The sequence below is a fragment of the Salminus brasiliensis genome, chromosome 2 (genome assembly GCF_030463535.1).
Source record: "Salminus brasiliensis chromosome 2, fSalBra1.hap2, whole genome shotgun sequence".
NCBI classification, from domain to species: Eukaryota; Metazoa; Chordata; class Actinopteri; order Characiformes; family Bryconidae; genus Salminus; species Salminus brasiliensis.
Window position 1 is genome coordinate 18,442,954 of NC_132879.1, and position 60,948 is coordinate 18,503,901.

General features: G+C 40.2%; 2 protein-coding genes across 2 annotated transcripts in view; one reads left to right on the forward strand and one right to left on the reverse strand.

Annotated features, from left to right (window-relative positions):
* The window catches only part of mrpl23 (mitochondrial ribosomal protein L23), a 22,944-nt gene extending 3,026 nt beyond the window's left edge, over positions 1 to 19,918 (reverse strand). The window contains exons 1-4 of the mRNA XM_072673621.1: positions 19,821 to 19,918; positions 18,001 to 18,123; positions 13,027 to 13,109; positions 8,660 to 8,733 (exon numbers count right to left, since the gene is read on the reverse strand). Coding sequence (XP_072529722.1) covers positions 8,660 to 8,733; positions 13,027 to 13,109; positions 18,001 to 18,123; positions 19,821 to 19,837 — 297 coding nt within the window. The 5' untranslated portion in view covers positions 19,838 to 19,918. The remainder of the gene's footprint in view (positions 1 to 8,659; positions 8,734 to 13,026; positions 13,110 to 18,000; positions 18,124 to 19,820) is intronic.
* A 7,944-nt stretch (positions 19,919 to 27,862) lies between these two features.
* Positions 27,863 to 59,224, forward strand: LOC140546112 (SITS-binding protein). Its single transcript, XM_072669272.1, has 10 exons — positions 27,863 to 28,892; positions 30,278 to 30,449; positions 40,107 to 40,317; positions 41,228 to 41,378; positions 50,117 to 50,311; positions 50,433 to 50,701; positions 51,683 to 51,819; positions 52,040 to 52,161; positions 54,195 to 54,374; positions 56,128 to 59,224. The coding sequence occupies exons 1-10, from the start codon at positions 28,422 to 28,424 to the stop codon at positions 56,302 to 56,304; spliced, it is 2,085 nt and encodes a 694-aa protein (XP_072525373.1). The 5' UTR covers positions 27,863 to 28,421; the 3' UTR covers positions 56,305 to 59,224.
* Positions 59,225 to 60,948: the final 1,724 nt, after the last annotated feature.

Below are 60,948 nucleotides of genomic sequence, written 5' to 3' on the forward strand. Positions count from 1 at the left end.
TGTGTACAAACTCTTGTCTGGAGCTGTGGAGCAAACTTCCATAGTTTGATTATACCAGTGGGGTAAAGCATTAATATCACCATCCGAAATGTATACACTGCACACTGCACTGTGCATCAACTAGTGTATTGCACAACATCAGCAGGAGCATAGCTCCTAAAGCTTAGTCCGCCAAAACATTTTCTGCTCAACGTGCTGGACCATCTATTACGCACTGACACATTAAGCTAAACAATGTTCTTGCACATGTTCTAAACATGGATGAGAAACGGGGAATAAAAGGAAATCTAGCATGGAACACAAATGTCGTTATTGGGTTCTGTCCAACCATTCTCTTTACAGTCTTCTAACACGCCATTTTCATGTAAAAACCCAAACCTATAGAGAGGCTAAAACAGAGAACGAAAACAAAGAATCAGGGCAGTTTTATGATAGATGCTGAAAAAAGAGAAACCTCAGCAAAAACAAGAACAAAGCATCTGATGTTACCGTGTAGCAAAGAATGTTGTTTGGACAAATATGTGTCCTGCAGGACAGGAATGTACATGAAACCAATACTGTAAAATCTTGTGGAACCGATTCTCTCTACAAATGAAAACAGAACGGGGAATTCTGAGCTGGCATTCAAGTTTGGATGTTAGAAGAACATGGAAGAAGTGTCAGAAACATGCCAGGTCCAAGACATTTAGACATCTACCTAAAGCTGTAGAATGAATGTGGAACCACCCAAGCACGCACCCTTGGTGAACTCCAGTGACTTGTGTCTTACAATCACATCCACAATCAGTTAAACAGGAACAGCTGGCATGACTTGGGCTGGTCTGAAAGGGTCAGCAGTAGACGGGGTTTCCGTAAAGAGAGCAACACCCTGCCCTCCTCACTCACCTCCATGTCCAGTATTTGCTCTACAGTAATGACGGAAGGCAATGCATTGTTGCTGTTGGAACAAAACCTTGCATCTCCAAACTGGTAACCTTTCAGGAGACGGGGAGGGGGCAAAAGAAATTCAATACAATACTGTCAATAAAACTTGGACAGGGTTTTGATCTGACAGTGACAATATGCAGACTTCAGAATGCACTAATTACCCCAGACATTGTTGATAGGCAAGTTGGGTTGAGTTTTATGCTATTCACTGGTACTGGGGGTGCACTGAAGGGTTTGCTGCTTAAAGAAGTAAGTTCAAAAGTAAACTCCCATCAAAGATCAATTAAACCCTCTAGAGAATATCCAAAAAAGAAACGTCTGCAAGAGTTTAGGACCTGGAAGAGTACCACCAACACGTCAGGGAGGCCCTTCTTTCTTCTCCTGATGTTCAATTCAACAACATTTTGGATCAGGAGCAAATTGAGGGATAAATTCATAAATCAAACATTTTTAAGAGAATTTGCCAAGAGAATTTGTGTATATTTCGTCAGGATTGGTTTGTGTAACGTTGGAAGTCTATTAACAAGTTCATTACCAGACAAGAGAGAGTAGGAAATGCAAGGAGATGCTTGTAAACAGCTCCTTTTGCCAGCCTCTCTGGGTGGGCCACACTGTTACTTCCTCTGGGTCCAGAGCCTGGCCTGTCAACTGATACACACGAACCACAAGTATTTGGCTGCCTTCAGATGCCTCATATCTCTGGGTCTTGACGCACACCATACCAGAAATTAGCCTTAATCAGGCTAGGGAGAGAAAGCAGTGGTAACGGTAATGGCAATAGCAGGGAGGGGTGTTCGAGACACAGCTGATTAGGAAAGGATTTATAGCTCTTCAGGGGTAATGCAAGTGTCAGGCAAGTAGTTAAAAAAGGCAAGGGACTGTAAGGGGGGGTGGGGGGACCGACTGAAGTCTGTCAAATGCAGAGAGAAGACGAAAGGTTGAGACAAACAAATAAAAAAAAAAAAGGAAAATCCCAAAGTTGACCACAAGTCAAGAGCTAGCTGCTCTTGCCCAGCCCATGACCTCCTCTCCATCCCAAAACTCGCAAATTTCATTTACCTCTTCAACCACAGTGACCAACAAAATACTATGGGCTGGGTGTGTTGATGGACGAGTACAGATGTGTTTGGAACTGAGCCTATGGACATAAAGCACAAAAAACACTAACAGCTGATTCTCTGACTAGAAATTGTGCCAAGTTTTCAACTAAACAAGTCTGACAATGGTGAATCTCAGTAGGACATTCTTTCACTGAGTAAAACTTTACAGAACAGTCCTCTCAAGAACATTCACCAAGGGTTCCTTGTGGCCTAAAACGGTCCTACCCCACAGATCTTTTTTTTTTTCTACCATGAGCCAACAGCAACAACAGCAACAAAAAAATCATTAGACTGAAATCATTACGACAGGCAGCAAAAGCATGACCAAATGTTCCCCCATACGCAGGGCATGGTTTTGTGCGAGTGTGTCAAATTTGCTTCCCCCGCTGTGAAAAACAGCATGGACCCAGTGGCACTACTGTACAGAGCTCTGGAAAGACAAGCGTTCCTGGCCCATCTAACTTCTAACTGGGCTTGTGCCAACCTGCCTGTCCGCCCGCCGACCCTGACGCCTTCCCCGTCCCACAGTAGTGGGCCAGCATTTGCGCAAAACACACTTCCTCTGAACACGAGTCGAGTGACCCAGCTGTCAAAACCAACTGCCCACAGCAGTTGAGAACATGATTCATGCATGGCATTCCCTATGCCAAGACGCAGCTGCCCCACGAGAGCCAAGCAGGGGAGAAGGTTTTCGAGTCTTTGTTCCCGTAACCACTCTAATGAAACCTCAATGCCAGGGAAAAGTGGTGCTAGGGAAAAATGAAACAAAATGTATTATGTTTCCTCACAGAGGACAACCATAAGCCAGACATTTCACCCATTACTGCAAAACAGAAGCGTGTTTCCACTGCAATTGAGAGATTGTTTTTCCCCCTCCGTGTTGTTCTAGACAATCATCTGGCATGGAGTCCAGCTTGTTAAATAAATACAGCCAAGCCAAGGAGCCAGTCTGAGGGAGGGGTGGCAGCGGCTACTTTCAGCACTACGTCCAAAATCAGTCGTGTCATTTCTTTTTCTTTTTTTTTTTTTTTTTTTTAAAGCCATTGAGTCACTCATTCCACAAGGTTCTGCCTGGCAACAGCCTGACCCGTCCGTTCACTTGTCGAGGCTTGTCTGAGTCTTGGTTATTTTTTGGGCCACCAGGATATTGAACCCTGTCAACAGCATCCAAAGATAAACTCCACAGTGTTGAAATTCCTCCAGCCATCATGACGTCTGGACCCCTCCCTCAATTAGAAACACACAAAGGCAGAATCGAGCACAGCAAACAAATGGCTAACCAGGAGGAAAACGAAGGAGTTGGCACCATAACAGGAAGAGCAGTGTCAGTATCTCAGGAATTTATTTTGAAAACGATACCAAAATAAAAGGCGGGTGGTGCCTCCATGTTGAGAGAATGATCAAAGTGGGATGGGGTGGGAAAGGGTCAGGCATAATCAAGGGGGTTTTATGACTGAAAGTGTTTACAATGATATCTAAATGAGAGTGACCTGCAGGAAATGATAGAAGTGACTAGCACAAGGCCTCTGAAGAGGGGTGGGGGTCAAGTATCATGTCCTTTCCTTGCGTCTGCTGGCTCTTACAGAAGCCGTCTCCCGGCGGCTGTCCGCTGGGGAGCCGTGTGTACAAGCTGTCTTCAAACAGGATGCCAGAGACCCTGCTTTCTTTTCCATTATTCATGCTGCGCTCTCCCTTGCCATGTTCCGGCTCTTATGAAACTCTGTATCGTTAATGACAAATTGCAAAATCCTGTTGGATATTGTGTCCCGTTACATATTTCAAAATCAACATCCAAAATTCATCTTTGGGAATGAGTCTGAGGGAGGATGGGGGCTTCCGACTTCATATTTGACTTTTTAAATCGGATGGGCCCCTTTTTTGAGGAAAAGAAAATCCACCACCATCAAGTAAAAACATCTTTCCCCACATTTTACAAAGGAAGCACAACAGGCCTTACAGCTGCACAGCCCATGAACTCTGTATTTCAGGGGTGTTTTCCTTGCTTGGATGAAAACATTAGAACCATGAATTGCATGACAAGGTGAGCAGGAGGAAGGCACAAAAGACTTACGACCATCCAAATGCTTTAGAATAATACAATTCCTCACAGATAGCAGGATTTCCACTCTGAAAGAATCTACTGATTCAGCAACTAGCATTTGAGAGTGTTGAGATCCAGAATTCAGCAGGAAGCTGACTGTGAAGTGGAATGGTGGGGGATTTTTCCTGCTGTTGGCTGGACTTGGACACAGGGGAAACTGCTCCACACCTTCCCCCTCACTGCTGAAAGCTCAAGCTTACTGTACCCTTAGCCACAAAGAATCCATAACAGTGAGGTCCTGGGGTCCAGCGCTCCATCAAAACCAGCAAAGCCAAACGTTGCCACCTAGTGTTGATCAGATCAAGATCCCACACCAAACACACACTTTCCAGCGAAAACTGAAAGGGTGTTAATTTGCCCAGGGGCAAAGGGAACAGTATAAGAAGAAGGAAACTATCAGAGTAGGAAACAGCAGTGCGCCTCACTCTTATTAGGTTTCACAGTGTTTTGTTCCCTGGTAATTGATCCCAATATGCTTCAAACTCATGTAGAACATGGTGATCTGAGCTGAAAGGTAGCCTGGTTACCAGCTGGGCTCAGAACGAAACACTGCCCAAAAACACACACTTGGTTCTTGAGACTGGGCAACAAGATCTTAAACAACCTACAATAAGCAACAGTTGCTGCCAAATCCAAGCACACAGTGCAAGACCTCTAGAGCATAATGTGGGGGAGAACAAAAATAAGATAAACAGTGTTTTGGCCACTGATGTTACTGATTGTGGCTTTCTGCATAGTCACATTATGGTCTCCTGGAATGGGAAACAGAGCTACCTTGTGTGATGTGAAGCCATGTGTAGAAACTTATAATTAGTTTTTCATTCATAGATTTATGTGAAGGTTGGCAGTTTGGTTGAGGTGCCGCCACCACCAGGCCAAGACTTAATTTTCAATTTAGGACTTGACAAGAAATTTAAAAATTGCAATGGAGAAATGGCCAACCATGCATTTTAAGTTGAAGCTTCAAACTAATTAGCACATGTTTCTCTTCTGCCAAAATATATTACACATCATAGTTCCTACATAGAGCACGGTCAAATAACGAGTGCTATTTTAAAAATGACTTCTAGCCTAATGCTGCTAATACGTTTATGTACTCTAAATGTCCAAGCTTGCCTATGCTGCATGCGGCCCTTTCACAAGATCTGGCATCAAAATGACACCAAATATTATTTAATACTCATCCTGGAAAGAGACACTATTCTCCTGAGCAAACACATTTGCTATTTGCAGTAGTTTTTTGTTGCCTTCTTAAAAATACTTATTTAACATAGTTCTACCACTAAAAGCTAAAAAAAAAAAAAAAAAAACACAGTTGAAGAGTGCGAGTCTATGCCGGGCCTAATCTTCAAAAAGCTTTATAAGCAATATCTTCCGAAAGATGATGGGGGCTGACTTTTGCATGCAACACTGTCAGTTTAAGTCTCTCCAATCAACAGTTAAGCTTTCCAAGCCATCAGGACCGGAAAAGTCAGTTTGGTTAGCAACATCTCTATGGGGACAAACTCCTTTGTCAGGTTCTGTAACCTGAGACAATTACAGCACAGTGCAAAAAGCAGAGACTACGCTTAACTTATTTCCTGTTCAATTAAAATAGCTAAACTACATGTTTTTCATTTGTCAGGAGCTATTTCTGAGAAGGTTGGATAAAGATAACCCACTCCATGAAGGGAGAGAGGGGGTGTCAAAAGAAAATAGGTGAGGGGAAAAAAAAAAGGTTTCCAAAATGAAATGTTGAGAATCTTAACCAGTTTTTAGTAGACCACTATGTCCCATCAGATACACAGCACCTAAAGCTTTCATCTGTAGAAGGAGAAGAAAAGAAGTTCCACACTGGCTTCAGTTGTGAAAAAAGTCACAGGTGATCGCGTCCATTCTTCACTATAAGAAGACGACAACGTTGTGAGTCTAAAAAACGTGGAGCTGATCAAAAAGCTTAAGAAGCCCCCAAAAAAGAAGGAAATGCTCAAACAAAGAAGCAGCTGGTGTTCTCAGAACAACTGACCGACCACCCCAGAGTCCAGACCTCAACATCACTGAATCACTGAAATGTTTGGGATTAATTGGATGGTAAAAAGCAAAAAAAAAAAGTTTCAACATCTAACAATGAACTTCAGAGCTGTAGATTTCTCTGAGAGACTGAAAGCAAAAATGGGAGCTGTAATAAAGGGTTGACACACCAAATACTGATACACAGGATAAATTCTGGTAAATATAAAGTCCATATGTTAATTATCATATTTGAAGGTACCAACCTTGGATTATAACATGCCATATTTTCAATAGGCTCTATTCGACCAACTACTCCGAAGAAGAAATTTCTTCCTTGTTCAGATTGCGAAGTCAATGGGATCAATCTTAAGCGCTGCGAACAATTCTGCAGCTTAAAAACACGTCACAAATCTGGCGTAGACATTCTTTCTCAAGAAGAAACTTCTTTGGAAGATATTGGTCAATGAGGCCCAATTGGATTCCTGGCTGCTCAAACAGCTGTTTTTCAGCTATATTTACAATTGCAATACACTGGTACATTATGCAAGTCAAACTGAAACAAACCATCTGAGACATCAGACCTCTACATCTTACAAAGGGACAAGTTGGTCATGACCTTTCGGAGAATGCAAAAATATCTCAGGATACTACTAATTGGAGCATGACTGACTTGCACAGTTATTACATGGAGCCTAGATATTCTCTCAAGATTTTATTTTGCTCAAGACCTCCCTGCCCCATCTCTGGACCTCCCTGTTTTGGCACGGCTCCAGCGTGCCCTCAGTCACCCGTTCCATGCACCCTCCACCCGCCTTCTCCCCCCCTCGCCTCCAGCGGTTCTCCCTGCTGCCCGATCCCACGTCTGTTCTGTAAGTGGTCGTCGAGGAACCCCCCAAACGGAGGCCTGGCTCTCACTACGAGCCTGGAGTTTGTAAAAAAAAAAAAAAAAAAAAAAAAAAAAAAAAAAAAAAAGGGGGGGGGGGGGTGGAAAGGGAAGGAAAGCTCTGCCTTGTTTGAGTGCTGGAATATTAGCTTATGGAGTGTGTGGGGGAGGGGCTGAACAGGGGGAACCGCTGTGGGTATCAGACCACAGAACACTCCCCCACATGTGGTGTCAATTAGGAACAATCTTGTTTTTTACCCACCACTGAAAAGAAAGGAGGGTTTTTCTTGGGCAGCGTGTTTTTTCTTTCTGCAGACCGCCAGACCCCCAAAAAAAGCCGGAAATTCAGTTTCATATCAATGCGTTTAAGCAAAGTTCCAGCTTTTTAGGACTCCCATCCTTCACGCTTAAATAAGCATGACATTCAGCAACTTACAGTTCTGCAATATAACTAAAAACTGACATTTCGACTTGAAATGAAGCAACTCTCGATGTCTGTGTGTGCACATGTTCGAATAGTGAAGAAATTCAAGTTGAACTGTCAATATCTATTGAACATCAAGCTCTGGGCCAGTAATGCAGGCACCTTGAAGCTGAGCTTGAGAGAAGATTAAATCGACTGCACAAAAGACACAAAGGAAGTGAATCAGCTCCTCACAGAGGATGCTCCCCTTTAAAATATTAATATGTCCCTCAATTATATATCCCATTACAAACGGTTGTGTTTTGATGATTTTAATAATTAATTCTTCTCCAGATTGATGCCTGAAAGGGAGTATAAACAACCTGATGCCTCTCTGGCAAACTTTAAAACATCAGGACATAAAGAAGCTTTTCTGGTTGGATCAGAGGAGATCAGATGAAGATATGTTCACGCCTTTGAAAGCGGCGCACTTCAAACAGCAGGGTCAAAGCCAAGGCCCAGGATTCATCCCAAGTGCAGGTGTGACCGCTGCCTCTGGAACAAGACCAACCTTAAATGTTCTGATGCCCACAAAAACAAAACCCTCAGCAGCCTGCCATAACAGCCAGGTTCAGAACTTTAGATTATACTTCCTGCAATAAGTTTGGCGGGTAACCAAAGAAGACCTCGTGCCCCTTCAGCCAAAGTGAGAACCCAGACTGCCTTTTTTCTCTCTCTCTCTCTCTCTCTCTCTCTCTCTCTCTCTCTCTCTCTCTCTCTCTCTCTCTCTCTCTCTCTCTCTCTCTCTCTCAGAAGAGCAGAGCCAAGTGTGTGGGAGAGACACAAAGTAAACAAACAGCACTGGGACGCTGGGAGTAGACCACAATAAGGTGAGGTTTTTGCATCAAAGGCTACCTGCGCCTTGGGGTTCTCTAAAGGAACATAAGCTGCGACAAGCCCTCAGAAAAGAGACAAAAGCTCAGGGCTCAAACGCCCATACAGCCCCCGTTTCCTCTGGGGGATTGTTTTGTTTAATAACTCCAACTCAGTACAACAGTCCCTCCCATAAAGGCACCATTGACACACCATTTGAGGTTATTTTACAGGTCACACCCTAAAATCGTTCAACATTAATGGCAGAGGCAACTTTTGGACATCAAGGTGGCCAGTAGGATCAATAGCAGGAGATACAAGCTGTTTCACAGTAGGTGAGGGGCCTTTTCTACTGTTACAGCCCATGGGAGCACACTTACCAACTGAACGTATGCCACTTTGTAATCTGGCCTCTTCACACGCTGGTTTAAGTGGTTCCTCTTCTTGTTTGTACCTGAAATACAGAGAAAAGCCTTTTAAATGTGTTAATAATTTGGTTTCACAACAGGAACGTACTCCCAATACATATATATATAGACATGCAGCATCATATGCTGCTGGTCAATTTTATCATTATTATAGTAACTTAGTTTGGACGCTTAAATCAGCCAGTTTAATGTACATTTGTGTCTATTGTATCATGTCCTACCTATTCTGCACTGGAGACTTAGCCTAACAGTGTTTTGTTGTACTGTACAACCCTGTATTAGTATAATTACAATAAAGCTGAATTGAATATATTGTGTTTCTGTATAAGAAACTCTTCAAAATGGTAATGTCTAACAGGGAAATGGATGAATAGACATGCCCAGGTTCAACTGCATAAGTCACAGGCAAACTGCTCAACTCGCATATTAAATGGGGAGTCTGCGCAGTTGTTGTTCACTGTACGCAATCAAACGTGGCTTGTTCTCGCAGCATGAAACCAGCCCGAAACCACTGCTACCATTTAAGGTGGAAGGGAAAATTCTGATAAGATGGACGATAAAAAGCCAAATTTAGCTTTGTCCTAAACACCACATTTACAATACTAAATTAAAGGTGATTCACAGGTTTCTTTAGGCGATGCCACTTTTGGTTTAACAAAGAACATAACATAAAGAAGCATTCCTATAATAGTGACGTGTCAGCGCAAAGTCCTCAGGGTCATCACTCAAAGAGCCCTTTGATGCACCTTTAGTTTATTAGGTGAGAATAAGCTTGTCGTTCATGGGAGAGCAAGTTTGCAGCCTCAAGCTGGTTGCATTCCCTCGCCATTAACGTCATTTTGAATGTATGTGCGTCTTCAGAGTAGCTCAAGAAAAATAACCTTAATGCAAGAAGATCAATGACGCAATGAAACAGACTGAAGACCTAATGAATTAGTCTTGCAAACACAGCTATCTAAAATAATTAGTTAAACACAGATAGGTTTTGATGCAAGTAGTTAGCTTTTTAGACTTCACAGCTTGAACTAAAGATATATTGGTCTATATTTTATATTTAATCAGCCAACTTTTTATTTTAATAATAATAATTATTACATTATCATTTCCAAATGTATTGCATTTCACAACAGAAACTTCAAATTCATGTACAACGAATACTGACCCAATGTATTGTTGTTTGCCATCTTGGTGATCAGTATCAGCCAGTGATTTACAGTCCTGAGAAATCTTCAATTTGCAGAGTCAATTATGTCACTTGTTTAAATATACATATTTTAAAAGAGATTTTCTCATTTATTATTTGGACGGTCCATGTTCTTTATTTTAATAATGTTCAAGCATGTAGTTTTAGTATTTTATTAAATGTGATGTTCTGTTAATGTCTGGAATTGTGTTCCTACACATTTATGTGTTCTTCTTCAAATTTATGTCCAATGAATATCAGCACATTATATCATCATCAGCCTCCTTCTCTTCCTATAATCAGCATTGACCAGTCTGTGATTTACAGTCTTAAGAAACGGGACAAAAACTGCAGTTACAAACTGCTGGGCTGCTGAAGGGCAGGCTTTGTCTTCTTTCTTGTTGACTGGAAGATAGTATGTTAACCTTTTCCCAGCTGGACATGATGTCATCTTTAAAGGCCTTCTGGACAATTTAGCTAATAAACAAAGGAAGCAGTCTGGAGGAAAAACATCTTCTGAACCCCTCAACCACTACCATATACCATCTTTGAAAAAAACTGAGAGAAACTGTGTCTGTGTGCATGTTTTGTGTGTGTGTGTGTGGTTACATGTAATCACTGCAGTGCTCTCAGGGGAAGACCTTCTTGGTAAAATCAACAGCCTCACTGAGGCAATGGTTGATGGTTCAGTAGAGGCAAAAGCAGGATAGAGGACTCCTCAGTTGAGGGTCAGCCGGGTTACTCTTCCAAACCAGGTGAAAAGACTTGCTTTTGTTCATGTGTTTGAACCTCCTATCCTCCACACTGCCCCCACACCCCAAATCCAACCCCACACATACTCCAAAAAAAAAAAAAAAAAAAGAAAAAGAAAGAAAAACTCCCTGTTTTGGGGTTGTGGTTTGGCTGCTATCATGTTACAAATCCCAGGACAGAGAGGTAGCCATGGCAACCTCTTCCAAAATACCCCACCACACTCGGGGAGGAAAGAATGGAACCCTTGAGTGCTAAAGAACAGTCAGAGCCCCATGCGCCCCACTCATACATCCTTTACGCCGCCAATGGAGTGGAACCCATGACGCAGACAGGGATACCTGCTCTGACGCACCGAGGGATCGCTCAGCCTTGTTTTTTTTTTTTTGTTTTTTTTTTCCAAATCTACTGTAGTTGGTGTTCCACTGTTTTATGTGTGTTTTATGTGGCACTCATAAAACGCAGCCCGCCCACTCACTGGCTCCCCGCAACATTGGTGCAAAAAAAAAAAAAAAAAAAAAAGCTGCTCCAGGGAAATGGGGCTTCCAGTGGCTAAAGCCCAACAGGGCGCTCATAAAAGTGATTCCCCCTTGTATTCAGCAACTCACTCCTTGTCGCAATTTTCCGGGATGATAAAGCTTGTAATAAGCGCGGTTTAGTTGTCCGTAAAATATTCCCTTGCCTTTTAATTTTTTTTAAACACAACCCTAAAAAAATGGTTGTGTAAGTTCTTGGCTGTCCGGTTAAACAGGGCATCCTAGAACAGCTGTTGGTCAGAAAGCTGGAGCAGCAGATTTAGTGATAAGTGACTGTGGGAAAAAACATTGTGTCGTGTGAGCCACCTCACACTGTCATTTGCCCTCACTCTCATCTGTCCCCACCAACCTCTTATCAGAGAACATAACTCCTGTAATATGAGCAGTTGCTTGTGCTTCAATGCACAGGTATGGTGAAAAAAAGGGATCAGCAAATACCAGAACTCTTTATAGTAGTGTAGAGTTTCAATGGAAATTTTCGTGAAAAACGTTATGTTCTTTGGTTTGCTTCCCTAATTTTCCCTAGTAGTAGCAAGTTGTTCCCTCATCACTGCAGACTGGTACCTGGCACACGAAAGGGCAAAAGCAAGAAGCATCCCGAATGTCTCAAAATGAACCCCTGGGGTTTGTAATTGACTTGAAGAAGATCGCTGGGTCTGATTAAATAATAGCTGAAATGATGCATAAAACACCAAACAATAAACAACTATGCCAGGTAAATATACACACACACACACATATAATTTTATTTAAATGTTTGAGAGTAGCTATTTCAATATAAAGTTCTCAGCACAGGCCAGAGACCAGTTATTGTTCCAGATATATTTTACTTATTTATTTTAATCAATGTCAAAGTTTGGTAACTGATCAAATATAACAGAGCTGTAAAACATTCCAATTAATATTACACTGATATTCACATTAAAGAATGCATTTATTAAGTATTTTAGGTTATTCTTTGATGTATAAACAGTAAGAATGTGACTTTGGTTGGGGAAAAAAACACTTCATTTAACGTCATTTAACAAGCCTGTTTACAACCCTGTAATTTTTGCCTCCGAATTTCTTTTACGGAAAATCAGCTTGTTTTTCGTTTTGTGGCGTGCAGAGTTTGAGCTCCCCTTTTGTGGACACTGGCACGAGAAAGCCGTGGTCACGAGGGCTGGTAAGCTTATAGCTACTCACATTACCATAACTAGCAAAGTCTGGTGGTGATGTGCTGCTCTTTGTTATCAACACCACCACATTCTCCCATCTCCACTCATCTTTGCCAGTTTTGACTAGGGGTTTTGCTATGCTAGTTGTTGGGACGGAAATAAGGTGAGTTTAGACTGTTTCGTAACAATTTGCTCGTGAGGACCATGCCCTAAAAAGTCCAGACCCCCATATTGGTGTGGTAAATGATGGAAGAAAGGGAGGAGACAGGGAAGTCTGTTGAACTTGGGTTTCAGGGCCAGGAGGAGGAATTATGAGGCGTGGCCCTTCTCCCAAAATTCATTTATGACATAACTCCATTTTCTGGGTTTTGGAATTTCTCCATTTTTCAGCCTAGTTTTAGTTGTGCTGAAGGAGGTTATATAATAAAAAAGGAGGAACAACAGTATTTAAGGTTCATAGTTTGGCAGTTTTATGCACCAATCTCTCAATATTCAACAATGCCAAGATAAATATAGTTTGACATTCTAGGACACTGATAAGAAAAGTAGCTTAAAAATACTCATAGTTTTCATCATACATACATACTTACATAATCTCATTCCAAATATCTGGAAACAGGTTGAACGCACTGGATTGCTAAATGTCATGCATGGTTTATTGTAGAGAATGGTTTAAGTAGAGAATCAACTCACAATACTGAATCCTTGTGCGCACTGCTGCCACAGGAACATTGTAAATCTTCTCCAGGTAGTTCCTCACGTCAAATTTGGTCATCCTTGAAAAAAAATCAGAAAGAACAAGGGCATGGAGTTGTGGTGAGGCAGTGGAACAGAACAAATGACATGGCCAGCGGACTGTTCCAAGAAAATAAGACCTTCTAAGTCTTGCTTTTGTCAAGACACACCATAGTGTTTAGAGGAGATGTCAAGCATGATGGTCCAGTAGATAGTGTTTGGAATGTTTTGTTTCACAGGGAATAAGACATTTTTAGAACATTTTGGAACAATTTCTCAAAAGACCTGGTTAAATACAAAGTGCAATTAATCAAAGTCAATGTGTTCATCGTGAATCAACGTGTTCATTTACTGAAGAAAAGAGTGATAATATAAAAACTAAAGAGTGAAATATGAAACTAGAAACAAGAATGCCTGGTACTGTCGTAGCCTAAGATGAGATGCATTCAGTCCTTGCTTTCTGAAAAGACAGGCATTCTTGTGGGCACAGTTCATTGAGGCTGATTCATCTAAGCCAAGCATTTTCTAACATTCAGACTGATTTGGCTTTCTGAAAGCTGAATCGGCCACGTTAACCGCACGGTAACCGCTAAGGCCTGTTGAAACTCCAAGGAAAAACGTGCCTTGGAAAGCATGAATGGCTAAGATTTTACAGCAAGATGTAAAAAGATATTTTTCTACACACATAAAGACCATAAAACTGTGGTGTTTACTGCAGTGAAAATCAGTGTGATGATCTCACCTTACTACTGTAGTATTTTTACACATGTCCTCAATAAAAGCCCATCAAAATCTATACGCTAAAGAGCTAATGTCCATAAATGACTAACTCTCAGGGCCTCCGAGTGCCAGTACAACTATGCTACAGCAGAGAAAAACTCAAATCTGAGCGATGTACAGTGACCAAAATAATTTTGGGGGGTATTGGGGTCGTTCAGGTGGAATTTGTTGCTGGGTGGTGTTCTGCTATGAACTGACCCATGTCAATGCCAATCATCAGCTGGAGAGGTACAAAGCCTCTGGATTGGTACAAAATTGGTACTGGTACAAAATTCTCTGGAGTGATGAGCTCCATCTAATAGCTTTGGATTGAGCTGAAGTGGCTTTAGTGATCCGTAACTAATTGTCGAACATCAGTAGCTGACCTCTCACCCGCTCTCATGGCTGAATGCAATCAAATTCTCATGGCAATGTTCCAACATCTGGTGTAAAGTGTAAAGTGAAGCGCCGCGGCTATGCTGTGAGGAGGAGTTCCACTTTATGTGTCACACAAGAGAGCAGTGTGAGAGAGTGAGGGAGTAAGAGAGTGAGTGTGTGAGCCAGAGAGAGTCTGTGACAGAGAAAGACAGAGACAAACAGACAGACAGAGAGAGGATTCCTAGAAAGCACAACACTCAACAGGCAGTGAGTGGAATGGTAATCAGAACAAAGTGCTTTCCGAGTCATTTGAGTGGAAAAACTGCGCCTGATTAGAGAGCAGGAACGCTCTTTAAATCACTGCCCCGATGATCTCTTCCGCTACCCAACCACAGGGCCTGACCCTCTCACTGCCCACCCTTTCCACTGCCTGTGTTTTTCCCCTTAACAGCAGTTACCATCTTTCGTCATCAAGCAAATACATTTCTAAAACAGCATTTTGTAAAACGTGGGCAACTGCAGTCATCATTAACTGCCAAAATGTTACCTCTCATGGGGCACCGAGCCATTCGCTTTGTAGCTATGCTTCACAGAGCACAGAGAATACATGACAGCAGGAGAAATGAAGCATGGCTAGTCGAATGTGATATGTGCAACTTTACATGAGGTCTTTGATGCTCTCCTGTTTCTCAGAAAGTGCACTGCTTAAGGGAACAGGGACTTCAGTGACTGGAGAGGAATCGGTTCCTCTCTCTCTCTCTTTGAATACTGATTGTAAGTATTCATATTATAACGACTACTGATCGGATACCAGCGTTCTTATGAGGCACTCGTATTCTGCAGTAGTAAAAAGAATAAATAAATGAAAATTGTTGCTGTAGTACATCATAAGATGCCTTTTCCATTTGTGGAAGAAGAATGGACCCAATGGTCAAAATAGACCTGGAAAAAAAAGATACAATAAAATACACTGAAAATGACCAATGTTCTCGTAAAAGTCAATATTGTTTAAAGAAAACTGTATTTAGTGTCACCACTACACCAATATTCCTTCAAAATGGGTTTACTGGTTATTGTTGTATTACTCCAGAAACAATTCTGGTGTTAGTTTCCCCAAAGCTTCATAACACTAAGTACTTTGTTAACTAGTTCTTAAGATTGCTTGTTTATTAAGTTTTTCCCAAAACCTCTGTAATTAAAGCACTATGTGAACTCGCTCACAAATGAACTACTACTCAACCCATTTGTTATCCACACAGTATTCCTAGAGGTCAATTTTGCCTACGTACAGCCTTAGTCACCAGGGAGGCCAGTGTGGAGGTTGGTAAAGTGATAGTTCTGTGAAGTGAGCTTAGAGGGGAGTGAGTCTGGGACACCAGGCCTCACCACTGAGGCTTCTGGAGGTGTGGTGGGGTTAATTCAGCAAAACACTGACAAAGGGAGGTGCCTACCTGATGACTGGTGATTAGAATATGGCTAAAAGAAAATGGGTTGGGCACAATGCGTAACCAAGTATTAGGTGCAGGATCAATCAAAATCAGTATACGAATATTTTAACATATTTAAATGCGTTTTGAGCATAATAATAATAATAATAATAATAAAGAAATACCGTTTGGCAGGTTCTGGTTTCCGAAGCTCTTTGGTAAACTGACCAATTCCTTTCTTACATCTATTGTCAGTTTTATTGTTATTCACCAAGATTGAACGTTTTCAGGAATCTCCCCCTGATCAGCAATGTCTGACCTATGTCCGTTCCATTAGTAAGGTTAGTAAGCATCATTGCCTACACTGACCCAGCATATCAGCTCAGTAAATCACTAACGACAACACTGAAGGGCAGTAAGCAGTGATATCCTGGTGCAATGAGCTACTAGGCTATTAGGCATGGATCTAAACAGCTCCCTGGAGGTCAGTGCGGCTTATCTTTTCATGTGCTGCCCTCGCCGAGCTCCCAAGCCTGCTCCCTGTTGTTCGAACTTTTCTCCCCGTTCCCGGTTTCAGAAGGACCCCACCCTTCACACATAAAAGGTATTCAAAACAACACAGACGCTCATCTCTAAACACAGCTCGTCCTCCTCTCTCCCTCGCTCTCCCTCACCCACACAGACCCACACGCACACATATCCTGCTTCTTTTAAGTCTTTTAAGTAGGTGATTCATCACAGAGGTCTAAAAAACAGGGAGATGAATGATAGATGAGAACACTCCAGATTCAGATGAAAGATTCAGATAAAACGACTGCAGCAGTCCGGCGCACTGGAACAAATGTCAAAGAACCAAAAGAAAACACCACATCAGGTACATTTACACCACTAAAAAATAAATAAATAAATAATCTACACAGATTGCTTGAATTGGACAGAAGATTGACATCAGCCCTGCAGCTGCTGCAGCGGGCTGTACCCTAAAGAGATATAGGCAGTATAATCGTGAGGTGAGGAAGCCTATGGTTACACAGATAACAGGCAGGGTGGTGGGGAGCAGTTCCTAGAAAACATTTATCTGCCTCCTTCCACTTTTCATGCATGACGACAGACTGCATTCAGCCTCATTTTCAGAACTCAAAGACTTTTGGCCCAGTTAAGAACCTTTGCATTATGCTGAATCCCAGGCCAGATGGCTCCAGCACTGTGCTACAGGTGGTGAGGATGTCTAGTGCGGACTGATACGCTCAAGATCACAAAAGACTGAGAAAACAAAACACTGAACTCCTTGAAGGTAAAAAACTTCCCCCTCTGTGCTTACGCAAGTGCTAACACACAGCAGGATTACCAGCTCGTGCGGTTTGGAACGCTTTCCGACAGAATAATAAGTAAGATGTGGCGCTCCAGCGTCACGGCGTAAGATGTACACCCTCAGGTTTAACTGAAAACAAAGCAGACTTTGTCCTCTTCACATGTGAGCTCTACTACTAGACCCCTCATTTACAGTTTGACTGCCTGTTTCATATTACACTGCCGCAACCAAACAGCTAATGTTTGGATGCTATTGATGGTGAAAAACGTCATCGGCAGGACGTGCGTTGTTGTCCTGGAAGGTGGTCAGAACGGTAACATGTAAACAGGACTGAATGATAAGCAACATGCCTCACCCGGTTCCATTACAAGCTGTGCCTCGCTCTGGGTTTTACAGACACCCACACATCCCACATATTTCTGTCAGATTTCTCATCCCAGTTACCTCTTATGTATTTGTTGCTTCTTTCAGTTTCCTATTCAGAGTTACCTGAAAATGTTGCACTTCAGGTTGCCCAGGCATAATCCACAACAAATGCTGTAATCCTTCTAATCCCTAGTCAGAAAATGCATGCATTTTACACACAGATACACACACACACAAAAAGATGCAGACCGGCCATAATTAGAATGCTGCAGAAAGATTCCTTGCCTGGACTTAAAAAAAAAAAAAAGCATTATTTTAACTTGGTTTAGACTTTTAACTGTCTTTGCATATATCCTGTATTTGTGCTGTGAACCAATGCTAGATTTATCATATCATACTTACTTAAAAATATCTTTTTTATACCTACATTTAAGACTCTCAATGATCTCAAGGATCCTAAGGCTTGTTTTAGAACGACCACCTACTTACTGCCTCACAGTTCAACACACACACACAAGCACACGCTGTATATCAATACAACTATCATTACTGAGATTTGGCTTCCCTCTAGTGGTCACAATCTATATTACTCTACAGAAAATAACAGGAATTAGACACTCAACTTGGTCTTGTGCTTTTATCCAGACTTGCTTTAAACATGTACATAAACAACACTATTACAATACTTACTCCATGGAGATTCGAAACTGCACTGTTTCAGGCGGCTGTTCCTTGCCCGGTCTGACGAGAGTCATGGTGAAGGTGGGCCGGAATATCCTCAGCTGAGGGTTCCCCAGCTGGTAAATAGGGTAGCTGCATAAATGAGAAAAATAATGAGGGGGAAAGAACCACACACACACACACACACACACACACACACACACACGTGTGATAATATTATTCTGGAAAATATGACAAAATATACATCCTTATCGTGGCGGATTACCACATTTCTGATCACGTTTCCATTCACATTTATGGTATTCGTCCGACACTCCTATGCAGAATGATGTATGCTTAAATTACGCTACACAAGTAGGTGAATGTAGTGTTAGGAGTCTTGCTCCTAACACTACACGGTGTAATGTGGTGAGCTCTCCCAGCCAGGGAATTGGACCACAGGCTTAAATACTGATTCAAATCATTTGTACCCAGTTCTCATAATATTTGTCTATTTTACACAAACACTTTTTATCTCCAAAATGGCAACTTTACAGTAAAATTATTATTTTTGTTTTTTCAACGGATGTCAGAGTAAAAAAGACAATTTGGAGCATTTCGATTGATCCATTTATTTTGATATTTTGTATTACTAAAGAATAGCCCCCCAGTTTGTACAGATGTCCATGTAGATACTGAATTATAAGACTTGATTCAAGTAATGTCAAAATGTGAAAAACAATAAATAGAGATACAAGATTTTAGCAACAATATTTAGTATATAAACATGTTTTTTTATCCACTTCAATGTTTCAAATGTCAGAAAAGAAACATAGTGACATATTAAACAATTCACTGTAAATGTACATTTACATTTATGGTATTTAGCAGACGCTCTTATCCAGAGCGACTTACAAGGTTACTGGTATTACAGAGGAGGGTCAGTGCAGTGTTAGGAGTCTTGCCCAGGGACTCTTATTGGTGTAGCGCAGCATAGTCACCCAGACCGGGAATCGAACCCTGGTCTCCCACATGGTGTTGTTGTAACGCAATGGTAGGTGGTGGTGTTATCTGTTGCGCCACACCAACCACTAAATGTACTGTCATATTATAATCAATGTCATATTTATCCCTCCACCACATAATAATAATAATAATAATAATAATAATAATAAAGTAAAGCAGCTGGTTAAAACTGACTTATTAAGTGAATCCTGATCCAAAAATCACTGCCTAACTCTCACAAGCCTCCCTACTGTCTATATAGTGCACTATCTATCTAGGGCCCAAAGAGGGAATCAGTTTTCTGGAAATGCGAAGTGATGCTCTTCCATTACTCAAAGTGTAGGTGCTGCTTCATTTACTGTGCAGTTTAAGAGCATGTTCATGTTAAACGCAGGTCTCTCTGAACGCCACATCTTAACGACGGTGTCTGGCCACCACAAGCAGGTTAAATAAGGACTCATATCTCCAGACACTCCATCAGTAACCACCACCTCCACCTCCTCCTCCTCCTCCTCCTCCTACTACTACTACTTCTTAGCTAGCTATAGCTTCCAGTACTGAACGAGCAGCATTACTGGAGAAAGATTCACCTGTACATTAGCTAGCTTTATTAACTAATACACAGTTAAGCTTCGTTTTAATGGTGATAAGACGTTCAGTTAGGAGTCAGACAGGCTGGCAGTGAACTGTTAGCTAGCTAGCTAGCTCAAATGCCTGTAAGACAAGCTACTCTGCTAGCACTAACTAGCTAGCCAGCCAGACCGAAACAGGAGGCTTTAACACATCATTACATGACATTAGGACACAGTAGAGGCAGGGAGGAGAGGGAGGCTAACAGGACTTACATTAAACGTCTCGCCATATTTGTAATCCCTCTCTCTACGGCTGCTACAGGCGCTGTAAGTGTAACACCAAACGTGCTCAAGGTCCTCTGCAGCGTCCCAATGACTACAGGAAGTGTTGACTGGGTGACACACTCCAAAATAAAAGTCTCATCTGTCAATTTTCTGAACTCTGTAGGGCAGAGGGTCCTCCAGGACCAGGATTGGGGACCACTGTTGTAATCTTCCACAAGTAGACTATTAGAGACATGTTTAGAGTTTTTGCATAAACAAATGTGAAGAGTTAATACACTGATCTTATTTAGCTAATTAAAGTTACACCACATTCTAATTAAATTAAAGCTAATTAAATTACACCACATTCATCTAGAGCTCCAGTACTGAATATCTACTCATCGTAGTTCTGGTGATTATTAGCTTGGCTTCTTTCTATCTTTGCCACTGGCTTTAGATGTAAAATGGAAAAACATGAGTTGTAGTAACTGTTGATGATCCAGCATCCTCAGCTTAGTTACCAAATGCTATTTTAACGTCTTTGTTAAATTATGGTCACTTAAGTAGATTTATGCCATATATTTTTAAGTAGTCACATATTTACTTAATGTTGGGGTTCTCACCTCTGGTTCTGACCCTGGCAGAGGTGCCCTGCACAGTTTGTTTTTACCTTATGTAAAGAAAAACTTAATAAGATGATTAGTAGGATCAGATGTGCTGGAATTAACAGGGTTAACAGAAAATGTGTATTTCGTGGTAGACATTAGTACTTTTTTTTTTTTTTTTTTTTTTTTTACAATTTATACACGCCGTTTGAGTACTTTTATTTTGACGTCTGGGATCTCATTTATGAAGATCCCAGACTTAAATAATAATAATTGCCTTTAACACGTTTAATGTTCTTTTATTATTATTATTATTATTATTATTATTATTATTATTATTATTATTATTATTATTATATACTACTACTACTACTAATAATAATAATAATAATAATAATAATAATAATATAAATCATAAACCAAACACATTGCAAATAAATACCTAATATGATGACAAATAATAGTAATATAAATGTGTTATTATATATTACATTGATATTTTTAAATGTTTAGTACATCAATAAATCTTTTTTTTTTTTTTTTTTTTTTTACCAAATTCCCTCAAAGACGACTGATCTTCATAAATCTTGTTCAGGTGTTGTGAATATAGTCTCATTATTTCAGTCAAAGTGTCGTTTCAGTAGCTAGCCTTTGCCATCTTCCCAATGTAATTCTCATACAACAGCAGCGGTCTGCCACAGAGTCCCTCATTTATTAAATACCTCCATCCTCTTTCAGTAAGCTCTCTCTCATGAGACCTGTTTTAACAGCAGAGGGAAACCTTGCCCCTTCTACTTCACATAGCAGCACACGCTGGCAGATGGTCCATACATCTGACCCAGCGTTTCATGTAGTGTTGCAGTGGGTGTAAAAATGACTAACAGTGTCCTGAAAGGAACACTTGTCAGGGCCTCAATTCCTCCAAGGTCTCAATGGTCAGGATAGCTTTTCCAGCCTGTGACTGCAGTCATGTGACAGACAGGCGCTGCGCAGGCGGAGCTATCAGAAAGCTCAGATTGTGATCTATCCACCTGTTACAATCTCATTCAGTTAGTGATCATACTGATGACATGCAAGTACTGTAGAACTGAGAATTGCAGAGGAAGGTTTTTGAGTTATTTTGTATGATAGGCCTAGATCTGGTTGTGACTACAGAGCTTTCCAAGGTTTCTTTAAGAGTGTAGCATAAACACTGTGGTTTTGCCACTATCATACAGACAAACACTTGACAACTCTTTTTTTTTGTCTGAATTAAAGGTTCACTTTTTCCTTGACGTGTTGTTGTGTAAGTTTATGTACCAAAAATGCTCCAAACTTTAAATGCAATTTTTTGTTTTGCTTTTTTTGAAAGTGTGAGGGCCAGTAATTTTACCCCTCTTGCCATTGTGGGAAACCTCCTGGCAAATTGCTTTAGAAAATCACAGTAAGACACATAAAACACACAAGCTAGGATACAACATGTTTCAGAAAGTTTGTGGAAAAAGTATCCTAGTTGTCACCAAATACATGTAATGAACTCAATTAATTAGTTTTCTATCCCTATGACTTTTGTTCACATCTTTGGGTTCAATGTCTAACATGTCAAGGTGAGCTAAAATACAGCAGTGTATTATTTAAGCGTTGGCCCAGAACAAGGGATCTATATACCATAGTACTGAAACTGGCTCTGACAAGTCTCAGTGTCCTGTTTGACTGCTTTTGACTTTTAGACATCCTCTTATATAATTTAAACATATATAAACATGAAATTCAGTTTTTGAATAAGCCTAAATAATTCAGTATTAGTTCAGAATTCAATTGCTAATGTTATAAGACTGCGGCCTAATGTCATCTTGGCTTGGGTTGCTGATTCCAGCAGACTTTGCATGTGGAATGGCCTTAAATTTGTAGTGAAGCACATGTTACAAAATGAAGTGAGTGGAGTGAGTGAGTGAAGTGCTAAATAAAAATAAAAGAAACGAGACAAAAACAAATGAAGAACACATTTCGAAGTGAGTGATACACAGTTTACGACATGCTTGATGTGATGAAATTGACATAATGATGTTCCACATGTCAGGAGTCTGGAGAGAGATTAGGATTAGGCTGCTCTTGCTGGCTATAGTTTCCATACATGGATTCTATGAACTTGTGGATGTTATGTTTTGTAAATGTGCCTTTCTATTTTTCCCCAACCAGTGTTTTTATAATTGATTGCTAACTGGCCTAGAATGACATTCTTCCTATAGTACCATCACACCACTTTAATCACTTAGGTTCAATCTCATGCCTGGTTAAGTCTCATGCTGTGACAGTGATGAAGACCTGCAGTCCAGTTTGGTCGTTTTGCTCCACCCTTACTAGAACACCTTCTTAACCTAGCAATTAACAGACAGGCTGTATTTAAGCAAAGAAAACACCAATCGGTGCTGGACTGCGGCCTTCCTGCTGCGGGAGCGAATGCTAGATGGGCTCCATGGGCTAGATGGACGATGGTGAGGTAGGCAGTACATCTGGTTTCACATGCCAGGAGGTGGTTGGACCAGCTCCCTGCTGTGGAATCACAGAGCATGAGCCTCCTGACCGGGTGCCAATGTTTTGCAAAGGGGTGGGCTTGAATGGGCAGGAGAAGATGTACACATGCAACTCGACCCCACTCAACCTTCAACTAAAGGTCTGCTCTCACACTGTTGTCCAACTCTTCCATTTATAGATTTGACTGAGCAGTTTGTTTGTGACCAGTGCTGTCTCCTAATGCAACAGAAAGAAATGTCAGATAGCTTAATTGATAATATCCATACTCTTATGTCAGATTGCAACATAAATATTTCATTTTCTTTTCTGTAGGGTTAGAATCAGTATTGTATTTTAACTGATTAATACAAGTGTATTTTCATATATGATGCACACTGAGACGCCTGCTCGGGGAAAAAAAATAAATAAATGAAATTACAAATGTAACCAAAAATATGTAATTCAATTTTGTTAATTTTTAAGACCAATGCGATGTCTTCTGTAAAACTGCTGTAGTTTAATTTACGTGTTCCCATAGTCTCAGAATTTTCATCAGTGTAGTCTATAGGCACTGTGGCAGTCCCTGCACTCTTCACAGGTGGGTGGTCACTAGCTGGGCTGGACAATGAGACAATATTTATTGGTGTTGCCATAAATTACCTTGCATCAAAATACATGTTTCTAAGCATTTGATGGATCTTGCCAGTGAACAACTGCATATTTCATTATGAATAGAGAGTAATTCTTCCTAATTTAGTATGATTTAGTGTTGTGCAGTTTATGAAACATTGAATAAAGTGTGAACGTTAGTACATGCATATATAAAGTTTTTTATCTCATAAATTTAATAGCATTTTAAAATATAGCACAACTCAGCTCCAATATCATCCACCCTTAATAATTAGTTCTGCTTGTGGGATTCTACTCAGTTCACTCATTTTGACATTTGCTGTTTCATGAAATGAAATGCTAATAATTTTGCTTCCGTTATATTTTTTATCCATCTATGTTTATTTACTAATGTTAAATTTCCTGTTTGCTGTTGGTGTGGAGGCAGCATCTTTACCGCTTTGTGATTGGTCACACCTCTGACTTTCTTATTATAGAGCAAGCGCACAATATAAATATGAAGACGAAGAAGAAAGATGTTTAGAGCCTGAGAACCAATGCAGATAGATGTTGGATGCACTAAGAATGTCTGCACTTCTATAAAAACTATTTAAAAGATAAAATGACCCATTCTTAAATCATTATTCAATGTCTTAAACCTTAGGATTATTTTTGAGATCTAATTTTAAGACCTAATAGTCAGTAAATACTGATTTCCATATTCCACAAGTTCAATAAGAATGTAAATATGCTATTGTTAGGGAATGAAAGTATGGGCACACATACAGGCTTTTAAGGTAAAAAAAGGGTTAACTAAAGTAACAATACTTTTACTGCTGTATGGATTTACTCTAGTCAGCTTTGATACTCTTAGCTGGTAAAGTAATAAATTCCAAATTGAAAAAACTCCCAGACGACCTAATTGTCTTAACATTCACATTGCTTAATGATGAGGGGAATACATTACCATGATGTTATCACTGTATAATCTGTTTATGTATAATAAGAATAATAGAATGGGATAATAGGATTTTGTAAAATGACAAAATATATCTATGAAAAAAGTCATTCTCTCACTCTTTGGTTGAGCCATGGGTAAGGCGGCAGCCGTAGAGCCAGAAGAAAAGCTATGGAAACTTTCCCGGCTAGGCCTGTATTAAATGTCCAAAAGGAAAGGGAAATTGTAAATTGAAGATCCAGACGGGAAGATGGAAAACTTCTTCAGTTAAGTTTGCTTATAAAGGTCTGATGTTTTTTATTACTTTTGTCAAACAGTATTTCATATTCCCTCAAGGTACATCTGTGCCATTCCCATTTTCCCATATTGCACTGATTGGGGTATCATTTTACATGCATACGTATGAAAAGGGTCTGCAGCCATGAAACTGAAGGTGGTCCAAATCATGCGGATTTCCCATGGCCAGTCATAACATCAGCTGAGCCATATTGTTGTAATTTGACATTGGCCAAAGTTGTTGTCTCAGTTTGTTCATGATGGTCATTATACCTTCAGCGTAGATGAAATGCATATGCTGTGGTGTGTAGTCTGTCACTTGTACATGAATGTCCACAGTATGGGCTCTGCGTGAAAATCCAGTTTAGCCATGCTTTCTTCAGATGTGTTTAGTCACCTGGCATTAACTGGACTCTCGTCCTAATACAAGGCATATTCTAGTGTTTTTCTAACACTGTGCTCCATGCTATGGAAAGTAGAGCATGCCAACAATCAGTCAAACTTTTATTTATAGCAGGCTACTGCCCAATGGAGTCATATAGTTGACATGTAAATTGACACCTGGTCACTGGACATGGCCCCAGCACAATTTTGACACTAGACCACGTCTGCAGCGAAGGTATTGAACTTGACTTACTCACATAGATTTTCACATACTGACCTGACTGGACACGCTTGGTCATGTGACTGTAAAAAAGTGAATGTTGACTGAACTTGAATGAAACTAGCTTTGCAGTGGACTCCAGTAACCAGTGTCCAGGGTTAAGTATTTACCTTAAATCATTATTATTTTTTTTACATAGCAGAGCAGCTTAACGTTTTACAGTACAGACAACCAGAGCGACACGAACACACACACAAAAGGACAACTTTTACTAACATCATAAAGAGAAGCACTCAGCAGTCAGCTGCTCGTGAAATAGCTGAGATGAAAAGTTGCAGAGCTAACATTCCCACAGCCTTATCAAATGACCTACCCTGTTTTTGCTCCACACAGTGCCAATCATAAGAGCAAACACAATCTGAACCACATTTAATGTAACCTTCAAGATGCTTTGACCATCCCTCCACCATCTGATCTGTGCTCTCCTTAACGTTAAGCGCCTTTACTTGTTTACACGGCCGTTTCCACTGAAGGTAATTCCAGTAGCAGACATACTGGCATAAAACACACACAATAATCAACCTTTCAGCTCCCGTCAGCTTTTTTATACGTCTTTAAATTTATAGCATGTGATTTACAATGGGATGAAAATAGCTACATCGAGCTCAATGGATGTTGACAGACCAAATTCCGTAGGTGCCATCTGGAGTTTTTATGCCATCAATCTCCAAACACTCATGACACCGCTGCTTTTTTTCTACCTGAGAAAAATGGTGCTGCTTTTTTGGACATGTCCCATACACCTGCTCAGCCCCATGCTTTTAGTGGCTCGCAATAAATAATAGCAGAGAAACTCCTCTGAGTAGATTTGCGTAAATCAGCTAACCACATGGGTTTACCAAGATTTATGGAATGTCTTTTCATTAGACCTACAACTTCATTAGTGCTTGAGTAAACAGGATTCATTGATTCTCTCAAATGTCTTTTTGCACATTATATATATGAGCATGTGTGTGTGTATATATATGTATATGTGTATATATATATATATATATATATATATATATATATGAATATTTATATATATATACATATATATGAGCATGTGTGTGTATGGATGAATGTATATGTGCGTGTGTGTGTACGTATGTATATGTGTATATATATATATATATATATATATATATATATATATATGTGTGTGTGTGTGTGTGTGTGTGTGTGTGAAGAGAGAGAGAGAGAGAGAGAGAGAGAGAGAGCAAGAGCAGTATGGGCTGAGTTGGCTTGTGTGAGATATGGCTTGAAGGAGAAGGCTATAAGTTACCAAAGGGGGACTGCAAAAGACCTTCAGGGAGGTTTAGCAGACTCACTTGAGGAACTTTTGAAAGTTCTTCAACTTGAAACTGTGGAGGATGGTTTTGTGAACAAGGGTTCCTCCACTGTTTCAAATGAAAAACCCCATGAAAGTTCCTCAAGGACACTTTTACAGTGTGTAGTGGCAGTGCACTGTTCTACTAAGCAGCAGCACCTGCACAAATATGACCTTTGTGGAATAGACATCAGATAAAAACATTTCCTGCATCCTCTCCACAGAATGCAGCATCAGAGGTTTTCAAAGGAACATCTAAACCAGGGCTAGGGAACAGGGGCTGGAGTCTGTTGATTTTCCTGCTCTAACAGACCCACTTAAACCTAGCAGGTAATAGGTGAGCTTAATCAGGTGTGCTTGAGCAGTAAAAAAGCACAAAACTGGGCAGGAATCCGGCACTCCAGGACCAGAAGTGCCTTCTCCTGATCTAAACAAACATGATGCATTTGGGAAAGAATTATGTGGACTGATTAAGTTGATTTTTTAATCAAAAAATGATTTGGCTGCAATTATATGTATCGAGAAAAAGGTGAAAACTGTTAAATATGGGGCTGGATCAACCACGCTTTGGGTTTGTGTTGCAGCCAGTGGCACAGGGAATTTCATGGTGGAGGGAATAATGGATTCAGTTAAACACCAGAAAATACTGGAATTCTGAAACTCTGAAACTACTGAAACTCACCTCAAAATCCACCAGGCTTCCTCCAGAGGTGCAAGCCATTGCCCTCACAGTCCCCTAACTCATCTGTGGATAGACCTCAGAAAAGCAGTGCAGCAAAACAGCCCTAGACCTAGAACTAGACGTAGTCTTTTGTGAGAACGTATGGGCAGAAATTCACAAACACATTATCATATATTTTATCATATTTAGCTTCACTGAACTGCAGAAGAATCAATCAGTGGTGAAAATGAACGGTAATGTTTGCGCCCAGAATTAAGCACATCTGGCGGAACAGCTGCCGAAGCCATAGCGTGTAATTCATTTACCCAGACTGTGGGATGTCGGTCTTTGTCATATCATATTGAGTGAGTGACGTGCAAAGCCGCGCTGGGGAGGGAAGTGTCTGCGCGTCTGGAGGCGAACGGCGGACGCATTGTGGAGAGTGCGCTCTAGAAAGAGGAGAAACGGCTCTCTCCGACTTAAAAAAAAACTGATCCTTTGCCATCCCTAAATTATAGCGTGGGGTTTTCCTCGCTCGGCACCCCCAGCCTCATTTCCCTCCACCTTCGCGAAGACGCTGCTGCTCTTGGCGGTTACGTCAGAGCCGAGCGAGAAGTGCAGGGCAAGCAAATGAGCGCGTAAAGGAGCCGAGTGGCAGGCATTGGTGCCAGGAGGCTGCTCACTCTTTAGCGACCAATGACCAATGCCACAGCTCGCGCTCACTGCGCACTGCTCAGAGCACGCGCTCAGGCATCTCTCTCCTCTGGAGCTTTCTCTCCCCTCTGGACACCGGACAGCCATCTAGCTCGCGCATGACAGCTCTGTGGCGTGAAGGCTAGTCAGCGAGGGCGAACAACTCCCGCAAACTTCCCAACGAACTCCGGCCTGTCGTGTCGTTGCAGTGGCATGATGAGGCGTGTGCGAATTCCTGCAGGCGCACGTTGCATCTTTGCGTTTTGACCGGGTTCTCGAGCTAAAAAAACGGAAAACTAAGCAAGAATCAAAACGAAAAGAAGCAGCAGGAGCAGCAGAGGCATGCCCCACGCTCGCAACAGGAACCCCAGCCCCATCCCGGAGGTGACATGGGACACGGGGCTGAAGGAAATGAACGAGACGTGGAAGGGGGCTATCGCTTGCCTCGGCGTGGCCGTCTTCTTTGTCATGACCATCGGGATCATTTATTGGCAAGTGGTCGACCAGCCCAACAAGAACTGGATCCTGAAGGGGGGGTTCAGCGGACTGATCTGGGAGCGCAGGGCGCACTCCCTGCTCATCCAGACGCTGAGCGAGGACAAGACGTTCGTGGAGATCGACGTGGGCAACGTGGGCAACCCGGACATGGAGGTGCCCTTCGTGCGCAACCTGTGCTGGCTCAACAAGACCGAGTTCTGCTACACGTGGGACTCGGTGGCCGAGGTGAAGATATCTTTGGAAATAGCTGACGAGTCAGAGACCGAGTGCTACAGCATGACCTGGACCCCGGTTCACTGCCATGTAGAGCTGAAGGTAGAGTATCAGCCATACGCACAGTGCTGGGTAGAGGAGCCTATAACTGCTCAGTTGTCTGCATTCCAGGATTGCATTGTATGGAGCAGTGCTCCCGAGAGTATCCCTTGCTCAATACTTTTACTATTTTCCCTGCTACCAACACACCTGATCTGACTTTTCAGCTCATTAGCAAACACTTTCAGAGCTAAAGTAAGTGTGCGAACACTTCAAAAAGTATGAAAGACAGGGGTACTCCAGGGCCAGGGTTGAAAATCTGTCCTTTTAGTTATAGAGTTTCATTGAGTAGACCTGTCATACATCCACCATTTATCAGCTTAAAGGGACAATTCACAGAAAAACAAATAAACTGTAAAACACTATAACTATAAAACAAATGTATAGTTTTAACCCTAATCTCAAACATAGTCGAGCAGTTAAGGCTAACTCTGTGTGTGAAGTTGGCCTCTTCAGTTTTGCCCTGAAGCTCTGAAGCTTATGTAATAGAAGTCTGTGTCACCAAAAGAGTTTGTTAGCTTCGCAGATCCAGAGCAAAACTAAAGTTGCAAACCTCAGACGCCAAATGTGTGTTGGACGATCATTTGGAGCAAAGGGGGAAACCTTTTAAATGATATTTGAGATTCTTTTAGTCTAAAATAAAATTCTAAAGTTAAAAAGTAAGAGATACAAGAAGCAAGACAGCTGTTCATGTGCTGTCACCAGCAAAACTCACCTGAGTGTGTGTGCAGGTGAAATGATTGTCTTTAAAATAGACAGCCCTTAACTAAACAGTATTGCAATATCTGCATATTATACTTATTCAAAACTAATTTAACCCTTTACAAAGCCTATGGACCGTCGACGGGACAAAAGTGTCAGTGTCACAACCTTCTATTTCCGAAGAATAGCCCCACCAGTTTGTACAGAAGTCCCTGTAGTTACTGAGCAGCAGTTCACAGTACATTTCCTTTCCCACATGTCCAGACCTCTCTTTGCAATGAAAGAGCTAAATCCTGAAGCGATTCGGAAGTTTCAAGTTTTAATCCCTTCTTTTTGTACATTCTGTACCTCAGTAATTCCCTGTCATGTGTTAACACACATTTCCAGCAGGCCGCCAGTCCACCAGAAGAGGGTACAGCCTCAATGCCCCTTTTTATATGGGCCTAAATAAAATCATGAATTCTACGTGCTGTAGCTGAGTGTGACTGAGCGATGCTGTGAATAGTAAATAGTCGATGAATTGAATTACAGTGCATTGACTTGTGATTGTTTCTCCTTTTTTTCTCATAGAGTCATAAACAGAAAAGCTTTACATAGTAAAGCAGATATATTAGTTCTTAAATAAATAAATAAATGTGAATAAAAACTGCTTCCTTTTATCTCTGTTTGTTTCCTCACTGTTCCAGGACTGCTTCTCCATGGTGAACGTGTCATGGTACGGTGGGGCCAGTGTCCACGCACCCAGCTGGCCGATAAACGATGTGGATGTTTCTATGCAGCCCTTCAGAGTCAGTGATTTGAGGGACAACCCCTCTGGCTTTGGTTCAGTCCTAGAGCGCTACTTCCTGGGGTCATCAGGTGAGCAAGAGTTGGGCGAGGGTTGGAGGAAAGATCCGCATCAAGTGTTCTGCCAGACTTACGTGTCACCTGTTCCAATCATGTTTCTGGCCAATGCTTGCCAGGGACTAGGAAATATATACAAAATGAAAGGTGCTGTGAAGAGTTCTTTGGAGCAATGCCATAGAAGAGCCACTATCAGTTGAGGGGCTTCAACTGAATACTTTACACAGTACTTTAAGAGATGTGCACAATGAACATTGTACAATAAGATATTTAGGTTTGCCAACTTAAGTAATGTAATGACGAATGTAGTGGTTCTTATAGTGATGTGCTGTGATGTAATTTAGCTCAATAGCATTGTATTATTTACCCCAACCTGAGACCACTTGGTTGAACAGGTAAAGACATTTGGACTAAACAGCTGTAGCCACACAGGCTCATTGACAAGATTGGGTTCTATAGCCTCAGTCCCAATAACTCATTACGGACAAGACTGGGTTCTATAGCTTCACTTCCAATAACTTATTACGGACAAGACTGGATTCTTTAGCTTCACCTCCAATAACTTATTATGGACAAGACTGGGTTCTATAGCCTCACTCCATCCAACTCATTACGGACAAGACTGGCTTCTATAGCTTCACTCCATCCAACTCATTACGGACAAGACTGGCTTCTATAGCTTCACTCCCAATAACTTATTCCAGAAAAGACTGGGTTCCATAGCCTTAGTCCCAATAACTCATTACGGACAAGACTGGGTTCTATAGCCTCACTCCATCCAACTCATTATGGACAAGACTGGGTTCTATAGCCTCACTCCATCTAACTCATTACGGACAAGACTGGGTTCTGTAGCCTCACTCCATCCAACTCATTACGGACAAGACTGGGTTCTATAGCCTCACTCCATCTAACTCATTACGGACAAGACTGGCTTCTATAGCTTCACTCCCAATAACTCATTACAGAAAAGACTGGGTTCTATAGCCTCACTCCATACAACTCATTACGGACAAGGCTTGGTTCTATAGCCTCACTCCCAATAACTTATTACAGATAGGACTGGGTTCCATAGCTTCAGTCCCAATAACTTATTACAGATAAGACTGGGTTCCATAGCTTCAGTCCCAATAACTTATTACATATAAGACTGGGTTCCATAGCTTCAGTCCCAATAACTTATTACAGATAAGACTGGGTTCCATAGCTTCAGTCCCAATAACTTATTACGGACAACGCTGGGTTCTATAGCCTCACTCCGAATAACTCATGACAGAAAAAGACTGGGTTCTATAGCATAGCTCCATCCAACTCATTACGGACAAGACTGGCTTCTATTACCTCACTCCATCCAACTCATTACGGACAAGACTGGCTTCTATTACCTCACTCCATCCAACTCATTACGGACAAGACTGGGTCTATTACCTCACTCCATCCAACTCATGACGGACAAGACTGGGTTCTATAGCCTCACTCCCAATTACTTATTACAGAAAAGACTGGGTTCTATAGCCTCACTCTATACAACTCATTACAGAAAAGACTGGGCTCCACAGTCTTACTCAAAACAACTTTTTTTGTACTTTCATCTTTTTTAAAGTGTATGTAAACAGTGCTAGAAAATAAATGACTCTGCAATTATGGACAAGATTGGGTTCTAGACCCTTCTCAAAACAACTAATTTTGGACAAGAGCCTCTCTCTAAACCGCACTGTCATTTTTTGAAAGTGTACATAAACACTGTTGGAAAAGGACTTGACAAGGCAACACCACCAGCACAAGTATTGCACCACAGGACATGAAGGGTGAACAGTACCTCTGCTTATTAGGTAGAAGATTAGCGAACAAAGGACTTCACACTACCTAGCGTCTTAATTGAACCTGTTGGAATGGCTCAGCAGTTGTCTTTCGACTCTATAAAAAGCAGCACTGCAGCAAACAGGCCAGAACCATGGTGATTATAATAACTTGGCTGGTTATTTTTGGGTGTGAGTTTGATCGGGTGGACGGATGCCATGCAGATAGATGCAAATGGTTAATGTTATTCATTGAAGGGGCATCGTACAGACCCCAGGGACTAGGCCCACTAGGCCTGCTATGAAAGGCATGTGTGGCTGGGCAGCTGAACTCCAAACCTTATACATACACACACACACACACACACACACACACACACACACACATACACGCACACTCTCCCTCACACACGCAGACACACATAGACCCATACTTCCCCAACCACACTCCACACAATTCAACTATTAATAAGTGTACTTATGGTAGAAACTATTTGAAGTCTTTATTTGGCACGTAAACAGTGTGTGTGTGTGTATGTGTGGTTGTCTGTGCTGGTGTGTACACGTGTGTATCCGCTCATGCGTCCAAGTGTGTAAGAGAGACAGATTTCAGCAGCTAAAAGGTGAAAGTGGTAATCTGTGTCCCAGACAGCTGAACAGAATTAGATTAAAGCAAAGGGCATGACATCAGCTAAAGGACATAATTATCATCATGTGACACAAACAAAGGCCTATTATGATTTCCTAGACGATTGTTTGCACAGGCTATCGTGCCTTATGTAACAGTGTGCCGAGTTTAAATGAAAGGGGTCACATGATTTAATCCCTTTTCCACCTTGCTAAAGGACAGCCCTGATTAGCAAGATGTCTAAACCCTGCTTTAATTGCCCCACTTTAAAAGACACAAAATCTTGAGCTCTAAGCCAAAGCAGTGGTGTTAGGTTGCCAACGAACCACACACGGAGATGCAGACGCATGGCGTGGTGTGCATAACGTCCAGTGGCAAAACAAAAGCTGCCATGTTGTCAGAAGTTCTGAAAGCGAGCCAGCTGCTGCCTCAGGCCGCTGATCGGGCATTTAGGTTGGCACATGTTGATAATGGAGATAATTGTTTTTTCCTCAGTTGCTTTAGAGCAGCTGACTGATGTGTTGTTGTTTAGGGCTGTGAAGTGAGCCTCATGACTTCCTGGGAGACCCAGGAGTGACCTTTTTTTAACACTGGCCCAAATAACGTTTATGACAATGATGTGAAAGTAATGTTTACAACTACATGTGAAAGCTTTAGTGCCAAAAAATATATCAAAATAGTCCTTAATTTTCTATAGAACCTTCAGCTTTACTAAAGAAGTGTGTACTAAAGAAGAGTGGTCCTTTCTGGTTACTGGTTTGGTATTTTTAGGGGTATGTCTTCAGTATAATTGAAACATAACTGTACTATATGCCTTTTCAGGTATTTTCTGAGATACATTGCTTCCCTACAGAGTGTCTTTACTCCAGGCTGTTTTTAAGGTTATGAAAATGTACAAATATGCAGCTGTCACCTTGGAAGGTGAATGTATGAAAAATGTATACCTCTTCCCTGCCATTTTTAATGGTCTCATACATTTGGTTGAAGAGTCAGGAAGCCCAGTTTAGGTAGGCTTGTCATCCATGCCGGTGTTTAGCGCACTGCTGCCTTGTAAAAGTTAGAAGCCTTTTTAAAAGTCTTTTTTGTCTTTCTGTCTTTACATGTGACATGTAATGTTTTATATGTGAGGCAGAAGTGTGTTGACTAAATTGTAATGAATAAATATTAGAAAAAAGAAATAAATAAATTATATATATATATATATATATATATATATATATATATATATATATATATTGTTAATAAAAATGTGGTTACAAATGTAACAAGAACTGCAAGTGCCAAAAAAGCAGTCTACATTTTGACACATCAACATGACTTGATGCTAACATAAAATAGGGAGGTACACTAGATGCTAATGGCAGTTAATAACTTATAAGTGTTAGCATTTTGATTAAAAATTATTTACATTTATGACATTTGGCTTATTTACAGCGTACTACATTTAAATCATGTTACACAGGTAGGAGAATGTAGTGTTAGGACCTAAATACTTTTATTGGTGCAATTGTGGTGTGTTTGCCCAATCAGGGAAATAACCCCAGTCTACTACAGGAAAGGTGGTATTGTTAGCCATTACACTGCCTTAACCACTTTTCTAACTCACAACTCACATATTATATAATTGTAGATACTGAATAATTCATAGTAGTTGCAGAATGTGCAAAAATGAGAAGTCTTAAAATTAACAACTGAACAATAAGCCTGGGATCAAGGGGTTAATGAGCCCAGAAATCCTCTGGTATTTGTAAATAAGTTTAACTTTTGTCAATTGTTTGTGAATAAATAAATGAATTCAGTGCTGAAGAAATAAAACAGTCCATTTACTGTTGTTTACAGAAATCTGCTTAACTGAAAATGTAGCGTGTACTAATAGCATTACAGATGCTTAAGGTGGAAGGACTTGACTAGTTGTTTTGGCACATGACTCGCATTATTCTGTTATGATGATGATATAACCCTAAAGCCATTATTCTGTTAGAGCAGATATTCAGTGTGTCCCAGAATACAGTGTCTACTGAGAGCAAACAATATTGGAAAAAAATAAGCAGAGAAACCTTAAGAAAGGTTTTCTGCAGTCTGCCCTGTGTGATAGAGGACATTTTTCATGGGTTTTAGATATGTTTATGTTTGCGTTTGGTAACCACGGTAACCTTTTGTTCTCTATAAAACATTATTATCTCATTACTTTCCATTTTCCCTTAATATAAGATATGCAAGCCACAGAGAGAAGCATCTCCTAAATAAGATGAATTCGTTGGCATACTTTGAAGTTTCCTCAATTTATCATGGCAGATTAGACTTGGAGAGATTACTAAAGGTTGTTATCATGGCTAGGACTCATGAGTGATGGCGTGCGGCGTCCACTAAGTAGTGCACCTGCCACTAAACCAGCCAGTCCAAAGGAAAGAATCAGGCCATATTGCTATTTGTGCTTTAATGCTGTCTCAAAGTTAGGAATGGGGTTTTAGATAAACTAATCCACTATGGCACAGGTACAGGGACAGATTTTTTTGCCGAGCTCTGCAGATTTTGTTTCTTTAGCTTACTGTTCTTCTCACTAATGGCTTAATCGTATTAGGGGGCATTGGGTGCAGCTCTGCAGAAATTTGTTGAGAAGAAACCAAGTAGAATTCAGCACATTGTGCAGTCATGATGACTTGCATGTGTGGCTGAATAGGTTCTGGTTTAGCTCTACTGACATTTTCATGTGGCTGTATTGCAGTGAGTCGCAGAACCATTAAAGTACCTCAAGCATCGAACAAAAAAATCAAACATAATCACATAAATGTTCTTGCCATGTTTCAGAACCAAGCTGTGTCCACATTGCTCACATCAGTTTTAGGCGTTTTCCCAGCGGGAACCAGGCGTCAGTTTAATCAGAAAGACGGCGAACTTTAACATCGGACAGACGTTTCGACATGCTGGAAATTGGGTTGCCATCAAAACTCAAAGTCATGGCAAATAACCAACATTGGATTGACTTCAAGCACCAACGTTACACAGAAGTTGAATTTTGGTTACTTAACACCTAAACACTTTACACCTTGACCTGAAACCCACAACATATCAATGTCTTAACAATTTTTCAAACATTAACATTTTGAAGTTTAGAAGATATTGGGTTTTGGTAACTGTACCTCATAAACCAAAAGTTGGAATTTTATGTCAATATGATGTTGGCATGTTTGCACACTTTAAACTGCAGAGATATTTTGTAGTTATTAATCGTCGGACTTGTCATTCAGTAACTCCTATGAATCATTTGCTCAGTACTAACCATTCTGTGAACAAATGCGTGAATTGTGTGGTTGTAAAAGTAGGAAAGTGTAGGCCTTTGCATTTGACCAGTCTTATTGCTTTCTAGTTACTTATGTGCACAACTTTTGCATTTTCTTAATTCCAGACAGAAAATATAGTAGATTTTCTCAAGTTGAACTTTATTTCCCCCATTCATTCAGTCCTCAGAAACCTCAAAAACTCAGCCCACATTTAGCCCCCACAAATCACACCTTCAGTGCCCCCATGCGTGTGCTTGCCTCATAAATAAGAGTGTGAATATGACAGGTGTGCAGGCAGAGCCCATGTGGCAGACAGCAGGATGCCTGCCCACACTGTTTCCTTTCATTCTCTCTGATCTGCACGTCCCAGTGAGGATCTACATAGATGTACTTCTGACCTCAAACACCACAACACTGTAAAGCAAATTAGTTAACCCTTTAACCCCTCAAAAGCCTAGATTTATTATATCCCAAATGCTTGCGAGCTAATAAATACATGGAAGACAGAAGCTACTCTAGCTGAGTACTAAAAGTTTTGACCCGCTTTCAGGTTACTAAGTGTTTACACTGCAGACTCATTATTCAGTTAGTTAAATATGATATGACTTATTACTTAGTACTTAGAAATTGTATTTATGTCTGTATGGTTTTGGTTAGTATTGCTTATGCAAATAAGTTAAATCAGTAAGTTAGCATCTTGTCTAATGTATTAGGGGTAACATATGCCCTTTAAATAAAAAATAAAAAAAACTAAATATCTGCCACCAGAGTGATTACGCATGCATGTCCATGTTGGAGTGAAATGTGTAAAGCATGTGGAATTAAGGGTTTCTGTGTGCTTTAAGTATATAAAAGAAATACTATTCTGTCTTTATTGTTGGATGCACTGTTATAGTTTCTGAGTGAATTATCAGAACACAATCCAGGACTTTATTTATTTATTTGGTGATTAATTAGTATTATTTCTAAAGAGCATACTTTATTTTTTATAATTCAACAATAGCAATTTTTCACTTTTATAATTCAGCATTGATGTCTTAAGCACTGTAAATGATTGTTTGCAGGCTGGTAAGTCTGTTGGTTTGTGGGTTTGTAGGTCTCTTATTGAAACGGGAAAGGAAGACACCATTAAGCACTCATCTTTCCTTTAAAACCCTAGTGGAAAATATTTCAGCAAAGCTGGTAGTATTTACTGTAGGGAATTGTTCTAAAAATACAAGGCTGCTCATTTAGGAGCCCACCTTGCTCATAACTCAAGCTAAAAGTCTCCTAAATTTCTCCAAATGACAGTTATTGATTCCCTCCTCTGCAGATTCCTGTATGTTACACAGGCCTGGGGAAGGGGCCTCTAGGCTTTTGAAGGCCTGTAGGTAAAAATCTCTCTCCGACTGGTCTGACTCAGGGCCATATTGATTCCGAAAATAGAACCATGTGCAGGTTTATTCATGTACATTCTGTAGCCCTGTTTTTCCACTTGATCTTCTTCCCCTTTTTTTCTTTTTTGTCTTTAATCTGAAATGTATGAAAACATTTTTATGATCCATAAAACGCATTGGGTGAACTTTTGGGGTATTTGTGGCCTTTCAACCCTTCGCTATTGCTGGTATTTATAGTTTCCTCCCTGTAAATTTCATTAATCTCTTAAGAAATATCTTAGAAGAATCATATATCAGTCATTTAAGAGAGATTTTGTTTCTTTTCATGTGCTTGACCTTGGCATTGACAAGAAGACAGTGATTTAATATCCAGGAAAGTTGTGAAGATTTGAGGGATGTTCTTTTGCCATGCTTATCCAGTGCACACACATTTGCCTTGTTGTGAATAGAGCTCAGCCTGAAAATGTGCAAAATGTGGTTCCTTAAAATTTAAAGGACTTTACTGTATCCTTAAAGGAAAAGTTATGTGTTTATTTGTGTCTGAAGTTCACTTCTTAAGCTTTGCACTGGAGCTACAAGGTATGAAATGTCATGAAATGACTGTACGTGTCGTCCAAAAACATTTATTTTATAATAATAGCCTAATTTATTTCTTACATGTCATTACATTTCTCACTGGCGTAGTTTTGTAATTTATATATATATAAAAGATTCTACTGTTTATCCTGAGCACCTGCTATAATTTCTTTTGTCACAATTCTCAATAGTTTAGTTATATATATTTTTTTTATAAAATAGAAATGTTTTGAAAGAGAAAAAAACTATAAAAAAGCTTTAAAATAAATTTAAAAATGCTTTGAACAGTTTATGTTCTTTGTGGAGAGAATCTATAACTTCCACTATTACTTCTACATTTACTTCTACTTCAGGCATTATTTAATCAAAGTAATTTTTCTTGAGTTTAGACTATTCCACCCACTTCTGATATCACCTTTTCAATCATTTTCACACATTATAAGTAAAAGGCATTAAACCATTGATTTTCAGTTTGACACACATTTTGTGAATGTGAGAAAAGGCTGTGAAGGTGATGGTAGAGATATCTTGAGAGTGTGTACTGCTGCGTATGAGGCCACATCAGACCACTCACAGGCATATGGAAGACTTTCACAGAGTATTGAGTTGAGTGTGAGGCGTGTGGAGGTGTATGTGTGTGTGTGTGTGTGTGTGTGTGTGTGTTTGTGTGCTGGGGTACTCTAACATGGTGGAGAAATCTGAGAGGTGGTAGGAATTCCAGGGAGGGCAGCCACATCTGTGGACACAATTATCTGCTTCACATAATCTCATCATTTCACATGGGTGCAGGGATCCACCATGCAGACGATACAAGCTTTAAGCTTTCTGTCCTGATACCTCTGATCTTAGTAGGCTAACTTATGTGTTTTGAAAATACTTGCTCTCTTTGATGCAACCTTTTAAACCCAGGCTTATTATTGAATTATTAATATATCAATCTGTTGTTTGGTAGCTGCTATGGATTATTTAGTAGCTACTATGGAATCGAAAATGATAATGTATGTTATGCAGTACAGAGAATGGTGAACTAATGGCCCACATACAGACCAGTGGAGTTTGTGTGTTACTGATATTAATTGATGATGTGGAATATTATGACCATGAGATGTTGTTAAAAGGCTAAAAGTCACACACCAATAGTAAATCTGCTCTGAAAACCCACTAATAGGTTTCTGGGGGTTCTCCCCACAGTGGAAATACACTCTGTATCATGTGAAGTAACTTTGGATGCTTCTGCCATCCAGAGATGTGCTGATGCAGCACCAGGGCCCCTTTCCTCACGTCACTTCACTGGCATCTCCCTGATACTTCTCACCGTGTGGCCTGATCAGCCTGCTTTATGGGAGCAATTCTAAAGATGGGACTAAAGATGTGCCTTGGCTTATGTAACAGGATATGACCCCCATCTGCAAAGCTATCTTTCAGAGAAGTTTGACTATTTTTTCCTTCTCACATCCTGGTTAATATGCTCATAGGAACATTCTTTGGCATGATTTTGTTTTAGAAGTTGATGGAATAACTATGAAGTTGGGGCCCCTCCAGTTTTACTGCCACTTTCCCACCCCCTAGCTGGCAGGATTGTACACTAGCTTTATATATTAGCAGTAAAGGTTTGTAGTGAAGTAGAGCAGTAAGGTGTTCGGCTAGTTTAGCCATTTGGGACAACACATCATGTGCTGCAATGAAACAGCTAATATTAGCATTAGCTAAGTTGAGTGGTAATGAATCCCAGCTGGAAAACTTCATTAACTTTAGCCCTGGATTATTCTCTCGTCAGATAACTTAAATCTCCGTACGTTGAGGAAATCTCTTCATACATGCATATGTTGGAATTACTGAAAGAATCTTTCAAACAAAAGCAGTCTAAACGTTCCTGATACCCATTGCTTTTAGAATCAATTCACAGAATATCTGTGGCATTATACCTTATTACAAATGTCAAAATGTGCTTTATAAATGACAAAATTCTCAAAATTGAACAGTATTTGTATTTTTACACATCTCTCTTAAAGGTGTGGCGGTGCTGGTGGCCCCACACATCCCGCTGCATGTTGGGATGCAGAGCAGGCAGCAGTTCTGTCTTCAGACGGCCCCCAGTATGGAGCGAATGCCCCTGCAGTACACTGTCTGCGTCGGACAGAACATCAGAGCCGTCCATCAAGAGGCAATACAACAGCTCTCTGCTATGCCCTATCGAGAACTGCCCAGGATGAATGTCTTACGGTATGGATTAGTCATGATTAAGTTAAATGGTAAAAGACGCAGTGTCTGTACCAAATGTCTTTATGTGTTTCTACCACTGCAAAGGACGTTTTTTGGCACAGTTGTAGTTGCTGTAGAAACAAAACCCTTGTACTTTTTGACATAATAATTTGAAAGTAGCAATTGCCTGTAACATTATCTGACAATTTTATAAGAAATACACAAAATTGAATGAAACTATGGACATTTATGAATACTGTGTCCACATTCTATGATTAATAGACCGATAGAAATGATCCAGCTTGTCTTGAATGAGATATTTTTATATTAACTTCCACTGAAATGGAAGCCTTTTTGGAAATATGAGGTTTTGTTCTGACAGAGATTATATATAGATATCATACTTACACTATATGTTCAAATGATTGTGGACACCCTTTCTAATAGATGCATATAGCAACTTTATGTTACACCTATTGCTGACACAGATGTGCACATGCACATGCAAGCAGCTTGCCCAGTCTCTGTAGAAAAGTATTGCAAATACAATAGGACTCTATAGAATAGGACCTATTGGCACTATGCCTAATACCAGTCGTGGACTGGAAAGGTCTCAACCCTCCCCCAGGATTAAGCTGTGGAGCACTGGAACTACTGTGTTCTCTGGGACCATGGTGCTCCATCCAATACTTTTGGGATGACTTGGGGATGAGGTGGAGTGGTGATCATGCAAAGTCCTGACCTCACCTGACCTCATAGCAATGCTCCAAGCAGAAACCCTTTTTTTTACAGTAGAGACAGTTACTCCAACCAAAGCTCCAATGCCCTTTCGGTAGAAACATTTTTAGAAGGTGTCCCGATTTTTTATCTGTGCAGTTTATCTTTTCTTGATATCAGACATTCCATCATAATACTGTGTTTATTTGTCAAGGTCACCTTTCTGGAAGCTTCCAGCAAATGTGGACTCAGGGGTGAAGGTTGAGAAGGAGCTTAGGACCTTCTCTAACCGGTTAAAGAGGCACCACCTAGGGGAGGGGGTCATCAGCCTTGACGAACATTCCACATCTCTCCTCTCCAACATGGTGGGTCAATTTCTCGTTTCTCAGCGATGCCCTCACTTTTACTGCCAGGTACACTTTGCCTAGAAGTCAGGCAGTAGTTAGGTTTGGTTTTTTAGCGAGCCACGTTTTGAATAACAAAACTCAGAACTGACTAATCTGTACGATTGTTTAAGTGAGATGACAAATATACAGACAAACAAAAACAGGGTCACTATGCTATAGGCTCTACATGTCAGCAGTCAGACGAGCAGTCTGTGCCCGTGGCCTGTGGCTGGTACTGCAAGTGCTGTGCAGTGTTACCACTGTGTTCCCCTAGGCTCTGACCTTCAGTCCAGGGCCTGGGCAGCTCCGTTCTCTGAGCTGATTAATCTCTGTCCATCATCGGGCTCGAGCCTTGCACCTGTTGCAGCAGTGGGCCTGGTGGCCTTCAGCTGCTGCCTCTACACCACAGACACTTATTTGCTCGGGAGAGGGAGCTAGACCTGCTGTGCTTCGGCACTGACTGCAAAATAAATGATAAGACACATTCCATTATTTTTGGTTGCATTACAGTATTAATGCTATTGAAAAGTATATTCACACAAACATAAAATAGCACCATCCAGTAGAAATGCAGCAAAATCACAACTGCTTGCTGAAACCAGAATTCAAAACTATTTTAATTTGCATTTTATTGTTTTATTATGCTTTTTAAATAAATGTAATAAGTGGCTACTGCATGATAAAGTACAATAATTGTCATGGCATGTATGACTAGACAAGAAGGGATGAACACTCGCAGAGATGGAATCAAAGCAAGATACTTTATTAACTAAAACCAAATACAAAACAAAGGAACCTGAAAGTGAGGTGCAGCAAACGAGGGCAAAACCGTGAACAGAATCAAAACGTGGCAAACAAGATGGCGCACAAAGCAAACCTAGGACTGGGAGGAGCAGGGAGCTGAACAAGAGAATAACGGGGGAGTAAACAAAAGAGGGGACTAAACAGAAAGCTGCAAGCCTTGCTTGGGCAACGGGGGCAATAATGAACTAAGGACAGAGCCACGCTGTGTATATAAACAGGGGTTAGACTAGAAAACAAGGCCAACCTAACCTGAGTGCACAGAGAACTGCCTAGAACTGGGTCGCCTTGGAACCGGAGCAGGAAGCAAACGTACCTCGCGAATCAAACTGTGAATCCTTCTGACTCTAAACAGAACTCTCACCGACCGGACCACGCCAACACCGAGTGAGGAATCACAGAGCATCAAGGAGATTCCTGGAGATTGAATTCAAGGCAATGTGTTGCTGTATTGGAGCTCCTTAAATGCTCCCAGTCCCAGGTGCAACACATGAACAATGAGTGAACACAAATTAACCGGAATGAACTCAAACAACCAGGAAGTAAGGTGGAAGTCCTTATTTGGGCCTGTGTGCGGCGGCTCGTGATCGCCCCGGGGAGGGCGCGATAACGAGGGCCTGACAGTAATAAAGAACATATAATTCATTTATCATTAAAATCTGCTTTCAAAATCATAAACTTTGCTTAACTAACTAAAATGTTTACAGTATGCATGTTACCGAATATGGATATAAAATAGTCATTTCAAAACCAGTATCTGCTACTGCCATTGTTGTTAATTTTTCTATATATTAAGTGGAAGTTTCTGTGCAAGTGACTTTTTTCCATACTGTTTTTCTGTTCTCAGTCCCATATTGTATGGAGATGGAGAAAGTACAGTGAAGCTATACTAAAGTGAAATATGGGTACTTTTACAAAACCTTATTTCAGTTCAGTATTATGCCAAGAACTATATTTGAGTGACAGTCAAAAGGTAGTGACATTTAGACGAACTGTGAAAAATAAATTAAAACGCAACATGATGCATTATGATTTTTTTATTTTCTCAGCGGCTGCTTTTGTAGTCATCCCATTACCATGGTCACCAAGTTAATGTAGTGTTAGCAGCCTAGTCCAGAGACTCTTGGTTCTTTGTCAGCCAGACAATCAACCCTGGTCTACTAGCTGGAGAGCAGCACTACACCAGCCCATGATCAAGTTTTCATTCTCTCTAAAACACTGGCAGAAGGAAAAATTATGAAAAAACTACTTGGGCCTAGAGATGAATAAAATAAAATACACCTATTATTATTATTATTATTATTATTATTATTATTATATAAAGCCCTCCAGAGTTGAGCTGTGGAGCAGTTGGAGTACTCTGGAATGATGGTGTTCCATCATCCAATACTTTTGGGTTGAATCGGGGAGTTGGGGATGAGGTGGGGTAGTGATCATCCAACATCCTGACCTTATTAACGCTTTTGTCCTGAACAGTAGACAGTTACTCCGACAACAGGATAAACTTTTTTTCTCTGTCCCAATACTTTTAATATACTAATATACACTACTTTGTCTTACCTCTGTTTAATGATCAGACTGGAATTCCAAAGACATAAATGCAATGTCGTCAAAATTAAACAATAAGTAAAAAAAAATAATAAGAAAAAATAGGCATAAGCATAGTAATGAAGTACAATTAAATGAATACAATTATAATACAGTATATTTATGTATGCAAATACATTTACTATTCATTTTATTCATTGATGATTATTGTGTTCTTGTTGGATTTAATACGATTTAAAAGGGTTATCTTAAAATGTTGAGGTTGTTATATAAATCTCAGTTTGACCTGTTAAAAATGCTAAGCCTGCATTTGTTAAGGCTGCCAGTTTTGCACGAGAAAAGCGGAATGTGCAAAAGCAGTCTTGACTACATTCCGTGTGGTCGGTTTTGAAGTTTGTGAAGTTACCGATCTTAATCAATCCCACAGGCTGGGGCCTGGCAGGAGCCGCTCTGCTTTGATAGCAGGAAGGGTTAGCCCAGGACTTTGGAGCATAGTGTGTTGGAGTGTGTAAGCATCTGACATTAAAAGCCACCAGCTGGACTGTTAACTTCAGCCTGGCTGAAGAATGGTTCAGGGCTAGTCAGAGGCTGTAAGACTTGAAAGGTTTTATTTTTCTAAGCGGATCTGCAGCAGCCGAGCAGAGGTCAGAGAGGTGCAGGGCCCGATCCCCAGAGATACAGAGACACTTCTCAGGTTCACCGAAATGTCAGCAGGGAGGGAAATGGTTTCCACTGAGTTTGCTATGCTGAGGAGAGTTGCTGGTACACATTTAACATTAGCGTAAGTAAGTATTTGGTCTTCTTGGGACTATGTACAAGTTGTATTTTATTACATAACAGACATTTGAGAGATAGAAATTCAAAGCAGTATTATTTTCATTATGATAATGATCATACTTTCTAGCTCCAAAAAGCCAAAAAAGATACAATGTAAAATTGACTGTTCATCATTTTTATTGAAAGTTACAAAAATTAAGCTTTTTTGGATTTTGGAAATCAAGGGTATCAACCAAAGTGAGGATTTGATTGCATTCAGCAACAAGCGTATCACCACCCCACCTCATCACCAAGCCCCCAACCCAGCCCAAACGTATTGGATGGAGCACCATCATTCCAGAGGGCTTTATACTCCTCTAGTCCACACCTGGCATTAGGCATGGTGCCAGTAGGTTCGACATGGTTCCAATAGGTTCATGTGTATCTGCACATGTCAAAAATGGGTGCAACTTAGTAGCTGAATGCATAGAAGGGCTGTCCACAAACATTTGGACATAAAGTGTGTGTCTGTATTACAAATTACATCCATTCTGCTGCTTTACCCTGCAAATATACCAACAATGTCTGTTCATGCTGACTCTCTGTAGACTCATTGGACTTGCATCTACTCATTTTGATATAATAGAAAAAAGTTATTATGTTTTAAGTGCGTAATCACATACTTACTGTAACTAAACAGACAGATATCTGATCTAATTTCTCAGGCTTGACCTCATTCTTCCAAAGTTCCTATGTAATCAGACATACCTGCGTGAGAAAAGGGCAACTGTGAACAAAAGCTGTCTCTAATAGGAAGAGTATGGCAACAAGCCAAGACCAACTTCGTCAGGTAAATCTGATATTACAGTAATGCTGTAAGCCCCTCATATACCACAGAGAGGAGTCAGGAGTTCACTGGCTGTTATTTCAAAATCGGTGCCTGTCATTTTGCTGGGGTTACGCCTCTTTCCACGCTCCTGAATTCCTCCAGAAAGATTAGAGGTGGTAACTGGGTGAAGAAAGGAGAGCTCTCCCAGAAAGAGAGCGTCCTCTGTGTCTGAAATACTACCAATGTTCATCAGGCAGTTTGCAGTTTGTAGTTGTAATAATTCAATGAATCAGACAGAATTCAGGTTACTGCGAAAGGCATCATCACATTCTTTTGGCGTTCTCTCATCATCCGACAGAGAACAATGGCACTATTTCTAACACAAGATTTTATTTCTTTAAGAAGTGAGCTTGACCATCATGCTCAAGCTAGTCAAACACTCTACTACCCCACGGGAGGAAATACACGGCTAACATCACATCAGGCAGTGTAAATGTGTGCAACGATTGGATCAGATTCATTCCTAGATTGATCCCTAGGCTCTCCAGATATCAGGAATGATCTGAACTCAGGTTACTTTAACCCCTTAACATTTCAAGTGTTATTACACACTATGGTGTATTACTCAGTAACTATAAAGATGTCTGTACAAACTGGTGGAGCTATTCTCTGAAAATAGAAGGTTGTAGAACACTCTCGCTCTGGCGGGGCATAGGCTGTTTTCTTGTCTTTTTTCTGTTTTTGTAGATCACATCAGTCCATGTATGAATGCATACATAGGCCTTACAAAGAGCAAGCCTGAGTAAATGTCTTATCACTCAGGACAGCCTTCCACTGTGAGTTTTACAAGCTTTTCGGAACGCTACAGTCCTTATGCAATGTTTTATTTTTTCCTTTCTAGTTTCCATATTAGCTTAAAATAACAGTCATAAGCAGAACCAACAGCTTGACTTGGAATGAATCTGGTTATAAACAGGCTTGCCAGTATTCTCTGTTTATTGCCCAGATCCTTCATTTACACAGCGCACCGCAGATCGTAGCAGAGCACGATGATTGATCTAAGCTTGCATCATTCTTTTATTTTCATAGACATTGTGCTGCAGTTCTAGATCTAGTCATGGTAAATCCATTAATAGGCCCTGAAATCTTTTTTTGTTTCAGTGATGCTTAAAGACACAATTTTCCATACTGTTAAAGTAATCAGCTAAATCAAATTTCCAAGGTGTTAGCTCAGACTAGAACCGTTCATCACTGGTGCCTGGCAGCTTCCTAGAGCAGCAGTCGTGAGACTGGGTTATGCACGATGACATTTTGAAGACAAATAAGCACTGTTTCTGGGACGAACCCAATGGCTGGGCGTTCATCTTCAAGTCTCACCTGTGCAGTGTGTCTTCCATGACCCCAGAGAATGCAGTTGCACAGAAAGCTGTTATCAGAGAAGAAAGATGTGGTATGTATGATCTGCCAGTGTTAAATCAGCACTGTTAAAGTTAAAGCTGTAAGTGTTACATTTTCACAAAACCTTTACACTAACACAATTTAACACTAACATTGTTAATTTAACACTGGCCCATTTGCTGTGTAGAACCTATGGACATCATTAGAATTATTGCCTTGTTTAATTTCAGTGGGGGAATGTACACCTGGGAGTATGTGCTTTAGACCTTGTAGTGGGTAGAGCACCCTAAGGCAATGTCTTTCAACCCCTTGATATATACCTGATGAGCTGAAGTTGGGGTAGGGAATAGCTTAAACTATACAGAGCGTTGGATCTCAGGACTGAAGAAAACCACTGCCCTATACACAAGTAAAAGTCATCTTAAACATTTCAAAAAAGTACTAATTATCTTAAAGCAGCATTATGTGAGAATTGGGCTCCCCCTATAGTGCCCTTTGAGGCATACGCTTTACACATGCATTTCTAGACGAGCTGAGAGATACAGCACCATCACTGAAAGTGACAGGAGCGTGTGGACTGACAGGATAGAGTAAAATTCCAGGATTTCAAACATTTCAAATATGACTTAATAAATATGTTTAAGAAGCATATTGCATTTCACACGAGTGTTGTCCTGCCCACTTCACCAAAGATACATAGTGCAGTAGCAGTGTTCTGATGCCGAAGACCCGACATAGCAACAATCCCTATTACAGGATAGTGTACCATCAGCATGATAAGGCGTGATTTGTAGGGGCCCCTGCAACTTATCCAGAATTAAGCGGCACGGGTCGTCTTTAAGGTTTCTAAATTCAGCCATGTCACTCCACTGCTGCGTTCTCTTCACTGGCTTCCCATAGCTGCCCGCATCAGATTCAAAACCCTGATGCTGGCCTAGAACGCGAAGCCAAGAACAGACCAGCCCCTCCGTACTTGATGGCAATGGTCAAAAGCCGATCAGTACCAAGAGCCCTTCGAGCTTCAAGTATGGCTCGGCTCCACCCGCCATCCCTCAAAATCTACGGAAGACAAGCGTGCAGTTTTTTTTCTGTCCTGGCACCAAAGTGGTGGAACGAACTTTCCTTAGGTGTCCGAACGGCAGAGTCGCTCGCTGTCTTCAAACGCAGACTGAAGACCCACCTCTTCCGAGAATACTTGGGCGAATAGCAGAGTGGTCACCTTACTGATTTGTGTTTAGGAGTGTCTAAACTTAGAGGTATCTTTGAATTTTGAGCCTATTTAAAACTAGCTGAGGTTGTTCTTGGGTAAATAGCAAAGCACTTTTGTAAGTTGCTCTGGATAAGAGCGTCTGCTAAATGCCATAAATGTAAATGTAGAATACTGGTTCTGCTTTTAGTTCATCTAGAATATAATAACAGACCTCAAAATTCAGAGGGGTGATCGTCACAAAGCACCAATAAGATCAGTCACATGCTAGTATTTATAAACACTGGGGAAAGCACAAACCTAGACCTTTACCACATGAAACTAAGCAAATGTAACTAGGACTACCCACCTCCTAGTACCCGCCATATTTGCAATATTGAGGACTCTCTTCTTGTGCCATAATTTAAGCCAAAGACTCAAATGATCATTGCAAAAAGAATAAGTTTAACAAAACAAGACACAGAATCAATAATAAAATGTCCTTTTGGAATTTTGTGGGAAGGGATTTTGCTTGGGAAGTATGGAGAAGCATTGTTGCTGGCACTACACAGGATCTGTAGGCCTACAATTTATCCATGTACACCCAACCAGCCATTGCCTGCCTCCATGCTTGGCCAGTATTATTCAGAAAGAAGTGTCAAACTATGTGAAAAACATGTAAGCTTATTTTGTCTCTCTTAACTTGCATGGTTTCTGATACTGCTATTCATTGCATAATCTCTAATCCTCACTGCTCTTTATTACTGACCTGTGGCTCTAGGGTTAAGAGCAATACAGGCTTTTAACTGTAATCCACAGACTGAAATAAGGCGGTAATGCCAACCCAAGTGTCAAAAGTCACCATAACACCAACATTTGACTTCACACTCTAGTCTTAACCTTTAACCAGATTTAGCTTAGACTGTGAAAGCATAACCCTGGGCTCCAGCAATTCTGTAACACTGGCCATATAAAGCCTACACAAGATGTGTGAGTGAACCAAAACATCCTTAAGGAGGAGGAGTTGCTGTTTTTACTGGTGGTGACAACTGAAAACTGAAAGAAGTTGGAATTGCAAATTCAAATCTGTTGACAGAGAATGTAATGTCAATGACTCATTGAGTAAGCCAAGTTTTAATGTGTTTTAACATGTGGACATGTGATCTTCACTTGAACAATATTGTGAGATGGAGTTAATATAACTTAACACATAATCTGAAGAAATGTCTTTAAAAATAATTTGTAAAATGTACTTAATAAAAAAACATTTTTCCTGAAAAACACCCCCACATTTATTACTACTTCTAAAGCCTAAAACTAAAGCCTAAACTTTTAATGTCCTTTGCTCTCGATTGTTAAAGTGTGTGATATCACCATGGTGAGATCCAAAGCTTTCTGAGGCCTTCAGAAAAAGGGTTGTAGATGCATACAAGTCTGGGAAGGATCTCAGAACAGTTGGCCAGGCCAGGCTGTCCAATTCAGTTCAACAATCAAGTCTCTAAAATTCCTAAAATGTCATCACGGCATCTACAGGTAGCTCTTGCCACAGCTAAAGTCAGTGAACATCTACCATCAGAAAGAGATCACAACTCTTGCTGTCAAAAAATAAACATCCAGTTCTCATCATATTCTTTATTGGATCAGGGGGGAGGAAAATGTGAAACTGTCTGTCCAAACACTGAAACATCTGCTAAACTTATTTCAGCCAAAAGGTGGGGAAAATACCAGCTATTACGGCATACAGGGCATAAACAATTAATATCTTTTTATTACATTTTACAAATAATTTTTAATTTGTTCAGTTTTATAGGTTTAGTTATATTAACTGATCATCTCTTAGTATTGTTTAAATGATGCTCCAGATAAAGTCCATATGTTAATGTATAGATGTATTAAAGTCCATATGATAAATATATTAAAAAAGACAAAGGTCTTCATGCTGTGTTTTAACCTTTTCACATGACTGTAAGCAACTAGGGCTAACAGTTAAAATACAGTATGCACATTTTTATTTCATTGAGATGAATCAATGAAAAATGATAGAATTAACATTATGTCAGTTCTTTTACTATCAACCACAGTAAGATAATGAAGTATTTATATTTTCCATCATTTATCTTTGATATTTTATATTATTTGATTAATCGGATAACCAACAACTTCTCTAAGACAGCTGTTGCCTTCTTTGTTGACTTGCAGGACCATGACTACCTCAATGGCAGGAGAAGGATGTCGAAGAGACAGACCAGGGACCTCCCTTTTGTGAAGCTTCTGAACATTTCCGTAACCCTGTCCCCATATTTGAGTGTGGACACACGACAGTTCCAGACCTCCATGCAGGACGGAACGCAGGATTACTGGCTCAGCCTGCCCTCCGGCCCTTCGGCCCGACTGGTAAACGTCTGACTGTCTGCATAGCTAGCTTAAATCCACAAACCAATTCAGCCATCTGGACGCAATTTATCTGCTCTCTCTCTCTCTCTCTCTCTCTCTCTCTCTCTCTCTTTCTCAATAGGTTCCTCTGTTAACCCAGTGGAGAGGAAAGTATTGTGTCAAGCTGAACATCACTAACCCAGAAGCGGTAAACTGGTTCTTGGAGAGAGTGGGCAGCCTGCACAGTCGCCTGGGCATGGAATATATTATCCTGGAGGGGGGAGAGGGAAATCCTTTTGAGGAACAGGCCCTGCGGCCCCCTTCTGCACTGGCAGGAGATGAATATGTTGGGTTATTGGCGGGACTTGCTGAAAGGATTGGGGACAATGCCTTTGTGAGTACAGGGACAAGGTACGAGCCAAAGTTCTATATTTTATAGCGTATATTTTTATGGCACTAATGAAACTAGTATATAGTAGCTATGAAATATATATAGTAACTGGGGCTTAATGCCATATTATTTAGCCATTTAACACTAAAATAACAGCTTGAAAGCCATGTTTATGCTCCACTGACTTGTAATAAGGAGAATAGCATCTTGTTCTGGCTACTCCTGGCTCAGCACGCTCTTAACTATTCACTATGTAACTCAGGTGAAGCAGTTATGACAACCTTTTTTGTGTGTAAAAATGCTATAATAGTACTCTAATGCGACAGTGCACATGATTCTTTTGCTTTCTGTGATAATTCTGTAGCTCTCAGCTGGTTGAAAAATGCATGTGTAAAGCGTGTCCTTCAGGGTGTCTCAAAGGGCAAATTACACTTATTGACTGTAGGAGGAGCCCAGAAGCAAGAAATACCAATTCTTGCATATTGCTGCTTTAAGTTCCCAAGTTCCCATATCATAAAGAAGTCACCTTCAAGTTTGATGTCGTATATGAGCATTTCAAGTGGAATCCAAAATGCACCACTCAGTCCCCAGTCCATACAGTTTGTTTATGTAAACTAAGGTCCAGATGTTGTCTATTTTGAATAAATTTCAACTTTCAGACGTTCAGACTCACAATACCAACAAATCTGCATCTATCACCTATTCAGACTGTTTTAATAAGTGTTCCAGCCTGGACTTTGTCATAAGTGAAATATGGAAGACTGTAGCATATAGAGCGTTCAAGGGGTCAGTATGAAATAGAGGTTATATTCACATCTGTGAAAAGCCCCCCCTCTTTTGGTAATTATTGTTATCTAACAGTCAGACAGTCTTACTTTATTACTTGATTACTTGACTTGAGGTCATAATCATCACTCATTTCCAGTATGCTTTTGCTTTCCAGCTAATGTTGTCTTTTTGATACAGGCACTATCACAATGTCTGGTATTCTCTGCTTCCAGGTCTAGCCATAAGCCTTTGTTCATCCATATGAGTGCACTGCAGTCTGACTGGAGCTATGCTGGCCTTAAAGGCATCATTCCATCCCTGCTGCATTACAGCTTGCTGGGCTACAATTTCTTCATTCCCGATGCCGTAGGTAATACAAGAGTTCTGTGCACATCCGTAACACTGGCCCCATTCCCCACAAACCCACATACACAAACTATTACTTTCTGACTCTAGTGCTCTGCTAATGAATATGATGAGGCAGATTTGATGAAGGTAAACATGATAAGACAGAATGCTTTATCTGGAATTGTCAAGTCAGTGTTTTATGCCTTACAATGACTTGTGCCTTGTGCTGTTCTGTCCTACAGGAGGCTCTCTCTCCAGTGAGCTGGTCATGGATGATGAGCTCTTCATTCGTTGGCTGGGAATCGTGGCCTTTCTGCCTGTTCTCAGTTTCCAGACACCTCCATGGGCATCTGAAGATGATAAGGTGAGGAAGTGCTAGGTTTCATTTTATTCAAATGAGCAGTTGATTCAAGGGCAGCATTCACCCTCCTCCTTCATGTTTACTTTTACAGTCGATTATGAGTTCCAGAGCACAAAGGAGATTCTAATACCCACATGCTACAGAAACCAAAATCCCAGCACATTCCCCCACTATAAAACAACAACAGATATAAGTCCAGAGTGTGTACCACTCCACACACACACACAGAAAGTCTTGACAGCAGTGTTTTAGAGGAACTGCATTATAATAATAAACACACTATAAAACTAAATCAGTCAGTCCAGAATATCCCATTATAGAAACTGCTACTAAAAATTAATCAGCAGCTCATCTGATCTTAACTTTGTGGTTGTATTATTTATAAAAACAAAAAAAAGCTCAGCTTTAGCATTAAGAGATTGGATCGAGGGACAAAATAATCTGACAAAAATCCTATAATTCTTCTGGCATGGGTTTAGGTACAAACAAGAAGTGCAGGATGAAAGCTGACCTGTGTATATTCTTTCAGTTTCTACATGTTGAATGATCAATTCTATATATATATATATATATTTATATATGTATATGTGTGTGTGGGGGTGTGTGTGTGTGTGTGTGTGTGTGTGTGTGTGTGTGTGTGTGTTATAAACACGTTTATGTTAATGGTTTGAAAACCTCAAATGTAAGTGGGTACTTACAGCTCCACCTGTACACTTTTCAGATATGACGGAATGCCTCTAACCTCCCTGCTTAGAGCTGGAATACAATATTCACCCTCACAGTTGGGAGTGTGAGAACTGTATCTCAATGAGGGTTAGAAAAATATCTGACCCTCTGAGTTTAGCATATCTGCTCACAGGTATTGATATTTTTGAGCCTGTGGAGTGCAGTTTGAGTTTCGGACAAGCGTAGAAGATCTTGCAGGCGACTATTTTTCTTGCGTTTTGGAGAGTAATTGCTTGGCCCTTTCCCAACATTACCTGTGGTTAAGGGTCCATCTGTTGTGCATTAGCTTTTTCTTTCAAATGTGCAGCCCTCAGTCTCAACCATAATGACTGTCACTGCAGCACTCAGGAATGATAATGAATTGAAGGATAAAGAGAATTTACAGAGGCAATTAAGGGTTTCACTTCGAAGTGTCGTGACACACATGTTGTTTTTATAAAACATGAATGGACAGTGACATATTCAGATTCGTATTACTGTTGCAGGTTACATTAAATTGGGTCTATGTATAGTTCTCCCCATCTTAATTTTCCACCCAGCACTGTTTGATGAGTTAGTGACTTACTGTGTGTGTGCGAGTGTGTTTCCAACGCCCATTAGAGACTGTTAAATCAATGATCATGTTGAGCCGGAATAGACATATAACCAAAATGAAAACCACAGGCCTGTTTTCTCAATTTGAAATTAGGTTGAACTCAGGCAGTGATTCAAAATTCATCTCACGGAACCTTTTCTCGTCCACCAAAATACATTTTTTATGAATGTGGTTTTACTTTGTTTCTGTCACCAGAGGCCGAATGGGATGTTAGCTTAAGGATGTGACCCTTTTAGGAATGTTCGAAATGCTCCACAGCAGAAGTACATTTGGATAGTGTCAGACCACAAAACAAAAATATTCACATCCATTTTCCATATGAGATGGAGGGGAGCATAATAACTGCAGGGCTAGTTTGAACATTCTAATAGTTCATGCTTGTAGGTATATGACTTAAACCTGTTGGAATTGAAGAATAGAAAATGAACGAAGAGGACTACACTATTTGAAGTTTCTACCTTTTATGTCTGTTAAGTCTAAATTCTAGACATTGTCGAGTTTTTCCTAATGTAGATGCAGAAACATGCAGAAAACCAGTCAAGCTCTGCAGTGGCCACTTTCCCAGACTTAGATTAAGCAGAAACCTAGACTAAATAGATTTGTTAGCAGTGGAAACACACTTGGCATTACAATGTAGACCAAAGTCCAAATCCAAAAACTGATAGAAAGATTGTTTTCATCCTGATCACACTGATCATTTGATTTTGACCTGCAGGTCCTTAAACTCACCACAGTCTACATAGCTAAGCACCAGGACTTCGTGGTACCTCTGATAGAGAAATATGCAGAAGAGTGGCAGGCCAGTGGAAACCCCATCTACCGTCCACTGTGGTGGGTCAGTCCTGAGGATCCAGCCACATTCACTATTGATGATGAGTTTCTCATTGGAGATGAGGTGAGCCTTCATTGATTTTGGACAGTATAATGGAAACAAAAGGAAATACATAAAAAAGGGTCATAAATGAATTTGAATGAATTTATTTGATGATGAAAATAGATCTTATGCCACAACCATAACATACATAAAAGCATCAGAGATAATAAAAAAAACACATTGAGCTTATTTCCATTGAAGTCCCCATACTGATATACATAACTGTTTACTTGCAATAATTACAGAATAATAATTGGACAAAAGGCTTATGTGATTGTGTTTGATTGTGGAGTATATAGAGTATGTGTCCAAAGGTATGCACACACACAGCTTGACTAGTTCTTCTAGAGAAGTATTGCCAAAATAATAGGACTCACTGTAGCAGATAAACATGAACCTGTTGGCGCCATGTCTAAATCCAGGCGTAGGCTAGAAGCATGTAGCTGTGGAGCAGTGGAACTGTACTCTGGAATGATGGTGCCAATACTTTTGGGATGAGCAGGGGAGTCACTAACTATCTTGTCGCTGAATGCAATAAAATCTTCACAGCAATGCTCCAAAATAGCAGAATAGTAGAAAGCCTGTACAGTAGAGACAGTTACTTCAGCAAAAGCAGGATTAACTCTTTTTTAATACCCTTGATTTAGGTAGAGACAATGAATAAGCAGGTGTCCCAATACTTTTGTCCATAAAGTGTATTTCTGTATGTTTTATTTATGTGTTTTCTAAACATGCAGTATGCTGACTTGTGAGCTAGCTTTGTGCCTTACGTGCAGCCTTATGTTGTTTTGTAAGCTTAAAAATAAAGTCCAGAAGGAAAGTGAGTGGATGGTGGTTTAGTTCAAGTCAAGGTTTATTTGCCATTTGCACAACATGTCAGGACATTTGTACCTCGAAGTGCTTGTGGTGAGGCTCAAGTAATTACTCTACAGCCAGATAACACTAAATATATACAACAGAGTCTTGTGTTTAGAACTCTATAATATGGACAAAAATACACAATTTATTAGAAAAAAAAGAGAAAAAAAAAAAAAAGAAAAAAAAAAATACATATATATATATATATATATATATATATATATCTTTTTATCGCTTTTTTATCTCTTTTTTGTATATATATATATATATATATATATATATATATATACAAAATATTGCAGTTGGTTTTACCATAATATTGCGAGACAGAGAAAGAGAGAGGACCAGTTGCATGGACGCAATTATAAAGTGTCATTTGGAAGGTGTACGGCAGCTTTGATGCTTATGTACAGCATATAAAGTGCCTTATTGTAAGACTTAAGTAGATTGGTGACAGGGTCCATAGAAGTCATATAATAATATAGTATAATATATATAACATAATGAAGTGACTGAGTGACCATAATATTCAGAACATGTTCAGTAGCTTGATAGTCTGTGGGGAGAAACTGTTCTTTAGCCTGGACTGAATGCTGTGGCATCGCCTGCCAGATGGTATAACAGTAAACAGACCATGGGCAGAGTGACTCGTGTCCAATCTGATTTTGAGCCGGCATTAGTGATTTGATGTGTCCATTTGTTGTCAGCTTCCATCACGTTAGAGAACTTGGAATGCTCTGTTTGATGCATCACATTTATGCTATTAAATTTCAGCACCCCTAACTCAAAAGACTGTCCCACATCCCGGTTGTACTTTGAATCTGTTTTGTTGTGCATGGATGTGTAGTAGCTGAGCTACTATGAGGCAGCTAATGTTATGCCATGTGCCAAAATAAGTCATTGTTTATTCTTTCAGGTCCTCATTGCACCAGTGACGGAAAAAGGAGCCTCACAGAGAGATATTTACCTGCCAAACAGCGACTTTCAGTGGCAGGACACAAACAACGCTAAAGTGTTTGATGGAGGGACGCTTCTCCAGAGTTACCCTGCCACTCTTGGAGAGGTGCCTGTATTCGTACGAAAGAAGCCCTGAGGCCGAGCTGACTGGCTATCACAAGGCCAATTTTCTATTTTTGATTTCTTCACTTGTGCTGATCTTGAGTTGCACTTTCCACAAAGACCACTTTCTGTGTCTCAAGGCACTGTCTTGAGATTAGGTACAAGATTATTTTCTACTTTTGCACTTTACAAATCAAAATGATTTATACTTTCTCTTGATTTTTAAATCTATTTTCTTCAGTTATCTGCTATTTGTTTTGTTTGTTTGTGCAATTCTGTGTTTTTTAATGTATGTTTTGTTTTCTTAGAGCTGTGGTTTACACTTGAGAAATTCTTACAGCCTTAAAAGTTGATCGTTTTCCACCTCGCATAAAATGAGGAGTGAGAAATGTACTTAAAAATTATGATTTTTCGAAAGAAGACCAAACAGTCAGTGAAAAGAGACTTCCTGCTGAGGAGGAAGCTTGGCACTGATGTCAGGGAGAGTAGGAGCGTCATTTAACAGCGCCTTTTCACTCTGACTTTGCAAATTATTTTGCTATTTTAACTGTACCTCAAGCCTGTTGTACTGTTTGTTAAAACTTGTGGAAAACTTTCAAGTGACAACACACAAGAACCCAACACACACTTACTGAAAGTAAAATGGAAGTTAAAGGAATGGTTCAGTGAAAAATCTAATTTACACTGTACCTTTTACCGTGTTTGGTGACTGAAGATCGCTTCAAATGTCGTTCATTGGTGCCGGCTAATGTAAGTGTGTTACATCTAAAATCAGTATTACATGAACAATTCTAGCCTAACAGGTCACACATTTGTTGTTGTTTTTTTGTGATGCCATGAAATAACCTCTTTTGCTTCCCTGAAGAACCATTTTTGTAAAGGAGATTTGTGTGAAGCAAATTGGTAACGATTTTTTTTTTAATAACACTCCCAACACTCTTTTCACTCATCCATCTCTTTTACAAAAATGATTTAGGACTTTAGAAAACCAAAAGTGATTCTTAAATGGCATCTGATATGATTTCTTACAAAAAAACAACAACAATATGGTGGCTCCAAGTGGTTCAGTAGACGAAGACACTGACACTGTGGACCGAGGATCACAAATTCAAATCCCCTCGTCATCAGCAGCCGGAGCCCAAGAGAGCACAATTGGCCATTCTCTTTCTGGCTGGGTAAATGGCCCTCTCTCCCCTCATCACTCCCATTGTGATGCTGGCCTGCATAGGTGACTGTTGGCTGACGTGTCATGATTTCAGGACCATTGGCTGCCTAGTGATGCAAATTGGCGGCAGTTTAAAAAGAGGCGGTGGCTGACTTCACCTGTATTGGAGGAGTCATGTGCTTGTCCTCAACCTCTTAGTGTCGGGAGCATTGTAAGTGATAGGGGGAGTCCTAGCGGGTGGGTTCATTTGCTCAGTTAAACTGGGGAAAAAATGAGTAAAAAAAAAAAAAAGATGCGATAAGCCGAGTTATTCAGTGAACAATGTGTAATTAAAAAAAATAAAAATAGACTCCTCCAGCTGCAGAAAGGGAATTGCTAAGTTACTTTAATGCCATACTGATGCCAACAGTCTTGCTAGTGTTAAAGTGGGAAATGCCAAACCCTCCCCCCCACAGTGTCTATGTTTGAACCTAGCACACTGTATTCTAGTTCTTCATCATACTTCTAGTTTAAACCCAAGGAAGCAAGCTTTAAACACACTTTGGCTAATTGACTGAGTTTTTGTGAGAATGGTATTTTTTTGCAAACTGTTATTGGCAGTGATGCACCAAAACAGCTCTACAGTGCATGGATTTAAACAACTACCAGTTAAATGAATCAGTTAAAAAGAGATCACTACCACGAATGGTGCTGATGATTCACCTCAGATATCTTCATAGCTGCACAGTCTTACAATGAAATGCTGCCTAAATGTTGTCTTTTTGGGAGTTTTTTCATATACATTTGCTGTTTGTTTGTCTGGGATGTTTCATTTGTCCAGCTGTCAAATTGATACTTTTTTATATATTCAAAGTGACTTGTAACATTTTAATCTTGTAGATTATGGATGTACAACTAGAACTGTGCTATATTTGTATTCATAGACTAAACCGAGAACAGCTTTACAGAAATCACCTTGTCCTTACACAAACACATCCATACTCATGCTCAATGCTAAACGATTCAGTGTTTTATTCTTATTAATTGCATTTTGATGTCAATAGTTTTAAGGAAAAGACAGAAATGTGGTCAAAAAACTGATTGCTACAGGATTACAGGAATTCTAAATTACTGATCTGCCAGTTATACAGGGGAACACAGAAATACAAGAGCTTTTATAATGCCAAATGATGAACGTTATGGGTGCAGTGTCGCCTCAACACTCATAACCTTTATGCTTCTGCACACTCGAGTCCTCTGCACTCGAGTTTATGAGGGGATTAGTAGGAGCCCAGCATTTGGTCATTGGTCCTTACGTCTGAAATTAGGATCAGCCACTGTCATTTAGAGCTCCAGCGCTGAGAGAGAACTTGATCAGTGTGACCTGATACATGTAGTCTTCTGCGAACCTCTTCTTAATCCAGATTGTTATTGTCTATGTTTACTGTCACTGCAGGTCTCTCAGGTCAAAGATATCAAATCCAACAACTGAAGAATGTCTTAGTGAGGCCCCGCATTGTGCACGCTTAAATGTCTTAATCTCTCTTTTTTATCGGAACATTTTGTTTTTAAATGAGACAAACTGTGATGCTTTTGTGCAGAACTGTATTCTTTCCCTTTTTCCTTTTTTTTTTTTTTTTTGCTTTGATTTTATATTAAAAAAGTTTTACAGCTAACGTCAGCCTAAAGGCTAAATGGATTCAGGCCCTACGCTCTTTGCAAGTCCGGGCCTTAAACTAATTCAGTGGTGTGTTTTTGGTCTGTAAATCAATTCGCAATAAAGTTTACATTTTCTTACTGTAGAAATATACCTAGTGGCTTCCCAGCATGTCATTTAGTGTGAAAGCAAAAAGCTACAGCATATAGACATGAAACATGTGTATTACATCAGCTTGCTTCACACACGTATATGTATATTAATGTACTCTGTGTAAATGTGCTTTAGTGTTAGTGTAAATGTATATGTGTGTGTACATATAAGTGTACATCTTACACCACAGCACGCCACATTGTCACAGTATACTGGTAGTTATGCTGACGACAGATATCTCAACTAAATCCACTTAAACCCAATAAAACATATTTATAGCTACACTGAGCATGCAAAGGGAATCATATGGAAAACACATTGACAGACCCCTCCCTCACCTTAACTTTGCCCTATTTCATTACAGGCCGCGCTTTACAGTTCCACTCCTCGCTATAGGTATATAAGAATATCTTCTCCTAAATAGTATGTTGCTAGGCTGCATTTAGCCCAAGCCGCAAAAAAAGGCATATGTACATATGTAAATATCCACCTATACAATGCCATTTTTAAGTAATTAAATGAATATATAATGTAGCTTGGTAGTTTTTTAATAAACTAGTTTGGTGTAGTATGGTGACACTGTTGAAGTTATAATTGTATCTTACATGAAGAGAATCGGCCAAAACAGTTGTTTATTCATTGTTTTTCACAAAAACAAAAAACATTCAATGCACACCTATTTAGTATACAGATCAGTATGGAGTATGAATAAGTAGATGTAGCAGTCTTAAAGCCATGGTAACATCTGAGATAAAGAGAGGCTAGAAAATGCTTGTGTAAAAAATGAAAACTGATTTATAAAACCACACAGATGTCATAAGTGTGTGGGAAAAAATTTAATCCAAGAAAAATATGTAATAACCTCTTTAGCAGAACAGAAAGAACTTCATAATATTGATGAAAAGTGCCAATATTACCGTAACTAGAGCATATCCAACAATATCAAAGTTGTTACCAAAAGACGTATAATGGTGCTTTCTGGCTGCTCGGTTAGTAGCGCATGGCCTGTTGCACTGAAGATGAATTAAACTGGTGACAAGTCGAGGGACGAGTCCTTTTGCTCCCAGGCTACTTTTAGAAAGTGCAAGTCAAGGTGTAATGTTTCACTGTGTGGTAAAGTGAATAGGTTCCCAGCTCACCAATCAGAAAAACAATTTAAAGGCCCAGGTGTGTAATGCAAATATATTATGTGGCTATATGTGTTATGGGCTTATAATCTTATCACTACTATTGCAGAAATGCAGTTTAGACATACAGTGGCATGCAAATGTTTGGGCACCCCTGGTCACAGTACCTGTTACTGTGAATAGTTAAGTGAATAAGATATGACCTGAGTTTCAAAAAGCATACAGTTAAATATTACATTGTTAAATATTACATATTTCTCATTTTAATCAATATTTCTTTTACAGTTTTAAAATATTTTGCATGGTCAGAACACCCCCTTTGGCAAGCACCACAGCTTGTAGCCAGGTTATTCCTGTAGAGTCTTTATATTATCTATTATATTCCTGGGGCATCTTACTGCACTGTTTATTTGAGGGTTGTCCACAGATTTTTACTGATATTTAGATTGGGGGCTGTGAGTGTCGTGGCAAAACCTTCAGCTTTCACTTCTTGAGGTATCCATTATAGGTTTTATGGGGCGTTTAGGATCATTAACCTGCTGAAGCCATTTCTCTTTTCTTCAGCTTTTTTACAGACAGTGTAATATTTGCTTCTAC

Coding starts and splice junctions, on each gene's coding strand:
- LOC140546112 (XM_072669272.1), top strand. CDS start 28,422: ATGCCCCACGCTCGCAACAGGAACCCCAGCCCCATCCCGGAGGTGACA. Junction 40,318..41,227: donor CCCAGGATGAATGTCTTACG/GTATGGATTAGT, acceptor TTATTTGTCAAG/GTCACCTTTCTGGAAGCTTC. Junction 54,375..56,127: donor AGTTTCTCATTGGAGATGAG/GTGAGCCTTCAT, acceptor TTATTCTTTCAG/GTCCTCATTGCACCAGTGAC.